Source organism: Clavelina lepadiformis, chromosome 9, assembly GCF_947623445.1.
Source record: "Clavelina lepadiformis chromosome 9, kaClaLepa1.1, whole genome shotgun sequence".
Classification (NCBI taxonomy): Eukaryota; Metazoa; Chordata; class Ascidiacea; order Aplousobranchia; family Clavelinidae; genus Clavelina; species Clavelina lepadiformis.
In genome coordinates this window covers 5,834,288-5,887,759 of record NC_135248.1, presented here as the reverse complement: position 1 = coordinate 5,887,759, position 53,472 = coordinate 5,834,288, and the positions used below count along the sequence as shown (strand labels likewise).

The following is a 53,472-nucleotide window of genomic DNA, read 5'->3' as shown; positions in this document are numbered from 1 at the left end:
TAACCTGACCGTCAACAGCCGTTGAACTATCGGACTCAAGTCAAATCAATTTAAAAAGCGACTTAAGTCATTACGATTAGTCAACGACTTATATATCTATGTTCTCCAGCAAATTATAAAAAATTATTTTCAAAAAGGTTTCAGTGAAAAATTCTTTACAAGGAAACGTAAATGAATCATAAATCGTAGGCCTATCGTACGCCCGTTTATGTGATTATACCCAAAGCTCGAAAGGGATGTTACACTGTCATTTTGTTAAACACTTTAATTAAACACGAAAAGTGAGGCCTAAAAGAAACACCTAAAATGGTTACATGTTTAAATCGCACATGTTTATTCTGTTTTGTGTTTAAATGTTGTTGGTGTTTACTAACTAGGTGTTTATTATCTTTGGTGTTTACGTGTTTACTAACTAGGTGTTTACTATTTTATGCGTATTGTTACTTGGCAGTCAAAATTTCCAAAATAGCGTTTATTACAGCAGTGCAACAGAAACAAGGCAGGTACAATCACGGGCGCCGGAATTATTTTTGGCAAGGGGCAAAATTCGATAAAAGGGCACTTTTTGAATGTCATTTTGGAAAATAAAGAAAGAAAAGGGGGCAATGGCCTCTCTGCGCTTCCTCTTCCGGCATCCGTGAGTAATAATAATAATAACAACCGATAAATTGCATTAAATAGCCTAACACCACCCTCGAATCGTTGTTACATCTGACGTGGATTGAATCAGCAACAATGAATGTTTTCATGGTTCCGGCTTCGTTATAAGAAACAAGCAAACTTGGCAGTGTTTTCTTTCTGAAGTTTAAACTATTCCGAAATGCCTAAAAAATTAAAACAAAAATGTCAATGTATACAAATTGTTCTGTAAAGCCACCAGTTAAATAAAGCAACTACAACTTACATTAACAGTCTGCATTGCATCATAAAGATTTGTTTTGTGGATTGGCCAAAGTTGTTTTTGTGACCTCAAAATGAGATTAAGTTCTTTCTCTGATGATGGATCCTATGTCAAAAGTTGCGTTAGGTTTTTACACTGTTAATAATAATGACTTTATTTTTCCCTTAATATATATCAAGCATCCGAACACATTATCCTTCAACAAAGCAATAAACTAATACAAAAACAACCAAATTTGATTTTTGTTAATTGCTGGATGAATGCTCAGATTGCTCACCTCATTCTTACGGCATTGCCGCTCAACATTGCTGTTACATTTGTTGTCTAGCGTGGTTAGCATGCTTACGCAAGCCTCTTAAATCGTATTGTAATCAAATTGATAAACATTTCTGAATTTTTCCTCAATCTGCAAAATTTATCATTATATCAATAACCGTGTTGCAGCCTCTAAACATGATCTACAACTGTATTCTCTTACAAAAGCATGAAAATCTAAAACACCTTATAATAAGTTTCTTTCAAACACTAACATTTGTCCTAATAATGAAAACTTTTCAATGATTCCGCTAATGCATCCATCTTTACATTAAACTAATTGCTTCTTGGTGAAAGACAGACATTGGTCTTAAATACCTGTTTTAGTAGACCGTATTCCCATTCTGATTCTTCCTTTTCTAAATGTTGTCTAATAGCTTCAGTAGCCCTTTTTTGTCCATTCTGAATCTACAGTGATTAAAAATATAAAACTAAACAATATAGCTTTTAAAACAGTAGTGAGATGTAATCAAGGTTTTTGATAAGGTGTCAGAATCTTTCTTCTCGAACGTCTTTGGAAGACTCGGACTCGGCAATTATTCCTCCACTCTCTGCAGTTTTCCACAAAAACTCAATTTTCATTTGTTTATTGAATTTTATAACATATTGACCAACCCTGACACTGCTCACCAGGACCAGAAGAGTAAAGATTAATAATGCCTTACCCAAGAACATTACAAAAGTAGTAACACTGGACATTTTCAATAAGTTCGCATTGTTTGAACCTGGTGCTAAGCAAATCCACCACTGAAGCAACACTTTTTGGCATGCACAGTATATTTTAAAATTAACTCAATATTGTTAATAATAAAAATGTCATGTGGATCATAAATATATAATTCTGCATCACCTGCCAGTGTAGCTGAAGGAAACCTAATGATGAGGGTTGTTTACTATACCATAAGTGATGGCACAGGTGGATGGCTTCTCTTCCAACATAAGTTTCTAAGTTTTTCCAATAACTTTCTACAGAAAACGCCTGTAAAGAAACAGCTTAGTATAAACTGAGTACAAAATATTTTATATTGTAGGCTAAGACATTTATCATTACAGTTATTACAACAATTTTCTTTCTACAGTAATAAATTATCAACATCAAATGCTTACCGAAGGCCATTGCCTTTCCCAAGAGCATTACAACGGTTTGGCACCATCGGGTATCGAAAACATGCTATAAGTATTTGTTATCGTCTGTAACTCTGTAAACCTTTATGCCTGGAATATAGCCTAGGCCTTGCAGTAACAAACCTGAACCATACAGCGAAATATGCTACACCAGGCTACCTATATAGGCTACAGAAAACAAACTGTGACAATAAGCTACAGCCCTACGAAACGTCATAAAACAATTCGCTGTCTTTATGTAAGCTGAAAAGAGGATTCAGAATTCAGATTTTAGAGATATCTTGTAGCCGTCTGAAGGTGGTAAATGCGCGCCCACATTTTTGACAATGGTAGAACTTAACATATTATTTCATAGAACTTAAAATAATTTTGAAATAGCAAACTTGCTGGATAAAAAGCAAATAAAAACAACAATTACTTGTTCTAATGTAAAACATAAAGTTTAATGTAATGTTATGAAAGTTTTTTTATTTTAATATTTTAGGTTTTGAGTTATTTAAACATGGAATAAATAGTTATAACTTACTATTTTCAGATACACAATCTACATTATATGAACAAACGTTATTCAGACGTTCCACTAACTCAGGGGCGGGCAACTTCTTCGGTCGGCGGGCCTGATATGAGAAAATGAAGTACTTGGCGGGCCGGATTCCTGAATAGATTGGAACACAGCTTTGTCTTATTAATGTTCATGGTCGAAAATGTTTGCTCATAAATGTAGGCTATGTAGACCCGAACAGAACAAGTAGATTTATGGCCATCTTTCTCAGGTTGGCAAACTTGGACTTATTCAGTGACGCAATACAGGGATTGCGGCAGAATGTGGCCACATTATTATGTAAGACCGGAAACTGTCTGCGGGCCGTATGTTGCCCACCCCTGCACTAACTGATAGTGAACGCTTATCATTTACCTTTCAATCAAACGACGAGAAGAGAACGCCCACGTTAGGCTATGCCCGAGTAATTTCAAACTTTGATGAGCAAAGTATGGTAATTGGTTTTTCACCCTCCATTCCTGGGTGAATGGCTTTACTTGAAAACCAATCATAGCCAGTGGCGTAGCCAGAAAAAAATTGGGGGGGGTCAAATATTTCATGAAATTACAAAGAGAACTATACAAATTGTTGGTTTTAAGACACCACCACCCGATGTAGAAACCTATAGACACAAAATATGGGGGCGGGGTGGCCAAGGCCCCTTTCACCCCTTTGAAATATAGCCTACAGTAAGGCCTGAACAATACAATTTAGTGTTCAGCCACTCCATACAGGAAAATTTTTAAAACGACTACAAGTTGCCAACTTTAAACCTAAGAATTGAGTCCGAGATACAAATTTATACTGAACAATAGCTCGTGTAATTGGGTAATGCGAACAATTCTAAAGCATATAGTACCGAACTGTTTTTGATAGATTCTTTCTAAAGCAACTTAAAGTATAAGATATAATTCAATAAAACTAATCAAAATAAACACATTCCTCCTAAACACCTTTTTGTTTGACACATTTTGTAATCTTTGTGTTATGTGTTTAACATTTAAACGCCTAAAGCGTGGAAAAAGTGTACAATAGGCTTAAATCATTATTAAACGTGTAATGGATTGTGGTGTTTAACCCATAAAGTGTTTAAATTTTGTCAAATTAACAAAATTTATACACTTAAACACATAATTAAACACTTTAACATGTTTAAAGAAGTAAAATTGTGTTTAAATTTTAAACACATGAATGACAGTGTACTATCAAAAAATATCAAGATACTTTAGGACCCATTTTGCAAACTGTGATTGTTTTAGTTGATTCCTAAATCCTGTTTTTAAACATTGCCATAGCTTATGATTCTTGATATTGTAGAGTACTATAATATACAAACTACTATAGGCCTATTTTGTCTGGATTGCACTTGCACTATAAATTGTAATGGAGGGTGAAAATTGATGAAATAATAACAACTCAAAACAAGTATAAAGAATGGGAGAAAGTAAGTGACATGAAATAACATGGAAAAGGTGTATCTAGAGTAAATATTCTAACAACCCACAACTAAGTGGTGCTCGATCCTTGCTGGAAAAAGATTGGTCCCTTGCAAAAAGAAGTTTAGCATTGTATATATATATACTGTATACAGCATATAGACTGTATGCACTGTATATACTGTAAGTAACATATTTGTATATAGGCCTTTAATAGTTGTTGTTGCAGCCCCCTTCACAAAAAGTTTGGTCGTATCCTCTCGTGCACCAAACTCGTTATAATAGACTTGATGATATGTTTTAGTATATATTTATTGATTTTATGATTTTTTTATGCTTAATTGGAAGGCTGATTTCAACTTGGGTTTTTATATAACAAACAAAAACTTTATTTTATTTATTACAAACAAATATACAAATTATAACTTACAATTAAAAACAAACTTTTAACTACGGTCATAGGTTACTCCATAGAAGAAGCTGATTATGACGCAGTGACATATGAAGACAGCAGTGGAGGAAAAAACCTGATATTAAAATTACCACGTGGTCGCTTCGAAGGCGGTAAAAGGGGTTTGAAGGATTTTCGTAAACGAAGAGAAGTCGAACGATCGAAACAAATTGAATTCTTGGAAAAACATCTCGAGAATGAAAGAAAAACGGAAGACGAAAGTACCCAACAACAATATAGCCTATGAAATCATATAACCCATATACGCTATATACCTATAGGTTAACTATTTCAAACCATTTTTAAATGTTGCTCAAACTTAAAAAAAAAGTTTAAATTCAGGTATAATAGATTAATCTTATTTATGTACAATACAATACTGCGATAAATGGTGTTTTTAACATCTTCTGATGATTACACATTTTTGACATAAAAAATTATAAAATTGAAACACATGAGCAAAGCTATACTGTATAGCGGTAAATACTATAACTGTATATATATAGCCTATATTCTTATATATTCTGTCACAGCAGTAGGTAAATACGATTCTCGCTCAGTAAAATCACCCCTTAAATCGAAAATGCAGGATACGTTGTCGAATACAACACCGAAGAAAACACTTTTGTCGACTCTAATGGAAGAACGGCAACATTGAAAATAGCTGGCGGAAAATTTGAAGGAAGAAAAGAGGAAGCGCGCGAATTTCAAGCGCGAATCGAAGCGGAAAGAAAAACTCAGCGTGAAATTCTGGAAAAACATCTGGAAGAAGAACGTATTGTTAAAAAAGAAAGTAATTTACATCATTTTTGTGAGAGTTTACAGAGTTTGGCTGATATTTAACTCTTTCTACTCTTTAACACTGATAGTGTTCTACAGTATAAGCGAAACTATACAGTTGTAAGATACAAACTACAAAGACTGTGGCAGATACTGTATTTTGCTGCCCGTGGTTTTGTGCATGAATATAGTCCTAAACTGTAGTTTCCAAGAATTGCTCAATATAAAAAATCAACTAATCTTTATATTCATTTAATTACAACCGAACCAAAACAATGAAAACGTTTAAATTTTTCAAACAGAGATTCCAGCAATATGGAACCCGGTGAAACTTTTAGGCCATCTATATATGTACCAAAAAAGTTGTCACACATTTTTAGGAATTTTGCTACTCAAAATGTGATATCTATATGTGGATGTGTCTCTTGAAAAGTAATCGTAACTCAAGTTAACACCTGTAGGGCAGGTTATATATTTCAAAGCGCAAAGGCATTTCATTTTTTGAAACAATGTGTCGAATATAATATATAGCTTTGCTAATAAATTTACGCGGAGATGAATGTAATATAAAATGATAGAAGAATAGGGTTGTTGTGGGCGTGAAATGGAGTGTTGTTTAGCGTGTTGGTTTTCACTTGTCTTTCTATATGTATAATGGTCAGGCACCCATTTTAAGTTGTCTTGTTAAAAGGGCACACGGTCCAGATTAACAGCGAGGAAGATGTCTTTGAGGACGTCACTGGAAAGAGAATGACGCTGAAGCTGGCCGGAGGTAAATACGAAGGTAGTAAGGAGGAAGCGAACCACTTTCAAATTCGAATAGAAAATGAAAGAAAAAATCAGCGAGAATTTCTACAAAAGTATCTCGAACTACAGCGTGAGTTGTAAAGTTATGTATCTATAACCTTTTGCTTCCTATGATCCTGCATTTACCTAAAAAAGCCAACATCAATGCTTGTACGGTTCTCATTAAAGCTAAACACGTCACGCAGAATGCTATATTTGGCCAAGCATTTGGTGACACATGTAATGATAAACCTTATACGCTAGCAACATAAATATAAATCTCAACGTAAATATAATTCTAATCGTAAATATTTGTTTTCGGTAGTAACGCGTTATGAATTGCTGATGAGTGCCGACTAAAGTACGACTTCAAATCAATATGTTATGGGTGTCAGAGTCAAAAAATTACGTGTTGTAAAGCGGAAAGCAGAGCTGAGCAGGAAAAATAACCGAAACGGTATTCCTTTTTCAAGTTAAGAGCAGGGCTGGGGTTTGCTCATTTTTGTGCTAAACGTCCTTCGCTTTCCTCCCTGGCACAAAAACGTTGTGAACGTTGATAGCAATGAATAAAGAAAAAGAAACCATCGTTTCCTGACCGTTGATTAATCTCATACAAGCCGTGATCACGTGAAAGTGATAAAAACAGCACAAGTTAAAGCTTCGTTTATGGCTAATAAATAATTAATTAATAGAAGTAATATTGATTAATATTGCAGTGTATAAATGACAAAGTTCATTAAAGAATTTACTAAATTTAGTATCGCTAGCGTTCCCCTCAATCCGCTTCACGCTCTAGTTGTCGTCATTTTTTGACTTAGTTAATCTATGTATTAATTATAATATTATATCATGCAGTATACAACTATACATGCTTTACTTCTACATTTAAGAATGTCAATGAATGTGAGTATCCATAAAATGGTTCATAATTTAACTTTGTGGCCGTTATGACCAAAACAAATTTCATCGAGACTGATAAGAAATCTCATACCTTTTGTGAGTAAATTTAACTAACATCGCTAATTACGTAAATAACTCGTATACGGATCATCAAAACTTTATCCTTGAGAATATAAGGAAGTGCCTGAAAACTATAATATTCTAAATATATTATAAACTAACTATATTATTATTATTATTATAAGCTAACTTTCACAAGCAATGATGATATAATAAATGTTTACAGTTAGAAATATGTTCTGTATTACAACATTGGTTTTCGAAAATGCGCCGAAGTACTTTTAAGAAGAACGAAGAGTCAATAACTTTGATTTGCTAAAAAAGTCGAGAGCAGTAATATGAGCATGAGCTCCAATTTTAATCGAGCAGTTAGAGCAGCGCTCTTTCTTCTATGGGAGAAAGCAATATGATACGTTTTGATGGTGGAAAATGGACTACGGGTACCTGACAAGAAACTGATTATAAATTTGCGTGTTGTAATCATCACAAAAATACAAGGATTGGTTTGTTTGAATAAACTCTCTTTTGCCGAGTTTTTAAATTGGACTCAATCGGCGAAGACAAAGCCAACTGATTTTATGGTTTTATCGTGCAGAAGAATTCATCGAGATTACGATCGACCCAGTTACGGTATGTGGGCCAAATCGTCAGCAAATATCATTTGGTGGTGGACATTTTAAAGGTCATAAGTCGGGGTTGGAAAAGTTTATGAACGATATTGAACAAAAGCAAGAGCAAGCTCTTGCAAGGTAAGTGTTTATTGATTTATATGTTGATTAACTTATGGTAGGACAACACCCTTGCCGATGGCTATATATGTGACTTATAATGTCAAAGATTTAAACTTGGTATACGACCTCCTTTCTGTATGAGTTAAAAACTCTATAAATAATCATACAGATGCCTTTAGGAAATGTGCAGATCGACCTGTCAATTGTCACAATTAGGAACTAGGGTACATTACAGAAAGTCTTCACTTCAAAGAGTCAGTGTAACCGACTCCTCATTCCAATAAACTATTATATGCTTAGTATCATGCCAGTTTACATGGACATATTCTTATGTGATACATGCTAAGGAACTTTCTTTTTGACTATTTTCAAAAACATTTCATAGCGTTACAGTATACATGATGATCAAACCCATTACAAGGCCACTGAAATATTTTGTTTTACTTATGCTATTTTTGTAACAGGTTTAACACCAAAGAAGACGCAAAAGAGCTAAATGAGCTTAATGGATCTCGAAGACGGCCTCTGCCGGTAGGAAAAAACCGTTGGAAATTATAGAAGTATAGAAAACAACCTCAGTTTCGTGTTTCATTTTGACATTGACATACGCGCTTGACTGTAGCCCACGGCGTTTATTGGGTATCGGGTATCATGTTAATAGCTGTATACGCGCGAGTTCGACTTATCCCAGTTTTAAAAACTTGAAGTTGAGAAATAGTGTGAAAAGTTAAAACAATTCAAAACAAATATTTGTGATGTTTTGCCAAAGTTTATTAAAAAGGATGCAAAGATTTTGTAGGCTACATGACGCTTAATAGGCATTAATTCAATTGACATAATCAGTAACATTTATAACAGTAACTATATTCATGCTAAATTTGTCTTGCTGTTTAAGGTATGTAACTTCGAGCTACACGCAATTAAAAAGCAAGTATAGTGATTAATTAATTCTATTAGTGTTTGTGCGTTAGATATGTAAGGCCATATAGGCCTGTCTACAGCATTGTTTGTCAATTAAGTTAGTACTTTTCTTACAAAAATCACATAGCTCTGAACCTAGAACTTCGAAGCCAAACAATACACGCTTAGTTACCAAAATCTTGAGATTAAGTTTAATTTGATAACGAAAGCGTTTTGTGTCAAGAGTTGGGACGTATAAGCTATAAACAACACAGCTATATAAAATTGTTTTTATCATGATTTTGTATGTTAATTTTTATGTTGATAAGTCCAATTTTTTGTTGTTTATGTAACGGAGCATTGGTTTCATATTAATACATGTTTATAAGCTACTGTATTTTCGTCGTTTTATGGTTTTATATAATTTTTATCCCAAGAGGCAGAAATTTATTAGGCTTACTGTAATCGTCTTGAGTTATATAGGGTGACTTTTTCATTAGGCCAAAATTGCTGATAGGAATGTTATGTCCTCCGCAAATAGGTTCATGTTTGATTCAACGAGATGTTTTTGCATAAGTTCATCGAATAGTAAATCCGTTCTTTCCGTGTCAAATATTTTTCATAATCTGTAATTTGGGGGCACATAACACTGGTCTACAAAAACAAAAAAAATTTTTGTTGCATGAACTTTGATGATTGATTTAGGCTAAGTTTTGGTTGCTGAATCCAATTCTGAGCTCAGAATTGCTCTATCACGTCAGATTTTTTCGCTGTGCATTTTCCCCAATTTCATAAATTGATCAAATTTTGACCTTCGTTAGTGACGGTACAGTGAGCGTATAACAGCAACAGATCAAATATTGTTGTTGAAATCACCTTCTATGACGAAACCTCGGCTGAAAGTTTTCTTGTAGCTCAGATTGACAGAGTTTTCAGTAAACTTTAATCTAGTGGTTCTCAATCTTTTTTCAATCACGGACCTCGTTTCGAATTTCGAAAATATATGTGGACGCATTCATTTTGCTTTCGTATCTCATTACTTAGTTACCATCTTTATACATCGCGCTTGGTTTATACATCACGTTTGCTAGCTCATTACTGAGTTACCGTCTTTATCTGTATACATCTGCCCTGGAAACTTAAAAGGCCAATGCTTTTTGTGACAGAACCCTACTCTTTAGTAAAACGTAAACATTGTCAACAATAAACATAACATTTTTCGTATAATGTAAAAGAAAATTGACAGCTCAAAACGAAGCCTGAAGTGCGTGTTATTTCACAATGGAAATAAATATGCGTCGATTCCAGTAGGACATTCTGTGACGCTCAAAGAAACGTATGAAAACATTAAGGATGTGCTGGAAACACTGAAGTACAGTGATCATGGCTGGGGATTATGTGTAGACATAAAAATAATGAACCTTTTGTTAGGACAGCAAGGTGGTTACACCAAATACCCTTGTTTTCTCTGCTACTGGGATAGCAGAGCCATAGATGAGCATTGGATAAAAGATAAGTAGCCAGAAAGGAGCAGTTTAACACTGGAAGAGAAAAATATCATTCATAACCCGTTAGTAGATACCAAGAAGATCATCCTGCCGCCACTTCACATCAAACTTGGGGCAAGGAAACAGTATGTTAAGGCCCTTGATCACAGTGAAGATTGCTTCAAGTACATCTGCCAAGCCTGCCCAAGTCTTAGTGGAGAAAAGCATAAGGTTGTAGTTTTTAGTGGCCCACAAATAAGGAAGCTGCTCAGAGATCCAAACTTTGCAGCATCAATGAACACAGTTGAAGCAAGGGCTTGGAATGCTTTTTTTTAGTTGTTAGTAACTCCTTTGGCAACAGAAAGGCAGAGAACTATCGAGACCTCTTAAAAGAAATGTTATCCAGCATGCAAGAGATGAAATGCAATATGAGCATAAAGCCACATTTTCTGATAACCTTGGGGACTTCAGTGAAGAATAAGGTGAGCGCTTTCACTAAGACATTATAGTTATATGAAAGAGCGTTACCAAGGCCGATGGGACTGCCACATGATGGCAGATGACTGCTGGAACTTGAAGAGAGAGAGAAAATTACACCACTACCCATAAACGAAAGCCATTAAAACGACAATTTTCGAGCACTTAAAGATTGTGGCATTTCTGTATCATTACATTGATTGTTCAACGGTTAGTTTCTAGTTATGTTTTTTAAATGATTTTGAGGCTTTGTGTTCGTGTTTTGCATGTTTAAGCGTTCCAGCAGTTTTGATTAAAACAACCTCTACATTTCAAGGCGGTTTCTGATTTGCGGTATTATTTATAATAAACATATATCTCAAAAACGTGATGTGATAGAAAAAAAATAATGCCAGATTCGGATTCAGCGCCCCAAAATTAGGTAAAAAAGACCCCACACAGTCTGCCCCAAAAATCGTGTTGACCAGTGAATCTACTATCCTCTTTCTACTATACTACCTACCTACTATACTATTAACGGGATCACGAGAAGTGACCGTAAACAAACTGACCGGCGACAACTGGTAGTGGACAACTGACCGGCAACAAATTGGCCGGCGATCAAATTAACCGTGACGTAAATTGGCCGGCGATGAAATTAACCGTCGATAAATTGGCCGGCGATCAAATTAACCGGCGACAGATTGGCCGTCAAAAGGTCAAAATTTTTTGGCCCCTTGTAGGGTGTAGGGTGACCCTACGGGTTTCTCACCTTTATTCATAGATTTCCTATTGTTACATGCATTTTCCCGGTCTAGACGAGTTGTTTGATGAGATTATGAAACAATGCGTTGTAGCCTATCTCATGTTGTAACAATGGACTCATTGCAATAACAATGGACACTTTAGTTAAGTAAATGTTTCAATGTGTATTGAAATAAAAAAAATTTTTATTAAAAACAAAGGAAATAGTTACAAACAAATATTTACTTTACATATCATATACTACCATCAACTTAAACACAATAATTCAGCACTTGCACGGTCAATTTACCTCCCGGTCAATTTTCATTCCGGTCAATTTTCATTCCGGTAAGTCTGTTCCCGGTTAGTTTGTTCGCGGTCAATTTACATCACAGTCAGTTTGTTCGCGGTCAATTTACGTCACGTTCAGTTGTCCCCGGTGAGTTTGTTCGCGGTCATTTTCCCGCGGTCATATGTCGTGGAACCACTACTAACAGGTTCCACGACATATGGCCGCGGGAAAGTGACCGCGAACAAACTCACCGGGGTCAACTGAACGTGACGTAAATTGACCGCGAACAAACTGACTGTGATGTAAATTGACCGCGAACAAACTAACCGGGAACAGACTGACCGGAATGAAAATTGACCGGGAGGTAAATTGACCGTGCAAGTGCTGAATTATTGTGTTTAAGTTGATGGTAGTATATGATATGTAAATATTTGTTTGTAACTATTTCCTTTGTTTTTAACAAAATTTTTTTTTATTTCAATACACATTGAAACATTTATTGAAATTAACAGAAATATTTCCGGAAATACGAGAAATACGAGTAACAACATTAAAAAACGTTCACTGCAAAACACATATGACACTACATAATAAGGGCACTAAAATTTACACAAACTGTTATTTGACAAATAAGGAAGTTTATTGCGCAAATTGTAGGTTGTGGGCGATGCCTCTGAGAAAATCTAATATGTCACGGTTTGCAAAATCTTCAACGATGGTTTGAAGTCGCGCATCCAGATCCTTGTATTTCCTCCTTTTGACAGGAGGCCCTTGGGCACAGAGCGCCTCAATCTTGTTTTTGTTTATGTTCTGCAATTTCCTCAAAGCTTCTATACATTTCCAAATGGTTGGGTGTTGCATTGATAACATCCTGTTTATTAGATTGTGGTGACCTTCAACTTTGTTGTTGGTTCTGGCTTCGCCATTTAACACCCGAACATGGACGTTCCAGAAGTCATGTGAATATGGCGGGTCTCTTCGGAGCTGAGTTCGAAAGCGACGCCCGATGTAAGTACGCTCAAGTAGTATGTTTCTTGTGCTTTGTTCGGTAGTAAACAGTACAACGCTGGGACAAGGTCGCCATGTCGTGAAGCATGGGGCCGTACAAGGGGCCAAAAAACTCTACGAGTGGCAACCTTGACTGCAATACACATACTGGATAGTGACTAGATAGCGACTAGATAGTGAATTAGAATTTTGACCTTTTGACGGCCAATTTGTCGCCGGTTAATTTGATCACCGGCCAATTTATCGACGGTTAATTTCATCGCCGGCCAGTTTACGTCACGGTTAATTTGATCGCCGGCCAATTTGTTGCCGGTCAGTTGTCCACAACCAGTTGTCGCCGGCGAGTTTGTTCACGGCCATATGTCGTGATCCCAAATAATACTACTATTTAAGATATCTATTGAATTGCAATCATCATGATCAACTTAGACAACTCATCTGTTGATTTCGTTGATTCACTCGGTTCCATGACATATGACCACGGGAAAATGACCGCGAACAAACTCACCAGGGACAACTGAACGTGACGTAAATTGACCGCGAACAAACTGACCGTGATGTAAATTGACCGCGAACAAACTAACCGGGAACAGACTTACCGGAATGAAAATTGACCGGGAGGTAAATTGACCGTGCAAGTGCTGAATTATTGTGTTTAAGTTGATGGTAGTATATGATATGTAAAGTAAATATTTGTTTGTAACTATTTCCTTTGTTTTTAACAAAATTTTTTTTTTATTTTAATACACATTGAAACATTTATTGAAATAAACAAAAATATTTCCGGAAATACGAGAAATACGAGTAACAACATTAAAAGAAGTTCACTGCAAAACACATATGACACTACATAATAAGGGCACTAAAATTTACACAAACTGTTATTTGACAAATCAGTCAACCTTGACTGCAATACACATACTTAATTGGCTGGGATTAAAGCTGATGCGCGACTAGATAGTGAATTAGAATTTTGACCTTTTGACGGCTAATTTGTCGCCGGTTAATTTGATCGCCAGCCAATTTGTTGCCGGTCAGTTGACCACTACCAGTTGTCGCCGGTGAATTTGTTCACGGTCAAATCACGTGATCCCGATTCACTCAGTTAACGCTCCTTATTTCTCTCTCTGCTCGCTGGTAGAAGTGCGAGCTTATAAAACGTGAAAGCGATGGAAGTTAAAATGTTCGACATGAAAAAAACGCAGCAATTCGTAGCAGGTGACGTGAGGGAAACAATGTTTTGACAATGTGAAACACATATAGCTAAAGCTGACATATTGAGACATAGATAAATAAAATAATCAGTGTCAAGGTTAAGAAGCGGGCATTTCCAATAAAGTCTTGTTATCAGCATAGATACTGGAAAACAACCTGGGAACTTACTAAAAGAAGTGTTCACACGAAGTTATTCAGAGCAAGTTTCCAAATATCAATCGACAGTTGAAGTGTTTATCAGAAAAAAAAATTCATGAACTTCAATCAATAACTAGACAACACCTTTGCAAGAAATGATGTAATGGTATTAAAAATTACCACCCAGGTCGCTACAAGTTCGACCGTCTGAGCTAAAAAGCTTGACATGTTTGAATGGTCAATACGGATACTACATCCATCTATCTAGGGGCGGGCAACTTCTTCGGTCGGCGGGCCTGATATGAGAAAATGAAGCATTTGGCGGGCCGTATTCCTGAATCGATACATTAATTATTTTATCTTTATGTGACATCACCATTCATAATGTTACACTTCTTAAAGAATAACTAACAATCACTATATTTGACGTAGTAAGCAAGTAGTGAGGGATTGCGGCAGATTGTGGCCGCAGGCCACATTATCATGTAAGACCGGAAACTGTCTGCGGGCCGGGTCCGGCCGCGGGCCGTATGTTGCCCGCCCCTGAACTCTACCATGTGTTAACTTGTTCAAAATAGGTTTGTTTGAGACAGAAATGCGATCCTTTTTTATATTATTTTTTTTTCGGAGACAGCATTATAGCAAAAGACCTGTAAAAAACCGGTTTTAAGCACAACTTGCGCGAGGGTAAATATTATGCAAGTTCTAAGGTTTGCAAGCAAATACGGGCATCGTAATGTAATTAAACCATTCGTTGTGATTGTTACGTCACAGTTATAACATTTTTTATAATGGACCCGCTTATTTAAATCTAATGACCAAGTTTGTTCGTTGTGTGTATTAATTTCCTCTGCACTGCAGTCTGCAGTTACGTCTATTGATATAGACGTAACGGGAGGTTATGGGAGGTCGTCTATTGATTGTAATATATTTTGAAGAATTCCGTTTCTACTACTGGCGAGGAGCGTAACACACGCCCAAAAGTATAGAATAGCCTTGTAAAGCAAGGTTTGCTCAACGCCCTTCAATAAAAATTGATAGATAATTTTGAACCAGCTTTACCTTCAACATTTTTTGGAAGTACGCCTAGGTTTATGTCAGAATCAACGTTAAATCATATTAGTCCCACGTTTTCCTCACTTAGAGTCAGATGTTTAAGATGTTTTCTTATAAGATGTTTATGAGCATTGACTAATAATGTTCCAACCGATGCTCCACAGGCCGCCCACAATGTTGATAAGTTCAGCGATTGAATTGCAATGGAGTTCAAAAAGAAGTCGAGATGCTGTTACAAACGACATTTTTGCAACAGACAGCGGTAAGACCTCTTAAATTATACAGTAATGTATATATATATATATGAAGATAGTAAGGCTAAGATAGTAAGGTTTGCTGTTTTTGGGTGAGAAATTTCTCGGCGCCACAAGATGAAACAATAACCATTGAGCAATTAATTTTAATCCCTCGCGCACATAGCAAATTTTACAATTTCGTTCACAAAAATAACGCGGCCTTTGTTCCTTGTTCGTGTCGAACAGTCCCTAATTCGCACAACCTATGGCCTAAAAAGTAAAAAATGTGTGACAAGCGGAACTTGCACAAAGGCTTGCTCAGTAACCGGGGCTCGCCGGATTCAAGTCATGCGAAGATTTTCCTCAGTCCAAGGATAAAGTCACATCATACCATAGTCCATATGATTTGACATATCGTTCACTGGTCAAAGTCCCGACTGAAAAGTATGCTGGCAGTTTTTGATGAGAAATCATGTGTGCAAAGACACAATTACTGGATTGGATTGAAGCTTCAACCACAATTTCTGGTTGAAGCTTCAGTTCAATTCTTTATTTATCGTGGTGCTCAAACATGCTATTTTTTGCTTGTTTTTGTTTTTACAAATTGATGGGAAGTTTGCTGTGCATATTGTTTTTCATTAGTTTTACACGTACAGGTCCCTATTGGCCCTAGTGGAAAGTGTGACACACTTACACGCACAAGACTCGTGAATGTAGATGCCAAACTATTAGGCCACATGTTTACGCCAATGTATAATAAACAAACCAGACAAAGTTGGTTGCTTAAACGGCGATTTATAATAAATAAACGAATAATTAAAGCTTAATAAATGTAATGCCAGAATTTGTCTCACGTTGATGTGATACTTATAACATCAATAACCTAATTAATTCTCGCAAGCATTTATCTTGAGATAAGAAATAATTATTGTTGAAATACTTAAAAATTAAAAAAAGACAAATTTTAACAGAAGTTGCCAAATTTTTATGAATTTTTTGTAGTTTGTGTTTTATTAATTATTATTTATGTCATGCCAAAGCTTCCCTCATTCCTAGAATGAAGAAAGATTGTATTATGATACCATCCCATTTAATTGTTTTATTTTTTGTATTTTGTAGGTACCATGGCTACAGATATTGCTATCAACATATACTGGCAGATGACTCTGCTCCTTTTGCATCATGCCAGTTTGTGTCTAAAATAAATGGGCGAAAGTGTCATAGTCCAGCTCTGAAACGTGATGACTGCAGCAAGTGAGTATTTTATTTTTTATTTATTTCGTGTTTTCTATTTATTATATGAATACTAAAACACCTTGGATAGAGCCAAAACAAAAATTTTAAAGTTAAATCATATTGTTTCGTGTAAGGGACAGTTCAAAGGCAGATGTTGATTTATCATGATACACTGTTTGCACAGTGTTTGCTTCTATATCTTTTGATAAATTGTTAAGTTCTCATCAATAAAAATGAGCAGTTATGTTATTCATATTTTTCTACATAGCCTAATAAAAAGTAAAAAATGTATTTGTAATGTTTGTAATCCATTAGTTGATTACTTTTTTATTGTAACTCCAGTGGCATATTCTGCAAGAAGCACGATCAAATATGTAAAGAAAACAGACTTAAGAAAACATCTTCTGCAGAAAAACAGGTTGCTAGGTAAGACAACATCACAATACAGTGTTTGCTGCTTTTACAAGCTCACCTGCTCATGAAGCCCAATTTAACATGGTCGTAATTTACTGAATTTGTTCCTGTATTAAAATATCCCGCTGTGTACGCCTGAAAAGCCCATTCATGAAGCACAATTGCTTCGAATTGAATGCAAAGACGTAGTGATGGCAGTTTTTGGCACAGTGTTGTTCATTCCAAATGAAGTCAAGTCACGTGCCATTTTTTTTGTTTTTTTTTTGAACTTGTTTTCTGGGTTCAAAATGTAATTTGGATTCTTGCTTTACAAGCTCAGTTACCTACAGCTGACGTGGGCTTATAAAGCGGTGACCACAATAATAATGAAATTGGATGATTGGCTGAGTCTGAGTGTTAATGGAATGCTTAATTGTTAGTGTAAAAATATAGTATATAATAATCCATAGAAAGCAAGTTTACATTTAAGATTAACTAACTTGAACTTGGTGAACATCATTTGCCTAGCCCTAGCATATTTTACTGGAATATGTAAATAATAATTTATGAAAATGTATATGAATAACATGTTATGTTGTGCCATTTGATGCAAACCCTGTAATTAATTTATTAATATAACAACTCATATATACACAGTAAAGTTTTCCATGGAGCAGTCAGTGTTCGGAAGTAATTATCTGCTAAAAAGACCTAACTTGGTTTATGGTTGCCCATAAAACACAGTTGACTTGATGCAAAACCTCAGTTATATAGCCACAGATTTGAGAATTGGGAGCATCATGTGTCATGTTATTGGTCCCTTCTAGGCAACATTTGTTGTTGATGTTAACTCAAATGCATGATGTTCATTGTTTGCTTTAATACTGCAATTTAGATGGCCTAGAGTAGGCGGCGGCACATTAAAGACCTACTTACAGTGAAAATAAAAGTTTGGTGAAAATGATTTAAATTTCATTTCTTGGTTACCTGTAGGAAATATCTTTTGACACTTTCTTCAAACAAAATTTCTTTAAAAATTTCATGAGTTAGTATTCATCAGATATTTGTGCACACAGTTCCCTGTTAAGTACTTACCATATAATGTATATTTGTATTTTGGTAGATGTTCCAATCAACTGAATGAAGTTTATAGTGTTTTTTCCAAATATTCTAGCAGCCTCGCCGAAAGCGATCTGCCACAGACTTCCACAAGTAAAAACGGTAGTAAATCTCAAATTAATTTATGCTATGCTGAGCATATTGCTTTTTAAATCAAATATGCCATACCATCCCTTATTTGGTTGGTAGAATTTACTTGTCTTTCTATGCATTTACTGTTTCAATGAAGAAAATTTTAAAATTAAAATATAAGAGGAAGTGTATGATGTAATGACCATCTTTGGTAATAAAACATAAATAAAACTATTTTTAACAGAAATAAACTTGCAAGAAGAGCAGACCGGGATAAAATCAGATGAAACACTTAACAATAAGTGGTTGGCTGTTTCATCATCAACGTGGAAAAGTGGAGAGATGGAACTCGATGCTGACTTGCCTGATGATGCAGAGAATTATTTGAAAAATGCCGGTCTGTCCATTTTAACTTGTTTGTAAAATCTTGCTTATCTAAAACTATGTTTAAAATTTTGTCAAACATCTTCAAGGTGTTTATTCTTTGGAAGAAGCGGTGTCCTATTCGAAACAACAACTTATAAATCTACAGTCGTTGTATCTTGATCAGTTCAAGCAGCTTAACAGAGCTCTACAAGATGGCCGTCGCAAATACTTGCTCTCGTTGGCAAATTCGGAAGGACCACACGTAAATGAAGGTAAGATTTGAAGCTTGCATGACATTCTGTAAACTGCATTGAGTTTTTTCTAGGTTATTTTCACCTTTATTCATAAACTAAATCTTTATAGGCTTAGATGATCATGTTGTAGAGTCTCATGATCGTGCTGATGGCACCCATTTACGTGAATTACTGAAGTTTCGAAAGCGTTCTAAAGAAAATAAACATCTTTATCAGCAATCAAAGTATCGAAGAATGGACATGAGCAGCACCAAGGTACAATAAAAGATAGTTGTCTCAAGATTGATATTAACAGATATTGGTATTACTGTATGTAATAATGATGAGAATATTGTAGGTGTAATTCACTACACACACTGTGCTTAATTCATTTATCATACTTTTAACTTAGCATGTTTTCAATGATAATGTTGTTGTAGGGAACGATGATGGTCTGCAACCAGACAGGCAAACCTCGATGCAGCCACATAAGCAGCCACTCTCGGTGTAGAAATTCATGTTTGCCTTATACAAAATTCTGCACAGAACGTAACTGCGCTTTTATTTTTCCATAAAGTTATGATTACAGAGTTATAAACCACTACAAATATTTTCTGTGCTTGTCATTCTCGTTAAGTTAACTGCACTATGTAGCTTCTAAGTATTTTGCCTTTCCTTCAAAATGAGAATTCGTTTATTCTCATATGCTGCTTGTAGTTACATGGCTGGCATTTGTAGTGTATTTTAAACGTTACTTACCTTGCAGACATATTGGAAGATCCCCTTCAAGTTCTGTACAGAAAGTGTCTCTATTCTGCTTGTAATATTCCTGTTCGTTTATTGTGTACTCCGGGAAGCAAAGATGGTATTGAAAGTGGATTCTGTTCTCTTCATATTCCTCTTCCAAAGATTAGGGAAATGGAAAATGATTACAAACAAATTTTTTGTACACTTGAAAAGGTGAAGCTAGTATTAGTTTATTTACCAGTATTACTCTAATGTTTGCACATAAATCAAAGTGTCAATCTCATAAATTAGGAAAATGTGTTATTATTTGTGCTTTGTGATGTTTTCAGTCAACAGCGGTAGCACGATGATGTCACTTGGTGTTAATTAGATTGTTCTTCAAAAATTGCAGATGAAATTGAAATTAGTGCATTTGCGAAACAGTCTGATTAACAATTTGCTAAATAGAGTAGTTATAACAAGTTGACAATGACATACTTCTGCCTCATGGCACCATCAAAAATATATTCATTGATTTAACTTGCTTTAGGCTATGACTTCATGAAATTTTAACAAAATACTATTTTAGCATCGTTCTGCTAAGATCCGACAAAGAAATTTTAAAAAGTAATTACCAGACTAATAAAACAGCAGCCATAATGGCCTCTGATTAAGCCCTACATTTTCATACAAACTGCAACTTTGAAGGTTGAATGTGGGTGGTAAGCTTAAATTAATTAATAGCCAGCCTAATAGTAATGTAATGTACAAAGCTACAAAATTTGTTCCAAATATGGCAGACTTCACTTGAAAATTGACTTGACAAATTGATATTGACACTATACAGAAATATACACAGTAAACTTTTTTGAACCTTTTGTTGTTGTCTTACTACGTGTAGCATAAATATATGCAAGTGTTATTAGTTTATTACATATGACATTGATGTAACATTCGTTGTTAAGTGCTGCAATTCAGTTCACAGGACTAAACATTTGGTTACAAATTGAACCAAGTTTTTATACAGATAGCTGCATGTTCACTGCCTACTGAAGGAGACACGCCAAATGAATCTACACCTCTTCCCAAAGAAAGTGTCGATTCCCAGCAAGGTACAACAACTAATATGCTCATAGATACAGTGCTTCTTCGATTATCCGGTCTAGTTGGGACAGTGTTTTCAGAAACATGACCGGATAAGCAAAAAAACGGATTATTGAATTGTTACATTTAAGTCAAAACGAAACGAAAACACAACACATTTACGGTAGACCTACATTATAAAAACTGATAGAAGTTAAAGTTTTAGCAAGAAACAAGAACTCCATCTCAAAACTTAAACAATGAGGCCTACCTGTCATGTAATAGTGTGGTTACAATTCGACAGCTGACTCCACCGCAGGAAAGCAGCCCCTGATTGTTTAAATAGTGATGTAATAAACTATATTATTGCGTTGTACGACATTGTGATAATTGGATTTACTGTCAAGTAAATCTCTCAGAAACGATTCGTCCAACGGCTAGTTAAAAAGCCATCTAATTTGGAAATGCTGTTGCAAAATAGAGCGATTGGATAATCGAGGGACTGATAACCAAGCACTGTACGAGAAACTGTCTGTTAGTAGTAGCTGGTTGTGCTGTTATTTTGTGTTCTACATCCTAATTTTTCTGCAGAAACGGAGGCAGTTGATGAGGAAATCCATGTAAAAATAGAACAAGATTCTGATAATGCTATGCAGGTGGCAGAGTTACACGTGGTTTTGTGTTGTTGCTGTTTGATAAATATAAAGTAAAAGAAGAACAGTATAGCATTTTATGCGCTTTAGCTTGAACATTTCAGCATATAGCAGTATCATAGTTATTTTAATATTTTTATTTTATTTTCCAGATGGACCCTGCAGAAGCTCTTCCAGAACTTGATTGTCTTCAACATTGTGATGGTAACTTTTTTTTAACTATACGTGGGTTTGCTACGCACAGTAACAACAACATTTTTTAATAAACATTTAAAATTTAGATGACAAAATTACACGTGACTTAGCATCTTGTGAAGTGGCTGTGTCAACACAGCCAACCAATGGAACGCTTACGGGAGAGTCGTCAGTTCAATCAACAGTGAATAATGAAGCTGCTCAGCATATTACAAAACTTGATACAGGCGATTGCTTTTTGCTTCGAAGAATAAGTTCCAGTGACAAAGCAGGGTTACATCTTCAGCCCCTCACAGCTGACGGACCTACAGCTTTGGGTTTGCTTGTTCCAGAGAAAACGTTGGAAGTAAACGTCCCAATTCTGACGAAGTTCGAAAACACCCAATCAGCCGAAGTCAGCTCTTTTGAACTTGAACATTTCGGTTGCAAATTGTCTGTGAAGAATGACACCAAAATAAAAGAAATGAACAACGACATGGCAGATAACCGTATTGTCATTACATCAGCAACCGTTACACCCCCAATAGGTACGACCGCGCTTCAGCAAAACGAGGTTGATGACTTCAGTGTGAGCACTAAGCAGGAAAATTCAAGTTCGCCGAACACTGCCCCTCAACTTGTACCGGGAGATACTGATTCTAATAAAGGTAGTAAGTTAAAGTGAAAATGAGCTCTGAATGCACTTATTGTTGCCAACATCCGTTTATAATAAATTGAGATGTGCATTCACGTATTAGAAATTTTTATGCTGTGTAAATGAGAACTTAGTTATCATCACAACGAAATAAAATTTGTGCAATGACTCTTAAATTTAACACACAGGTGAAAAAGTTCAGTCCTCCAGTGACCGCAAACCAAATAATGCAGATGAGGAGACGGCTGTTGCATCTTTACTGTCGTTAGCATTACCGTCTTTGGCACCGGACTTGCCAAGTTCGTGAATAAAAACTCGCCCTTGCAAAAGTGTCTTTTAAGCACAGGGAGCAGCCATGTTTTAAAGAGCTGTCTGTCACTTAAATTCTCATCCTTACCAAATATATTCTTTAAAAACCGAAATGTGTATGAAAATTTAATTTTATTGCACATAAATAAACAATAAATTAACTGTAGCAGTGTTAAGAAGAACGTTCACTTTCCATGAACTTAACAAATCAGCTGACATCATCATCACTGACAGGCTTATTAGAAACATTGTCCATGTCATTTTCATTGTCATCTGAATCATTCTTGTTTATTCCTTGTTCGGCCCTAAGCCGATGTTTTATAAGCTTCCTTGTACATCGTGGACATAGTGCATGGGAGATGCTAAAGCAGTCGCTGAAAGAATGTTTCGTGATGGTAATAGTATTTTGACAGCAGCTAATGGTTTAAGCACATAATTTAACCTAGTACGTTTCTCGAATAGTTAAATACACAATAGACCTAACGTTAACATGAGGCTTATTAATCCCAAGAACTCGCTCATCGTCCGAAAAATAACTGGTGATGTAATGATCAATTTTTTATCCACACTTCATTAGGATAGTTGCGCGAAGGGGCAAATGCAGTTTAGATATTTGGTTGGTAGAATGTTGTTTACAACGTACATGATCATGATCAAAACCGTATCTATTTTAACCGCCCAAACTCGACGCCAGTTTCACGGACTTGGTTACCTCAAAGCAATTTAATGAATCTTGTTTTCACCACAAATAAGCTTCCAGTGGAAGTAAAAATATTATACCTGTGAAATACGGCCAAACAATTGGGGCAACTAGAAACCATATCGTCAAATGGATATAACACTTTGCCATCATTGCACACTTCACAAATAAAACCTTTTGCTTGGCAGCCCTACACAAGAAAGAAATGTTAATCACTAAATCTAACAACTCTTAGTGGCAACTGTGTTAGTTACATCGCAAAACAGCAAAGTAATCTACAGATGCAACAACAACCATATCAGCAACGCAACAGCAATTTAAATACAATATCTGATAAAAACTCGATCAGTTATTAGTTATTACCACACAATCAGATTTTATGTGTTGGACAAATTGGCCGTGTATTTCTCTCAAATGCGGAGTTAGCAAGCCTGTGAAAATGTCTGATAAATCCTTCATGGAGTACATGTTGGAAGTTTCTACGAAATGCTGACGGTCTTGTAGCTATAAAATCATGTAGCACATATTTCAGTAAAATCTATAGCTACTGGAACAGGTAAGCTTTTATAAACTGCTGGATATAAGTATATAATTGATATAATATATAAAAGCTTACATACACAATACACAGCTTTAATGCATTCCTGCTATATTTTGCTGTTAATATTTAAAAAAAACTGGCAATATTTTAAGTGAAACGATCGTAAAAAGGCCAGGCATTTAAAAACACACATTTTTCCAATCAATACGAAGACAAAAAAATACGTTTTTGGCACAACAATGGATATACTATACCTTGCAAAGTATCCTCAACTCCAATGCAGAAGAACAAGCAAGAAAATATGGCTTCATTTTTAAAATATCTTCTCTCATTTTCTATTAAAAAAATGTTATTGCAGTAACTTATTAGCAAGTTTCTACCGCGCGATATGTTTGAAACACATTTACCTGAACTTCTTTCAAATCCTCTACGTAGTTAAACAACACAGGATTTACGTTTTCCAGATCCAATACTGGGCGAACAAACATTCGAGAAAGAAACTGATACGACTGGCGACATACCTAGAAAAAGAAATATTGTTTCTACTGGCCTAACTTTGAATGGACTACCCCCACCTATCCCTAGCACACAATAATCTGTCCTTCAGAAGAAGCCTTGCATTAAAATGAACGGTTTACTTTGTGCAACTGTGCCTACCTTTTGAGGTGTGTGATCCCAATTCTGAACAACCCTGGCGGGTGTTATAGCTAAATCATTCCAGTGACAGTTAGAACAATAATATAACCCGTTGTAATCACAAAGCAATGCAGCATTTAAACCTATAATATTAAAGCATAAATTGTTTTTTTTATGTAAAGTTCCTTATGATCTCTTTCAAGAAAAACTTTAAAATGCCATAAATTTTAATTCCTAAATGTCTTACAAATAAAACGAATATGGTTTCAATTTGAACGTGGCACTAAGTATAAGTAATAAAATCCAATTCTTTTAAAATGTTTCATTTTCCATTGTGAAAGTAATCTGTACCTCCAAAAGCAATGCTATTTTTGCATTCAGTGCAGCAGTATGACTGCTTTGACAAACCAGCTTCTGGACAAATTTTCAAGTTATAAGAGCCTGAACTCCTGGCAGCAACACACGTCCTTCTAGTACTATTCAAACACTTGGCATGGCAGGCATAACCACAATCCTTGCACTGGTACCACACCTGCCACAAACAACAATACATAGATCCAAGCTGACCTTAGTTAGTTAGGAAGTACATTGGATGAATCTTTTTCAAGTTGGCGAATTGCCTGATAAAAATCCTTTTCCGGTACATTTGACAACTATTGTTTGATTAACTGAACGAATCTTCAAAGTTAGCACAAACAAGGATATGCTTGGATAAAATAAGAATTTGACATTTGGAAATTGTGAATATTACATTGCAGTCAAAAGTGTAAGCAGCAGCTTTCTGGTTGCTGTAACTACATTATACAGTAAATGCTACTAAATATGACCAAGGATAATTAATATGACAATTTCGGTATGGTCCCAAATTCTGCCATATAAAATGTAAAGTGCCATATGTAAAGTCATTATGACCACTTCTTCCATCTCTTATAAATTTTTCTCTCAATTTCTTCACGTCAGTTATGCAACATGAGTGACAATTGTGCCTATTGACTAAATATTGCTGTTTTTTGTTCATGAAATAAACGGTGCATGGTTAAATGGTACCGTAGCAGTTTTGGTTTTTGTGACAATTGGGATATTATGACCAAAATGGTCCAATATCAAGGTGGTCATACTAGGCAGTGTCTACACTCTAAAGTATAATAAAAATACTGCCATGAAATATGTGGTCTATTTAGCATTAGATCTACAAACTACAAAATGTGTAACATAATTTTACATAAATATTTTTGGGACATACTTGCACCATTCCCCATATTGCATTGCTGCAACAATCACAGAAAAGTTTTGTGTTACTTGTTTTCTTTTTCTCAAGTCTGTGATTAAGTACATCTTTGTATGCATTGCGGTTGTTGGAACTGTCCTGGAAAGCAATTTATTGAATTCGTTAAAACTAAAATCTCCTGAAATTGTCTATAGGCTACACATAGGATATGTTTTACAAAAATTCACAGCATGAGGAAGTGGCACATATTTTTACAAAAAATCCTTAATGAATAGTTATATGGACACGGACGTTGTGATGTTTATGAATACCCAATCAACAGTTGGCATCAATTCCCTGCTTTCAAGCAAGTGGACATGTTACTGGGGTTTCATTGTAATTCTAATGACGTATGAAATGTACATGTATCACAGAAAATTGTAGATACGCCCAAAGTCAACATCCCACTTGATACAGGGAACTTAATACCCATATTACATATTGTACTCGATAGTGTTGCCAGTGAAAAAGACAAAGGAGAGTAATACTGTGAAGTGGAATATAAACGTAACAAAAATTGCGCTTAATTGTTAATAAAATCATTGATTGCGTATCTCCTTTAATTTCAAATACGAACAAAGCTGCATAATGAAAAACCTGATGTATCAACTCCACTTTGACCGCACCAGACACCCAAGTACATAATTATGTGAACAGTAGGTCCATAAAAATGTCACAGATATACAATGAAGTTATATTTTCCAGGATACGAATGTTGTTCTAATAAATGCATTATGTACATATGTAACATAGCCAAAAGTACCATTGCACCAACATACAATTGATTTTGTATACTTCCGTTTGCTTAATTAACCCAAAAGTTTTAAAAGTAACTTTCACAATCCCAGTGAATTAGCCATGATGCATGTAAACTAATACTAAATCAAAGCTCATTAACTTGAAATTTCGGATAACCTGGAAGTGTTTTATGGTCTTTAGAGCATAACCCAAACCATCTCGAAATTAGCAGAAAACCCATTAATAATAACATAATAAAAACAGATTTGCAGAAAGAGTTTCATTGGCATTGTTAACATGTTTTACGGTATACCTGTCTGAATTGGAATAAAATCTACGCAAAAGTTGTAAAAACATAACAATTGTTACATTACAATTTAATTCCTATACAAGCGCTTAGTCTTACTTTGTTGATAGACAACTGCTGCTAATTGTAAGAATCTCAGACAGCGCAACAGTATTGTATTTTAATTATCTTTTCAGCTTCTTGACTTAATAAGCTCCCATTATACATTGGTGGTCACCTTTATCTCTTGCAGTTCATGCCGTAAATGGACAAGAGTGTTAACCAGTTTCTTTCTTTCCTCCGAGTTTTCTGGTAACTTTAAGATCATCTCCTTGCATTTCTCAATAGCTGTGACATGTTCTTCAACAGAAGACAGTCCAAAATAAACCTTAAAAATGTAAAAATAGTTGAAACCGGGGATTGCAGCACTTATTGTATTGAGGATTATTATTGAGGATTGTAGTAAAATTGTACAAACTGATTTTGTATGTTTCTACAAAAAATGTGGCAGCCATAAACTGATTTACAAAAATACCTCTAATAACGTATGTAATACATGTATATGAAAACAAAACCTCCATCTACAAAAATACATTAAACATTTTTGACCTGCGTACATTATTTAACAAAAAATGGTCTTCTGCTAAGCCCAACTCAGCTAAGCTTGTGTCAATTGCTTCAATACCAGTGTCAGTTGCAAACGATGATGAACTAGTAGGTTCAGAGTCGTCGCAAGTAGAATTAAATGGGTTAATTCGCTTAGTGGGCTCTATAACAAAAATTATGCACTACATTAGAACCTTAAGAAGTGTACTACTATTAATGTAAGTCACTAAGTCAAACTTAAAATTATATAACTAGGCCAAGGCTTCAGTAGTGCCTAAACGTAACTTGATAAAGTATTGATGAAAGACACATTTTTAATAGCCTATATAGATGATGAAATAATTCTGAAACAAAAATCAAGAACCTGTGATCCTTAAATCACACCCCTAAAATTTGTGAGTTCCACTCTTTTAAATGCCAAAAAACTACACTGCACGTTAGATGACCACACATGCAAAAACTTAGAAATGTAGCCAATAAAATTGAGAAACAAAAGTCAAAAACTCCCACTAAAGCTCTGAATCTCCACCATACAAACCTTACTGGTACTGTATCACAAAAATTCATTTTATAATAAAAATTCTGTACGATAAGAAAATGATCCAAAAATATTTAAAAGCAAAGTTTGAAGTTACGACTCTTATGTAGAACAAACATTGCAGATCCAAAACAATAAATATATATCACAGATGCCAACATTTGAAACCCTATATTTCAACATCAAATTAATCCCAATCATAAAAGGAAAAATCATAAAGTTCTACAAGGCGCAGTGAAGAAGTTTAAGTTTTGGCACGTCAGTAGAATAATTACATCACAATGTTAGTTAGGCAGAGGCCAAAATAATTCCAAACGTGATAAGATTTACCAAACATCATCTTAGGAGTAACAATTTGTGAAAAACACACAATAACGTACAGTCGAATCCGGTTAATTGCATAGTCAATTTGCCAAGTCTTTTTATGCGATTAAACGGATTATGCGTTTATCCGAAAGTGCTAAGTCGACTTATTGTCTTACTTGACTGCGAAGCTGGTCACGTGTAACGACGTCAACACGCATGCACACGCAAATCACTAACATTTATTGTGTATTGCGATCATCAATTCATTCAAACAAAACAAAACACTTTAACATTTATTGTTTAATCAAGAAAAATACTGCGCGATTGTTGTTTGTTTAATTTTATTTTGCATACTTTCTTGCATTTGTGTTTCTAAACGAAAAAATGTGGCCATGTCCGCCCCTTCAAACTGTAGTCGTCGGCGAATTGTATCAAGTGCATGCAGAACTTCTTTATTTTTTGGTGTAGTCGCAGGCTCGCAGCGATTGCGTCAGCAGAGCTTTCTTCGTTGATGTCGTCTTTTTCAACTTGTTTGTTCCGTAAAACTTCTTCACATATTACGGCATCATCTTGAACCCCTGCTACTTCAAGACCATCATCAAGATTTAGGTATTATGTGTATGTATCCAGTGCTAATTCAGATGGAACTTCATTCGATGGAAATCCAAGAAAAGGCTCATCAGGTACATCGGGTGCTAGACCACGGAAGAAACAGCTTTGAATTGTGTCTGCAGAAACATCATTCCAAGCAGCACTCATAAAAGTTTACAGCATCTAATACAGTAATAGATCGAGCCACTTCCGTTGCCGTGATGTTTTCATCTGCGTCAATTGTTAGCACAAGCTTTTGTAACATTCGACGGCGGTAATGGTGTTTGAAGTTTTTAATGATCCCCTGGTCAAGTGGTTGGACAGAGGAAGTAGTGTTTGGCGGCAAATACACAAGTTCTATACACTTCAAACCTTTATCTTCAACTTTGTGGGCAGAACAATTGTCTAACAGTAAACAGACTTTTTTTCTTTGTTTTTTATGCGAGCGTCAAAACATTCCAACCATTCTTGAAAGAGTGTCGCTGTCACCCAGGAATTGCTATTAGATTTGTACGTTACCGGGAGTTTCTTTATTCCCCTAAAGCAGCGTGGATTTGCGGATTTTCCTATGACAAATGGCCGTAGCTTGTCTGAACTCTGAACCGTCCATACTTGCAGTAAGTAAGACTGTAAGGCGTTCTTTTGACTGCTTGCTGCCCGAGAGTATTTCATTTTTAAAGCACAAGGTTCCCTGTGGTAGTGCACGAAAGTAAAGCCCTGTCTCATCACAGTAGTAAATTTCTGAGGCAGAATAACGGTCTTGTACTTTTTGCCACACTGATGTTATCCAATTTTCAGCGGCTTCAGAATCTTGGTCTTGTTTCTCACCATGCTTACGCTTAAAAACGATTAAATTGCGATCTCGCCAGCGAGTAATCCAGCTCATTGATGGATCATATTCTACATTCATTATTTTTCCCAAGTTTTTTGCTTTTTCACGTAGCATTGGGCCACTGATAAGACCTCTACTTTTAGCTTGCTTAAACCATTGTAATAAAGCGTCCTCTAGAATAGATCTTCATGAGTACTCTTTCTTGCCCTTTTACGCGATGGGTTTACGTTGCTACGCTGTGCAGACAAAAGTTTTTCTTTTGATTTTAAAATTCGTGAAACTTGCGACTGCGAGATCCCAAACTTATTGGCAACTGCACTTTGAGATGCTTTCTTGTCAAGTTCACCAATGACAAGAATTTTGTCAGATAACGATAAATCTTTCCGCTTGCTTGTTCCTGCTTCAGTCATTTTGAAATCACAGTGTCTTGCAAACTGTGTACTGTAATGCAACGCTTAAATGAAACTAAAACAGTGCGAATATTTAAATGCGAATGCTTAAATTCGGCATTGTCTGTTTGATTGTTTCGTAACAAAGCGCACTTCAAGTCACAAAGCTTACTCATTGTGTGTGCGCTCCCAGTGCATGTTTTTTCAATTTTACCTTTTAAAAAGTTTTGAATAATCGAATAAATCACCTTCATTTTTATTCAATTAAGCGGATTATGCAATAAACCGTTATGCGATAAACCGAAGTATTATCTTTACAAATGATAGACTATGTTTTGGGATTTGCGCTCTTCATGCGATAAAACGTATTATGCGATTATCCAGAATGCAATTAACCGGATTCGACTGTATATGTATTTTGGAGAGAAATGATGATCGATAGTACCAGTTATCCATAGTGGAAAAAAGTGTGGAAATCATGAGATTCATCAATGTACATGCCAAATTTTTCATCCTCACACTGAATTACAATAAACCAAGAAAAGATGGTTGTTTGAATGCCAATTTATAATAAATAAACAAAGAATTAGACCTAAGGCTTTCAAGCACGCCATAACGTCAAAACTTGTGACTTTATCGGGCCATGTATACAAGATCATATTTTTTCAAACAAAGCAAACTATTTAGCGATTGTGCCATATAAGCAAACTTAAGTAATTTACGAATAAAATCTTATTGCTTAGTGCTGAAGCAAAAATATTTGAGAATCTGTTTGAGTAGATGTATTTCATATTCATGTTCACACATTTAAACCTGAATGATGTTCTTGCAGTGCAACTAGTAATGTTTGTATACCTAGTGTATAGCTTACCATGTGCTTGTCTGTGCCCACCAACCTCTTGAAAGCTTATAGTAGCAATTTTAGATTCAGAAGTAAATTCATGAGAAAATGATTCACTACTGGTGCTTGAACTTTTTCGAGGGCTCACAGGTGATAGCAGATGTAAGCTAGAAGCAGGCACAATTTTCTGCTTCATAACAGTCTGATCAGTATTCTTATTCATAATTCAATAAATTCATCACAAAAAAAATCCATTGCATAACATTCCATTAGCACTTCCATTTACAACCAGCCGTTACCTAAGATCAGACACAGCCAGACAGCCTGCACAAACCATTCAAAAACAAAGTTATTCCCATGGTAAATTAGTCTTTCTTGCTTCCCTGTTAAAATGAAAGTAGGCTAAATCATAGAAACATAGGCTATAAACCTTATTCCTTTAAATCATTTTCCAGTGGTTCTTAAAGGGGTCTTTAATCCTGTAATTCCTACAGACTTACAGCGTTACCTAGTAAAAAATTTGGGAAATACCCTAAAGAAGTCCTAAAACGGGTCGTAGCCAAAAAAGCGGGCTATTGTTGAATAGCAGCCTACTGTTTTCAAATAGCAGCCTGCTATTGTTTGCTGCCGAATGACGTAACACCAGCTGCTGTTCGTGACGTAATCCATAGCAGTTTTGTTTTCAACAAAGTGAACGATCAAACAAACAGTAAGAATAAGCTGCAACCAAAAGTTCTAGAGTTCCACTCTATTACTTACAACCTGCTGTTTATTACATTACGTCACCAACAGCAGCCTATCAATTAGAGCGGCAACCAACAGCAGGGTGCTACTCGAACACTCACAGTCTGCTGCTCATTACGTCATCATGAGCAACCTGGCAGCACACATCACCAACCGCAGCCTCTCAATTACTGAGCAGGAAGCAATAACAAGTCACTATTAGAAAACAGCAGGCTGAAATTGGTGACGTGGTGAAGATTTTAGCATGTGCTCAGTTAAAACTGTTCTTGTTAAAAAGTTCCCTTTTAACCCTTATTTCACAGTGATGATTACAGCCAGTTGCTAGACTTGTCTCTTTTTTATGAAGGTTTCTTTTAATTAACTAAAATACACTACAAAAATGTTAGCAATGCTCTTTCTAATGCAGTTCCTTTGTAACCTGCGTAGACGAGTTATTTCCAATGGTAGTGCTCAATCCCGAATGGGAACCCACGCCGTAGAAATGACTGGAGCCTCAAACCAGTCACTTTGATGGCGTGGTTTCGAATCCCACCACTGCCACCACTTACGTATTGGTTTGGTTAGAGATTCGGCAAGGGCATTCCAAGCTCAATGATTCCAGCTTTCGATTTACACGCCTCCTGAGAACAGGCAACTTTGGTAGAAGAACTTTATTTAAAAAGTCAGCCTTTCCTTTCAGAGACGGTTTAAACTTTAAAACCATGGCCGACCCCAGGTCAAACAAACACTAAAATTTGAAAACAGAACAAAGCCCCTTTAAATACGCTCAAAAGGTGCGCGAGGCACGCTAATTAGGTAACAAAACAAACCAAAATAGTAATTAGTTACTTCACAGAAAAATCTCCTAAAACGTTATAGGGCGAGGAAACGAAATTTCTACACTCTTCTGTCAAATTGATTAACAAGAAATCAATTGATAATAAACAATTAAATTTATGGTCCGTTGTTGATCATGGCGATTTCAGGAGCATGATGACAAGGTTCAGAATAACAGCACAGGAACATCTGCAGGAATACGGGACCTATACCATCGCTGGGAACGTGTGCCAGGGCAGAACATATGCCAAGGCACAGAAACATGACGACAAGACTGACAATTACTAGAAACGACAACCACATTCTGTGAAGTCTCGCTGATTGAAAAACTGTAGGCGCACTTGGCACCACAAAGACACTGTTTTTGCAAACGCCAAATGCTTAACACTGTCGCAACGTTTTTCTCCGTCAACTTTCTAGGCGGCCTTGATAAAACCATAAATTTTACGAAGTTTTGACAACTTTGGAATTGTTAATGAGAAAATTGACTGTGATTAAGATCAATACTAAAGTTTTCTATTAAATTTGGTGATAATTTTAAATTCTCACTGGTGGAGCCTTTGCTTCACAGTTTTTTTGAAAAGAACGATGCAATTAAGTAATTAAATTTCAAAACGGAGTTCGGATCGGGTCTGTATTTCGTACTCGTAAGTGTGACGTCAGCAAACCTTTAACGTTAAAGCCATTGACTGATCTTGACTCGCGTCACAATATTTACTTTAAACAGACTTGAATCGAGTTACTATCTATAAATTGACTTGAGTTGAATCAAGTCAGAAACAAAAGACTTGGTTAAAATTATAGTTTAAACAAACGGCAACCGAAAAATTTAATCGATTGACTGAATAACAACGTACATTCGACTCCGTGGTATAGAACTGTTTTTCACTGGTCTTGAATCCAAATCTATTTTTCTGCATAATCTTCTCCGCTTATAATTAATCGAACTACCGCTCCGCTTAAATGGACTACTCTCCGCCTGTACGATTAATGTTTTCTGCTTTTTGTATAAGTTTTCTTTCAACTTAGAATTTTTGAATTCGGTAGCCGTGGCCGTATTCGATGCAATGCTCTTCAGTACGGCATTAACGACACTTGCTCATGTTCAGTGGTCCTAAAAAACGTTCCAAAACCGAGCAATACAAATTTCAGAAACAACGCAACCTATTTCAATTGTAAGCCGAAATGAGGGTGATAGTCTACCGTCTAAGAAACAAGCATTACAAACTTATAGATTTTGACGACTTAATCATTTACCTATTCAAGATTTAAATGGGCTGGGCTAGAATGGGTTGTTCTCAAAGGTTAAATGCGTTGGGTTTAGAATTTAAATACACCAGTGTCAACATTTTTGAGAGGGCTGGGTTCAAGCTTAGAGTATTTTTCGTAACAACTCCGGTTAAAAAAGAGGCACAGACACAAAGAATTTTTCATAAATGGTAATTTTTCCATCCAAAGCTTTAAATTAATTGTTGTCACGTCAGCTGGGTTGGTCATTCACTTTTACCGTATAATTTGCCGAACAAACCAAGACAACCAATAAGGCTAGCTGTAAGCCAGTTATCATTTCATCCGGTATTGCCACGTGATATAGATAGAATGAGTCTACCTTAAAAAAACGTGAGTGTTACGGTTACTTCAAAAATGCCATTTAAAAGGGTTGAAAAGGATTCGTTATCAACTGAACATTATGTTCAAGTCAGTATTCCATTTGTATAGTAAAACTTAAAACCGTTCGTAATGGAAGTGTGAAGATAAACCATCAACGCAACAGAAGGCAATTGATAAGAAGAAACTCCCGCTTACTAGAGCTAAGCACAAAATCAATAATTCAAATTCGTTAAAGCTTTAAACTATTACTCTTTTATCCATTGCTTACAAACGCAGTCTTTAATATTTTTTTCACTTCATTTCTCACAAAATTTGATAATGTTGAGATCAGACATGTTTTGCAGAGTTTATTTGAATGACGTTACCTTCATAAAAAGATATTGTTTTTAAGGTTAAAAGCCATATTAAGAAGAAACGATGATGGAAATGAACACAAAACAGATTTTATTCTCATAATTTTGTCTTGCGCCAATAACCCGAACAAAAGAGGACTCAAACGGAAGCTGGTCGTTAATTTTATAACCGCTGTGATCAGTTTTTATGGAGCAGAAAATTGCGACAGAGTAGCGAGGCCAGAACCATTAAGCATTATGTCTTATACCTTGTGACGATTGATTTGTTTGAATAAAGTTTACTATATTGAAACAACCGAGCTTATCGAATACGCCTTAAACGTGTTTTTCTTGTGGAAGAAGAACAAAAAATGTGTAATTTAGTTTTTAATTAGTAATAGTTAAAAAAGTGTCTGAAAAGCAATACACCTGATTAGCGTTTTGAAACAAATATGTAAATTTAAGCGATTCATCAAATCATCTAATGAAATGATGGTGGAAAAGATATTTAAACTTTCATCAAATTTTGGCGCCATTATCCACTGCCCATTGGCAACGCAAATAGTATCTGGCGCCGTCTTATAATTTTTATAGCGTCGTATTTTCACGTTTCTGATCCAATAATAAACCACATCCCGTTATATGGAAATGCTTCTAAAGCAAAACGATCAAATTGATAATGGGAAATGATATATATTTACGCAACGTTCGTAACGCAGGGTTTCACGCACAGCGTTTGAATTTGAGTTTTTTAGTATATTTTTCAGTTATTTCTATGCTTGACGGCGTAATTTGCAATAATTTGGTCGTATTTTAAAGTTACTAGACACAGTAGGTTTAGTTAGATTAAGTGTTAAGGATACTTTTCATACATTGAGCATTTGGAATGCATTTATGCATAGGTTGACAGCATTAAGACAATTTTTTTCGACAACAAAAAGTTTTACAGGTTGTCAATGTTAAAAGGTGCTTATCTTGTTTCTACTAGGTTGAAAAGTTTATGTGAATGCAAATCTCGTTTAAATCTATTACCTACCATGAACACTGTAAATCATTACTTTGGCTCTGCAAAAGATTTAACCTCAGCTGCCAGCCGCTTAACAGGAGGTATTCTAAACGCAAAACTTTCTGAATCTTCAGTTACGAATTACAAAGATTCTGGTGTCCCAAGTAAAGATTCCGACTTATCGGAATCGCTCTGTGATACCAGCGAGGAATATCTCTGCAAGGTGAGCACGGAAAAGTTTTGCGTCCTGTTTTTGCCGACCGTCAAAGTCATCTTGACAAAATGCATAATATCGGTTATATTTAGATAGTTGTGACAATAGATTGGTTACATTCTCACATACTTAGTTGTAAACACAACGTAATTTTTTGAGAATTGTTACCAACTTTTTTCAAAAAAGTCATTTGCGTAGGCTACTTTTTCGGTTATTTCAACTGCAAAATTTTTAAACATTCAGTGGATTAGCCTGCTAAGACTTTTTGAAAAAGTTTGCTGAAAAAAGTTTGTTATTGAATTTTTGCAGCGGTAACAAATTTCAACAACATTATTACTTGTTTTCAGTAGTATTTTCATTGACATAAAGTAAAACGCATGCAAAATAATTTTCTTTTATGAGCGATAGTTGTGCACAACAGACCAGGTTTCTCATAAAAATTTGATATGCATGACTTTAACCAAAAAATGCTTTTACGCTGTTAAATACTGGGTTTATCAAAATTTTACCCTCTGTAACCCTGAAATGGTCTAGAATGAGAAGATGTTTTTTTGTATACAGGATTTAGTAAGCGGTAGTAATCATGCTTCCCAAACAAAGAAGTTTCTTGAACAGGATACTTCGGACATGAGAGCATCTAGACGATATAGAACAGCGTTCACAAAAGACCAGGTGGCTTGTCTAGAAAACGAGTTCAAGAGAGAAAACTACGTATCTCGAGCTCGCAGATGCGAACTGGCGCAAGAACTGAAATTACCCGAAGCCACAATTAAGGTGAATTTTTACCTCGGAAGGTTGGCATGAAAATAAATTTTTCGGTGTGATTGCAATTATACTAAGTGGTTTTTGAAATGACATTTACTGACTTAATTGAAAGTAAAGTTAAAAGTAATTCCGGTTCTCAGTATTTTCTTATAAGTTAGTTCTATTTAAAATCTATCTATTTATTGGCGACATTATGAATGGATTTTTTACATGAAAGTGCACCTCCAAAATTGTTTGTTTAAAGCTATAGCCTGTATTGTATAATATAACGATTTATTTCACTTGTTGCTTGTAGGTATGGTTTCAAAACCGTCGAATGAAGGACAAAAGGCAAAGACAAATTTGGCCCTTCCAAGTAGATCCCTCTTTTTATGCCATGTTGGCTGCAAAAATTCCACAGCAATATGGGGCTAACTTAGCAGCACCAGGCTTTTGCCCTATCACGCGTAAGTACTTGCTTGCGAAAAATAAAAATAAAACGCCAAAATTTGCACAGTAAATAATGATTGAGAAAATAAAGTCACAAGAAAAACAATAAGCATTTAACATTAAATCTATGTACAGCCTACGCGGACGCTTCTGCAGCGGCGCATTTACCAAGATGTTGCTCAATGACGGCAGGTTTTAATCAAGTGGGTTCGACATCCCAAACTCCAAACGAAGAGTTATGCCGTCAGATGAAAGCAAACGAATCACCATCACCTCTTAGCAAGCTTGATAACTGCGACTTAAATTCTCGAAAAATAGGCTTAACTGATGAAGCCAAAATCGTTGGAAGAATAGGTTCACCATACAGTTTAGAATCGTTTAACTCGTATTTCTCAAGACTGCAAAATTTACCAGCACTTCCAACTACTTACTTTAATCCCTATTTTCAACCTTTTGCGGCAAATGAGTACATGTTTGCACTGAACAGAAGCATGCAGATGAACACCTCCAAACTATTTCAATCAAAACCTGTACCGGTAGGACCATCAAACGTTTTTAATTTTTGCTCTCCTCATCACACGCGGTTTCCTTCTCAACTAATCCCACCGATTCAAAGCAGCAGTTCCACCATTTTCGCCACTGAAAGCGTTGATTCACACTGAAGTAGTTTTGGACTTCAAACGAATAGTGATACTAATTGACACAACTAAAAGTGGACTATAGGCTTCAAACAGAGTTTCAAAACTCAGTATTGAAATTACACGTTCTTCATTATTGTATCCGTAATAATAGATTGTATGGGAAATCTACTCATGGTACGATTTTTTGTTCATGTTAGAATAGGTTGTTATATTACGTTGCTTTTTATATTATACCATATACAAAGCTGAAGTGTATAAATATTGAAACCGCTATTCTTATTAGGCAATATTCACGCGTATTTTGCACACAAGCTAGTTAGTTACTCAAGTGTAAAAACAAAATGGTCGCCTAAAATACTAGGTTAAATTTTGCCAGCGGCTTATTGAGTTTTTTTCGTGGTAAAGTTTGTTTAAAGTACACAGAGTGAAGAAAGCATAAAGTAGAATTATTCTGCCACTTAAATAAAATTTAAAATTCAAACCTCGGATATGTGTTATACGAACTATTTTTAAGCGACTACTATTTAACAAGTAGTGATGTAATTAAAATATTGTATCTGAACATAAACAGAAAAAGGACTAAAAACGACATTGGAAGAGTATTTTAGGTGATTGGTAAGATTATTATTTTAGGTTGAATTTATTGTAATAGGCACATAGATTCGTAAAAAGCGTAAAGGCAAGATTTGATAACAAATGATAGTTTCTATACATCCAAATATACAAAGATTATAGAAAATAGATGTTATGGAAACAACTTTTTTCAAAAAACAGGCTCCGACTCTAAAAGAAATTTTGAGACCTTTTCTGTTAAACTGTACAATATGCTGCAATTCCTTACGTTTTTTTGCTTTATCTTATAACATACAACTTAAACATTATTTTCTGCTTTTTTTGGAACTTTGCTTTTTGCGAAATTTTGTTATTGCAAGTTGTGATGAGTATTTTTGTTTCGTTTGCGAAATGTCATATATAGGCTGTACTGCTTGTTTCAAACAACTGTGTGATTTAAATAATAAAAAGTGTTTACTGAATGTGAACTGGTGAAGAGGAACATCTTCGTCATTATGTCTACCTACGGTAAATACCACACACAAAGACAATTTTATTGGTATAAATTTTGCACTATTACGCAGGCCGCCTTTTTCGCTTCTTAGGTTTGTTTCTAACTTTTTTTGTGTCGTATAACGAGATTTTTCGCAATGATGAAATCGATGGCTAAACTATAATTCTGTAAACTGCTGGCTGATATTGTATGTATGGAACGATGTGAAAATGACTGTATGTGTTTGTTTTGCGAGCGGCCATGGCCACAATCGCATATTAGGCTATACTGGATGACATTTTAAGCAATTTTCATTCATAGTTTACAACTGTGATTTTAGCACATATATGTAAAAGGGCGAAGATGGCTTTTATTATGCTACTTGTACAAATAAAGATGTCTCTATATTGGGTTTGGAAAAATATGGAAAGCGCCACTACCTTAATGAAGATTATAAAACAACTAAAACAAATACATATATTGGTTAAAGAATTTACTTAAGGCAGTTTTTCAGACTCTCTTTTTATATAATAGAAGTATGTGCAACACACCTATTGTAGAATGGTATTCAAAACACTGTGTAATGTGTTATACTGGCGCAAGAAGTTGATCCAAAGTTGCAAAGGTTATAAGTGAAAATACTTTCTGCTGGTTTCTCGATATGGACCTAAACTTTTGACTGAGCTACTGTAAGCACCAATCAAGTCTTAATGACCAGTGTCAGTGACTTACCTTTTGCCCAACTGGAGTCACTCTTTTCAAAGACTTGACACGACTTTGACTCCCTTTCATAAATGTTACGTAAATGGCTTGACTTGACCCGATCAGGGTTTGAAATGATTAAACTCGACTCAGTTTTTGTTGATTTATAAATTAAACAAAATCATTTACAAACGAACCTATGAGCCAAATTGCATAGGAACAGAAAGATGTTTGTTGACAAAAGCGTCAGTTTTGAGTTTGGTCTGTATCAGCTTCACATATATATTTATTGTATTGACTTGTTGGCCTAGTATGCCTCAAAAATTAAATCACTTAATTTGACTTGTGGCTCGAGTTTGATTACTTGATTACACCCATGATAAGCACCACCTCTTTAAGGGTGTTATACTGCTGTGACAACAAAATGTTGCTCCTTTCGGAAGTGCTTTTTTACTGAAAACAAGACACAAACCTATATTTAAATAGGCCTATTGGAAAAGTATTTTATAATTTCCATTAAGGTTGTGACACTTACCGTATTATTCCAAACCCTATACTAGAGACATCTTCATTTGTGCAAGTGGTAACAGTATATGGCTTGTTGGCTATAATTATGATACAAAAAGAATAAATTCACGTATATCTTTTCCATTGTTAGCTCAATATGCTGTTGGTCTCATTCCATTCGGTGGTAGTCTTGGGTGATCGGTCAACTCAACCCAGGACAATTCATCCAACGTACGAATAAACCCAGGACAATACAACCCAATGACCATTTCACCCACAAACGTTGGTTGAGTCGTTCTGGCTGAAGTCGTCCTATAGGTTTAGTCGTCCGTGGGTTGAATCGACGTAGAACAATGGTCTTGTTTCAGTATTTATGATTTTGTTCCGTTTGGTTCGGCATGCTTATCGCTACATAGCGCCCACGCGAAGCCTACTTTTGGGCGCTCATGTGCTATTGCGTCCGCACCCGTGAGCTAGGCTTTTGATCGACGGCTCTACAGCCATCGTCAGCCTCTGCCGTTGCAGCAAGCCTCGCAAGACATTTACTGTCCCGGACAAAACATCTGTCCTCAAGTCAACTGTCCAGGCGTGGGGCCAAGCAACCACCGCAACCGTTAATGTATTCACTGCACTTGTTCTAAATGTGTGTCCACTGCAATCGTGTATGAAGTGCGATGGTCGCCAATCTTATCATTACCTTGATGTTAGCGGCCATAAAATTATTCGGTGGCTGAAAGCAATTTTCTTGGTACTGCTCAACACAACGTATGTTTGAATGGCGTGGTTTTTGCCGCCGCCAATTATAGATATATATTTTAGCTTTTTATGTCTAATCAATATCTATCACGACCGTGATTTATCACCATAAAGAAAGCATTTAATAAGCCTGTGCTAGGAACAACAGCATGAGCGTTGGTTAAAATGGAGGCAGGGTGAATTTTACCAAAGCAATATTTATTTCTTCTCCTCGGTTTGCGTTTGTCTTTGAAAAAATATCGATAAATTTCAATAAACTTGCACTGTACTCGTGGTCATTAGTTATGATGGTTTTTATTATTTGCTTTAGATTATTACAGCGTATAAGGAGTAAAAAAATTTTTCATAAACGATGAGGCATAAACAATGTTCCCTCTAATTTTTCACGAGTCTGAGCAAACACACTAACTCCCTGAGCGGTCCCTTGGACCACTGTGAGCAACATCAGACGAGCCACGTGCGCACTGTGGCCATTATTATGCGTTTATTTTATTTTCAATTCAGGTTGGATTTTTTTCTTGTGCGCAGCACAGATTTTCTGTGCGCGGAGACCGTGTCAGCAGTGCGCATTTGCGCACGCGCGCAGCTTAGAGGGAACATTGGGCATAAACAGTCACAAAGCTTTCGGCGTGTGTAACCAGCAACAGTCGCTATTTGAAAATATTTAGCAGCTTACTGTATAGCAATTTTATTCTGTTCAAATTCTTTTCTCACACAGTCCTTTATGCTGAAAGGAACATTCGTTGTCGTTTAGATAACCATTTTCAGCGAAATTCACGCAGTCTTCGTTTCCTCCAGCATTATTCGGCTCACCAGACCTCCAGTAATAACTTCCCTGCACACCGTCCACCCAGACATAGTTTCCTTCACTTTCAATATCACTCAATCCGGCCCAAGCGTAACCTACAGTCAACCTCCTCCAGATTATCCTGCAAAATACAAATTGATTGCTAATTTCTTTACCAGAACCTAATGATAACATAACGCAGAAATGTAAAGCTTTGTTGCCTGAGAATGATACTTATGTATTGCTTCAAGTCATTAATGAAAAAGTCAGGTACCTAACTATTTTGCACACGGAGAAAGAAAACTGCGTTTTCACAACCGTGAGTGCAATTAGACAACGATGTTTAATCTCACTTTCGGTTTGAAAGAGCTTGGATCTTTACAGTTATTAAAAGTAGTCGTTCATCTCCATTTTGCTTCGGTCATGACTTAATTTCCATTTAGAGCAGGTAAATTTATGTTGTGCATCAAGTATACACAACACAATTTGCACAACAAACTGGCAGGAAAATTTAATTTACCTAACACTTCTATGCCTGCTTTTTCCAATGTCTACATAAAGTGAGGTTGAGTTGTAGCGGGATTACCAGCAGGTTATTCAGTGTAATCGACGTAATTGTGAAATTATGCTAGATGTTTGTTCTATTTTTGAGTGGGCTATATTATTATGTACCAGGTACAGGAACATTGGCAGCGTGGTTGTGTCTTACAAATGGCAATTATGCTTAAACGTCTTAGAAAGACATTAGGTCAACAAATGATTTAATTCAAATGAAATAATGATTACAAAAAATTGATCAATTTTGCTTAACGCAGTAGTGTGGTGCTTCAAGAAATAAATTTTTACTAAAAGTAAAAGTAAACATACTGTCGCGTCTCGAAGCTTCTTATTCCAGTACTGGCTAAATCCGCTCCCATTCTTTGACATTCTGACCTCGCATCGGTCCAGCTATGTTTCTCTGAAGTAAGCTTGTATTGGAAACCGTTGAAAGGTACAAACCAGCTTGGATCAACAGAAGCTTGTAACTCTAAAAGTAAAATTGAGTATTGAAACCAACGTACTCTTATTTTGTTAAACGATATTTTCACGGCGTCTATGTTGCAATATATTGTATGCTACATGTTTATATGCCATTTTTAGCTCACCTCGTCGTATTTGTTCAACTTCCGGGCAGCAGTTTTGAGCGTCGCTATTATGAACGACCAATAAGGATATACTCAATAAAGCATAGAACATTTTTCAATTTGATGAATGATAAGATTATTTTATTAGTTTTTCAACTTTTTTCCCAGAAAATTCAAAATTTTCAAATTTTCAAATTTTTAATAAAACCCACTTTATTCAAGCGATTCTTACTAACAATGATGATGATTTATATAAATCCTTCATGAATTGACTGAGTTTAACTAGCTTCCAGCTTACTGCAAAGTTTTAAATGACTCTAAACCCATAAAATAATCCAAATTATATAGGCCTACTGTAGTGTGTTTGTGTCAGTGGAAAAAGTAGAAAAGAAGAAAAGTAGAGAAAACCAAGCGCAAATAAACAACATTCATGTGGTTTCATCCAAAATTAGTTCTTGTTTTCCAGGGTAGCCGAAGTGTTTTCAAAACTTGTTGTTGCCAAGGGTTGTTGTAGAAGATAAAGCTACTCAGCAATAAACAAGGTATACCAACTTGATCGATGATGCAATACTTTACGGAAATACCCATTGGTCGTATCATGTCAAAAAATGTGCATTTTGTGTTGTAAGAATCTTTTAAATAACAACTTTTCAAATAATAATGCAGCCCTTGGGTTGATTTGTATCAAGGATCAAAAATGAATTGCATTAGGTATAAAGGATTATTTGTAGCAATGAACATTACAACGAATGCTGCATCTGCGAACTCCTAAACTATTTAAGTATTCATACAAGCGATAAATGTATACTTCACACAATATTTCAAATAGCTTACAGCTAATGCTACGGCTTACAGCTAATATTCACAAATCACATATTTAAAAAGAAAACTGAAAAAGAAAAAAAAAATTATTACCTAGATTATATTTTCCATTCTTACACATTGAGCTTGTTGTTTGTGAAGTTACAGGAGGAACTGAAACCGAGTAACAAATGACCGAGTCTGACTCATCAGTCATCATATATTGATAAAAGGTTTTACTTTCTCATAACTTTTACGCACATTAGTTATCAAGACATTTCGATTTACATGCTATTTTGTTTTTTAATTTTCTTAGTAAAGTATTTTCATAAATCGTCGTCAATATACAGAGAACCTTATCAACTGTGATGTCATATTCGTATTTCGCACCATTTGTGGTGTAAGACTTGATGAATCATTCAAAAATTTCATGAAGTTTAAAAGGTCAATTTCATATCATATGAACTTCCAATTCAGTCAACAATACCTTTATATGGTTATCTTAAACTTTGCTGCTTGTATTCGTCTCGCATGTTGGTTAATGATTGCTGATTTCTGAGTGATGATTTAAAGCTTGGTGCCGTAATTTTTTTATTAAACTGCAATTACTTTCTGAACAATCAGGGCTTACTAATTTATATGCAAACATGTTGATTGTGACAGTAAGCAATAAACGAAACCGTGTCTACAGTTTACAATCTCCCACGCTTACAGTAATTATTACATTATTGGCGATTAGGTATGTTTTATTACGTCACGCGCTGTGCCTTGTAGTATCGCATATGCTGAAATTGTCTCCAACTCATATTCCCTATATTGGCTATTTTTGTACTGACAAATTGACCATCTGTTCCATATTGAATCTAAAGTTAGCTGTAGTAGTGTAGTTATGTACGGTAAATTGTTTGTAGATTCTATTTTCTCTGTAGATTTACGTCATGTTTATAAGTCATGTCTAGCGTAATTGGTATAAATGACATACTTGAACAATCTAGCTACGTTTCAGTACCAGGCTTCGGTATATTTTATCCGATCAATCTCAGCGAATTTGTACCAAAAATATCGACGTATTGTTATAACCAGCATCCTGAATGTAAGAAAAATGCTTACCGATTAAATTATTGCAGTGGCGCTTGTACATACTGATATTGTTCTCATTTTACGTTCATTCTACCAACATTCTACTTACACTACAGTGAAATCAACGTTATTGCTATCAAGACTATTGTAAGCAGTGCTTATCAATAAAGCCTTTGCAACAAAACTACCAGTGTGCTATTAAGTAAGCTCTGTCAGGCAACTAACTGTAAGACGAAACCAGAACTTAATTGAAAGTTGTTGCTGACGATTGAACATCAGAGGAATAATCTGCTAATTTTACATGAGTAGATGGATCTGACTGTGCAATAACATTTACGACCAGAGAATTGAGACTCAGTAGATAAGCCAGTTCATTTACTAGCCACGCAAACAACATTTGTGATGACTGGATCACCAGGATAATGATAACCAGCGATTCAACCATTACAAGTTCATACAATTAGCCTATATCCTCAGTTTGTTTCCAATTTTCGTTTTCATAATTTTAATTTTAAAACATTCCGTTATTGTTTATCTTGACTATACATTGGCGGTCGCCGGAAAATTTCATGGGATGAGTTTTGCGAGACCAAATAACAAGGTAAGTGCTAATTACATTACTTTTGATTATGCGCCAACAAACTGATAAACTGTAACAACAAAACGCGTTCAACCGTTCATGCAATGCATACGTCATTAATGCTAGCCACATGTTGTACACTCAGTTTTTAGTTTACCACAAAAATGCGCTTACCTGCGTTAGAAAGCTTTTGATGTTGGACTCAATTTTACAACTTCAGAAAATGGTTTCCTTTCGCTATTTTAAGATTGTCTTTATGCTTCTCATTTTATCAGTTAGGTACTTCAACAGAAATATTTTCCTGACAAAATGTTTAATTTTAAGATTTGTTTTATGTTGATCTCGTCAATGTTAAATTCGTAATGTTGTTGAACGCTGAACTGCAAAGAGGCAGACGATGACGAAATCTAATTTTGCCGTTCCACTTCTCTGCAATTAACTTTTTACTTTTCTTTTACTATTTAAAATCTATTTTGTAAGCGTAAGTATATTGTGACGTGACATAGGACTGTCAGTAAGGCTTCCCTGCTGACTCATATAGAAACGACTGGGCAAAGGACATACGTACATCACCTTACAAACATAAAATTAAACTTTTCCATTACACACTGAATATGTTTGGAATAAGGCAAAAAGCTAAAATGGTTCGAAATTGAAAAACACAGATTGACCTTTCGATTGAAAGTTTTGCTATCGTATGTCATGTTCGGATTTGGTGGCCATGCTGACCTTTCATCGTTATAGTAACACAGCGTAGTTAACATCTTGCGTGGAGCAATGAACTATGTTGTTCGTTTACTGATTCCGACTGGAAATCAATACACCGCGGCATCTATTCTTGTACACTTGAAACCAAACTGCGATCCTTCCAAATCAAATAGAAGTTGAGAGATATACTTACCAAAGGCACCCTGGATTTTGGTTAGTCGATGGCAATAAATGCAGATTCTGTGAACAGCAAGTTGAGTTCTGAGTGCACAATTTTTATTTTTGTTCTGTAGTCAAGGAGTTATGGTATGAAATCGAAATATTGATATCCTGTAAATCTCTGCGTTTCACGTGTTTATCTCCCATGCAATCTTTATTTGGTATTCATGAAAAAGGTACAAACTGGTGCAGTGCACTTAGTGATGGTGTGCACAAGATTTTATATGTACACCTATACAGGTTCAGGAGAGCTTACCAACCTTGAGCAGAGCGTTGCAGAAGTTCGCGGACTTTAAACGTTTCGAGTATATCATCAGTTCATCACCTAACGCAAAGAAGAGTGTGTAAAGCGCCACCAGAAGTGGGACGTTGTCCTTTTTGCTAAAATTAATTATATACGAATAAGTATATGCGTACTTTTTTGAAGTTGGATTCTGTGCAATGAATGTGAATATACCTCGACCCTTTTTCTCGTTCATTATTATTTTTGTAAATAGATAAAAAAAACAGCTTGCACGTTTTAAGCCCTCGAGGTTTTGCTGTTTATCTTCTTACTTTGATTATGTGTGAGCATTTTTTGTTCACTTAAACTAGAAAAAAACGTTAGCACCATCTTTTTCAATTCCTACAGTCAGAGGTGGGCAGTCGGTACTTTGAAAGTACCGTCGGTAACGGTACCGGTATTTGGCAAAAAATGTATCGACGGTTCCGATATTCGGTACTATTTTAAAAAAGTATTCGGTACTCGGTACCGGTACTTTTTTTGTAAAAGATGCTGCTGCAAATGCAATGTTTGCCGCAAATATTATGATAAAGGTTACTCCAGGTCAAAACATATGTGACGTTAATCGCTTGCAATTTTACTTGACATTTCTAGATTAAAAAAGATCAACAGATGCTAATATTAGTATTAAGGATTGATTAACATATGCTTTTGAAAACATACTTGTTAAAATTTTGAAATTATCACGTGAAAAGTACTGAGTACCTGGACCGACCAAAATTTCTTGAAAAAAGTAAGTCGGTACAGAGATTTGGTACAGTAAAAGTAATGCGGTAAAGTAATTCGTTCTATTGTACCGCGGTACTGCTCACTTGTGTTCACAGTGAATGGCGAACAATAAACAACACAATGTACGATGTGGCCCAGGCTATATACTCTTAGCACATCGTGGTATGTTTTACGCTTATTTTGAAAGTTTGATTTTGTGTAATTTCAACAATACAACCAAAAGTAGACAACATAGGCATAAAAGACGACAGCAATCAATTAGTCCATCGTACTACCAACTCTTCCACAGAACTGTGCTTGATTTCATGCTTGAAACTGTTAGCACAATTCGCTATTGGTAGACAAAAGACCAGTCTTGCAGTCAAGATATTCTAAACACCATCCTACGTTCAACTAATACAGAACGGCAAAATAAAAAAATTTAACAGTGAACAATTGTCAAACGTGAAAGGTACATCGATAATATTTCACCAAACTCTGAAGACTACGACAAGTTTCAGCAGTTACAGCATGAGAAACAACCAGACAGACCAACCCAATAGATTTCGGGAAGGTCTCCATCCCAGAACCAATGGCAGATACAAATGGACTATAAGAAAACTGGAGACTTTTAAAAAAGATGCTTTCGGTCATCACATCTTTGTAATCGGTGAATACGTCCTAAACCAGATTAAAATCACGGCCAAAAGCAATGTCAAGATATTTTCAAACCATTGATATGCCACATACTAATAAAACGGCATGGTTTGTCAACCAAATTGCCGAATTATCGAAGATAGTTGAAATTCTTGAATGGCAACAGCTTAAACCAAATCAGGTTGCCCACTAACTAATTCTTATCGGAAAGCTATACCACATGGGAATACAAGGTACAGGACAAAGAATACCAGAAACTAGATCAATGGAGTCTTACAGATTAGCTGTAACAACATGCGCATTTTTTGGAAAACTAAACTTTTAAAGTTTCATAACAATAATACTGTAAATTAACAGCGTATTGTAACAACAGCGCTTTTAAAAATAATTACTGCAGAGTATTTGTTTCCTTTGATAATTCAGAGAAATCTGACGATCATGGCTTTTATTCATATAAAAACAACCATCAACTCACCAGTAGGTGTCAGCCTGGGACTGATGAATAAATGAAAATGGCGTCGTATGTGGTGCTGAGAATACGTCTAACACCAGTGATGATTACAAAAATGCTATACTTTAATCTTCATGCCCATGACGTCATGATAACGATAGAACCGGAAGATTCAATGTTTGAGAAATGCTATTCGTCATCATGTCAACAATACCACATTTTTAAATTACAGTTTTCTTTTGTTATTGAGTGTAAAAAAAAGGTTTGGTAAACAGCTATACAGGAACAGGAATTCGTTTAGACGTTAAAGAAATTTGATTTAAAAAATCTCTTAATGGTCTTGATGAAAATAAAATAAAACAATTATCTATACAAACAAGTACTGTATTGGTATACCGATAATGCAAAAGCTTGCTTATCAATTTTTAATGAAAGATTATTATCAATTGTTAACGTATACAACAATCCATTATCATCTTACAGGCGAAAACATTGACAATAAATTTTAAGAAAAAACTATTGTTTGACTAATCATGACTTGCATGTGAGAAAGTAAAAAATAAATGATGTGCAATTAGAATGTGAACCAACCAGTACTGTACGTTATAGTTAATTACGAATATATTGCAACTTTTAAAATCATCATCATCAAAATTATTTAGTTTCCAAACTGAGGTATTACGGTAATATTATCATTGACCTTGAAAGGTTACATTTTGCGGTTAATGCGTGCTACAACGGTATATTAGAGATGAGACTAATAATAATCACGTTAAATATTCGGTACTACATATAGATGCACGTGTTAGATTAACTCTTTGGACGTTTGTATTCTAAGGTAAAGGAATAATAAATACAATTGATAAAAGTTAAGTGCATGCATAACAATTTACGTAATAATTGTGAATTGTAATCTTCTTTATTATTTACGTATGTGCTGGCACAGAAGAAGTACCAGCTTTAGGAAAAATGTAATTTCATGCTGCAATATAATTCAATAACTCACTATGATCATGTAAATAGTTTTATTTTGCAAAGCAAACACAGTATAGTTAATAAGCAATTATATCGCGAACAAGGTGTATTGTCTGCCCTTACAATATAACCGGTAATACTATGCTGTATTATGTTAGTAAAGACTTGCCATGTATAATCTCAGCTATTGCGCATTTCAGAAATCCCGAGCATTAATTTTGCGCATTTTATTTCAGAATGCAACGCTGATGTTATTTGCTTATTTATTTGGTGTGTATACTGTACAACTAAATTTATAAAAACGATAGTCCAGTAAATCCAACTAGAAACATGTAGGCTAAATGCGCATATTGAAGGAAAAAATGCAAGGTGAGATGAACAGGTGCATAACTTACCACTTTGTAATCTTTGGGTTGTAGGTATATAAGTGGTTTCCGAAAAGTATTTGATAGAGAGAAAAACGTCACACTTAAAACTTCCAAAATTACATGCTAGCGCAAGCCACTGACGTCATAATCACGCATCATTATATGCGGTAAGTAAAACTGTCCCTTTACTCCTGCGGTATCGAATTTAATTGCTCATTGTTCTTCCAAAGTCCATGCGTTTCCTTCTTGTCCACGGTGGCGACGAGTACCTCGCCAGATTAGTTTTTTTGTTTTCTCTGAGGAAAGGTCTAAAAATAGCTTGGCCAAGCAAATATCTTTAGAATGTTTAGAATATTCTTAAGATTAGTCTGTTTACACTTAGAAAGCCAAAAAACCAGCGATGCATGTCTCCTGCGCTTGTACCTCCGCGAAGCCGATTTTACTCTGCTATGGATGATGCAAGATTAAATAAAGAAAATTTTATGTTTTTCCCATTATGGCTAGAAACGTCTGAAAGCCTTAACTATATTTAAAACAGTTTGCGTTAATCACACATTTTTAATTTTAAAAAGATTTTTTGCCGTCGCGTACCTTTTCGCCACATACCGTTAATCCAACAGGTCATAAAACCCGACTTTAATTTGGGCGATAAAACTTTATTTCTCTGAAAACTTGTCAACACAAGAGGTGACATCACTTCCCAAAAGGTCTTATCGAATAGCTGTCTGTATGGGTCTACTAGGTCACTAGGATACAGCATTGTAAGAGAGTAGTCGAATTAAATTACACAGAATATTCCCGGAGGCTTAAAGCAACCTTTGTCGTATTTCAGTCAGATTGCCAGATATTTGTACACCACGCTTGCTTTTGTGCGATCACTGACCACAACATAACAGAGTAATCATCATTTACTTTTGTGTGCATTTTCTGATGAATAAAATTTTTGATTACGTTTTAGTAAATTTTGAAACATGAAAGCAAAGCTAAGTTTTGAGAACCTATAAAAACTCGGTAACCAGCTTTTATTATAAAAACTTCACCAAGACTTAAAGAAATCAACGCTAAGTTAAATTCAAAGGTTTGTTGTAAAAGTGATTGTATGTTGATGGCTAGTTTTACATTACAAGCTTTTGCATGTTAAGCCGTTAAAAGTCTACCAACCCGATAAAGTTTTAAAAATCAATTTGTCATTAAAAGGGGACAGAAAAAAAAGGCTGCCACTATTTCACCGGAAAAATCGTAGGTTCCAAGCTATATTCAAAAGTTACTTGTTAAACGTATATTAAATGTTCCAACAAATAACCTAAACCTAACCTAAATCTACTTTCTAATCAAAATCGAACTTCAGTTAGGCCCTACATAACTAAAATCAACTTTTTTGCATACCCATACTCCTAACAGTTACAGAATACGGTTCAAATTGTGATAAACTATGACAATTGTTTAAAAGTTGGGGGGACTTGGCTCCCGTTTCCTCTGAAACAAGGTGTCTGCCTGTAAGAAGAATTTTTTGTTAAGGAAGCATATACACCAGTGTTTGATAGAAACTTTAGCAAGGCATAACAAACAACTATTAAAAAGCTTTTATTCTGGTGATAAGGAAACATCAACGCTGGCTGGCTGTCACTCTTTCACCACAAAAAATCGTCCGTACGTTTGAGGCTTTTTTCATACTGCGGTTTCTTGTTAACCTTAATAAAATGATACAACCTAATGACCTAAATCTAACCTAAATTTACCTTCTAATCTAATCTAAATCTAACTTCGATTATAAACAGCTCAAACAAACTTTTTGCATACCCTTTCTCCAAACTTTTCTCCTTTACCGTCCATCCTTAACAATGGGTTGCGCGACCTCACCAATGCGGTGATAATATAGTCACTTTCTTAATTAATCGCGGTTTACCAGAAATTTAGTCCAGTGATTTGCCGTCATTGCCAAACTGCGTAACCTATCTGAAAAACTCGTGCTTTAATGTAGAAGTATGTGGACGTATTACGCGTTGTAATATTATTTAAACTAATTACAAAAGAGTCTGAAGTTAGTCTGTTTTCAGCTTATGGCTTCATTAAAAAACACAGTACGAATGTAGAGTTTCGAGAAATGTTATTTGCTCATTACTATGAGCTGTGCTGAAGAAACTGTAGCCAGTTCTAAATAACTTACGAATCAAAATTACGAATCGCTATGTATTACTTGTGGTTATATCACATCAAACAACTTTACGCTGTACCTTGCAACAGCATCGCAATGCCCAGTATTGGATTCTTCAGTGCCTTCATAAATTTCTTTCCTACCTTAGGCACAGATGGTTGTGTTTGTAGAAGCGTTGATCGAAAAGTGCTTTTTATGCGGCGTAATTGGATGCGTGGCAGGCATAAAGATTTTATTAAAGCTTTTTTCACTTTTTACACCACTGAAGTGAAGTGTTGTAGGGATAAGATTTAGTATAGGCTTCCATTTGAAAAGGTGCTTCCTGCAGAGTAGAAGGTACGTTTTTTACTGTTTAACTGTATACGAAACTATTTTTGTAACTGTCAGAAAAGGCACGTAGGAAGATTAAGTAAGGTATATGCGATTGATGATTAATACATGAACTGGAATAATCATTTAACTGTTAACTACAAAGTGTTAACTCTAGTATGGTAGTTGCTCGTGACGTTAACGTAAAAGCAATCGCAAGCCGTTTGCAACTTTCGCTGCCTTCGATCTTTATTTAATTTCGCAGCGTAAAGAAGTTGCTATTTCCTTGGGGGAAACTATGCTAACTAGTCTCATATAGGCTTGGCTTGAAAAATCGTGAAACACTTGTCGTCGATATGCTGAGCAATGAGTGAAGCATTATGATTTTTTCCAGCACAAAACATGGTTTTGGAAATCTTGCGATGCAGTCGAAGTGCAACGCTTTATTGATGCTCTGTCTGGAATATCAGCTTGCTGCTTGATCCTTACTGATGACAGCACAACAATGTATTTAAAATTCGTTTCGCGCTTTCCTGCTGGGTAGTTTATTGCCAGGCCACAAGGCAATTATCGGCGATGAACCATATGTTTTGTTTGATATTGTATTAGTGTAGTGAGATGTATGTTCTAAATTGCTTGAACGTCGGCATCTGCAGCAGCAGTAGTCATTTGGTAAACACGGTTTGTGGTAGCGTAGTGGTCCCCAGTACTTGTAGTGTCATGTGCGTATGAAAATGTAGGATACCTAAAAATGTGTGTTGAAATATTTGTCAGGTTAAGCAGCAACTCGATTCCCTGTTTCGCTTCGCTCTTGCATTACAGACATTAACATTCGCCTGACTTGACCAGCTTAACACATAAAAGACTACCAATTACACACCACAAGTAACCACACAACAGACAAGACTTTCTTAGCTGCTGTGCTATATACAATGTTAGCGCTATTAGATCTCGCACTTACTCAAGCATGCCCTTACTAAGATTGCGTAAGAGAGAATGAGATTTGTTGTCGTTTTGTCGCTTTCTCTATGACGGAATTGGCGCCAAATAGAGTGGAATGTCTTGTGGGATCACGTAATCTACACTGAGAATCCAAAACCGTTAGTGTTGATAGTCAAAAGCAAATATCGTGTAACGCTTGAATGAATCACAAGTATCTCTGTAACCTGCTATGCGTGGAATGTCTTAATTTTTTTACTCCATCTCGCAGAAATTTGACGAAGCGCAGCCAAAAAGTGAAGAACAACGAAGAAAATACAGCAAGAGCAGGTTTTTTGGTCGACGCTAACTAGGTCACTATTCAACATACAAGCAGGTGAAAAAAGCAGCTCTTCGCTTAGCATTCGACTGTAGGAGAATGCTGCTCGCTACAGCAAAAACGAACTTTAGGGCGGTGGCTGATGCAGTTTTGGTGTACGACGTTTCAGTTTGCGAAGATCACGTTTAGCCACAGGAAGTATAGCGTTTGCCAATGTTGTGATATTTTTGCGCGTGATTTAAACAGTAAGGATGGTTGCATTTGTTAATCTGTTTAATTTGAAAGTATATCGTCGCGGGAAATTGTGTTTTCGTTGAACTAAAACTGAATTTTATGTTTTACTTGGCATTAAATGTAATGTTTATTTAGTGTACCTTTAAAATGTTTGACTTCATGAAAACCAACAGTTAGGCTACGGTTTTAAGCGAGTTGGGCTGGCACACGGTTAATGTAATTTGCTACTTTCCAGTGAGTAAGATACCCTTAATTTTGCTTTGTTATTGGTTAACGTTACGTAAAACGAAGCAGTAATTTTTCCAATATAACCGTACAAAATATTTGTTTGACGATCATCTCAGAAGGAGTTGCATTTG

General features: G+C 35.6%; 6 protein-coding genes across 12 annotated transcripts; 3 read left to right on the top strand and 3 right to left on the bottom strand.

Moving 5' to 3' along the window:
* Nucleotides 1-340: 340 nt before the first annotated feature.
* Nucleotides 341-3,177, bottom strand: LOC143470935 (uncharacterized). 3 transcript variants are annotated; one of them, XM_076969233.1, is made up of 6 exons: nt 2,324-3,167; nt 2,067-2,195; nt 1,535-1,624; nt 1,179-1,307; nt 905-1,006; nt 357-824 (listed from the first exon to the last, which is right to left on the bottom strand). In XM_076969233.1, the coding sequence occupies exons 4-6, from the start codon at nt 1,239-1,241 to the stop codon at nt 573-575; spliced, it is 417 nt and encodes a 138-aa protein (XP_076825348.1). In that variant the 5' UTR covers nt 1,242-1,307; nt 1,535-1,624; nt 2,067-2,195; nt 2,324-3,167; the 3' UTR covers nt 357-572. The 3 variants fall into 3 exon arrangements, 2 of the variants coding, with proteins under 2 accessions (XP_076825347.1, XP_076825348.1); XR_013119438.1 differs by lacking the exon at nt 357-824 and having other exon boundaries at nt 2,067-2,182; nt 2,324-3,177; XM_076969232.1 differs by lacking the exons at nt 1,179-1,307; nt 1,535-1,624 and having other exon boundaries at nt 341-824; nt 2,067-2,182; nt 2,324-3,177.
* A 952-nt stretch (nt 3,178-4,129) lies between these two features.
* On the top strand, nt 4,130-9,323 carry LOC143470933 (uncharacterized). The gene is made up of 6 exons (XM_076969231.1): nt 4,130-4,326; nt 4,781-4,990; nt 5,359-5,562; nt 6,241-6,426; nt 7,891-8,044; nt 8,491-9,323. The coding sequence occupies exons 1-6, from the start codon at nt 4,317-4,319 to the stop codon at nt 8,582-8,584; spliced, it is 858 nt and encodes a 285-aa protein (XP_076825346.1). The 5' UTR covers nt 4,130-4,316; the 3' UTR covers nt 8,585-9,323.
* Nucleotides 9,324-15,448: 6,125 nt separating this feature from the next.
* On the top strand, nt 15,449-22,722 carry LOC143470522 (uncharacterized). 3 transcript variants are annotated; one of them, XM_076968709.1, is made up of 14 exons: nt 15,449-15,584; nt 16,678-16,812; nt 17,137-17,220; nt 18,311-18,399; nt 18,623-18,775; nt 18,852-19,016; nt 19,108-19,253; nt 19,418-19,526; nt 19,744-19,937; nt 20,731-20,815; nt 21,378-21,442; nt 21,592-21,643; nt 21,721-22,281; nt 22,457-22,722. In XM_076968709.1, exons 1-14 carry the CDS (start codon nt 15,526-15,528, stop codon nt 22,573-22,575), a joined length of 2,016 nt encoding a protein of 671 aa, XP_076824824.1. In that variant the 5' UTR covers nt 15,449-15,525; the 3' UTR covers nt 22,576-22,722. The 3 variants fall into 3 exon arrangements, with proteins under 3 accessions (XP_076824824.1, XP_076824825.1, XP_076824822.1); XM_076968710.1 differs by having other exon boundaries at nt 18,311-18,408; nt 19,129-19,253; XM_076968707.1 differs by having other exon boundaries at nt 15,451-15,584; nt 18,311-18,408.
* On the bottom strand, nt 22,693-31,190 carry LOC143470523 (differentially expressed in FDCP 8-like). 2 transcript variants are annotated; one of them, XM_076968711.1, is made up of 11 exons: nt 30,879-31,190; nt 27,363-27,514; nt 26,984-27,133; nt 25,698-25,820; nt 24,806-24,986; nt 24,476-24,597; nt 24,226-24,339; nt 24,073-24,153; nt 23,641-23,781; nt 23,358-23,467; nt 22,693-22,951 (listed from the first exon to the last, which is right to left on the bottom strand). In XM_076968711.1, exons 1-11 carry the CDS (start codon nt 31,069-31,071, stop codon nt 22,786-22,788), a joined length of 1,533 nt encoding a protein of 510 aa, XP_076824826.1. In that variant the 5' UTR covers nt 31,072-31,190; the 3' UTR covers nt 22,693-22,785. The 2 variants fall into 2 exon arrangements, with proteins under 2 accessions (XP_076824826.1, XP_076824827.1); XM_076968712.1 differs by lacking the exon at nt 25,698-25,820.
* A 4,153-nt stretch (nt 31,191-35,343) lies between these two features.
* LOC143470604 (uncharacterized) lies at nt 35,344-38,817 on the top strand. Its single transcript, XM_076968847.1, has 4 exons — nt 35,344-35,580; nt 36,133-36,345; nt 36,632-36,782; nt 36,901-38,817. The coding sequence occupies exons 1-4, from the start codon at nt 35,389-35,391 to the stop codon at nt 37,425-37,427; spliced, it is 1,083 nt and encodes a 360-aa protein (XP_076824962.1). The 5' UTR covers nt 35,344-35,388; the 3' UTR covers nt 37,428-38,817.
* Nucleotides 38,818-40,593: 1,776 nt separating this feature from the next.
* On the bottom strand, nt 40,594-42,641 carry LOC143471009 (C-type lectin domain family 4 member M-like). Of its 2 annotated transcripts, XR_013119458.1 has the most exons (4): nt 42,349-42,641; nt 42,071-42,230; nt 41,029-41,345; nt 40,594-40,782 (listed from the first exon to the last, which is right to left on the bottom strand). XR_013119458.1 is itself a non-coding variant. In XM_076969325.1 (3 exons), exons 1-3 carry the CDS (start codon nt 42,437-42,439, stop codon nt 41,114-41,116), a joined length of 483 nt encoding a protein of 160 aa, XP_076825440.1. In that variant the 5' UTR covers nt 42,440-42,640; the 3' UTR covers nt 40,594-41,113. The 2 variants fall into 2 exon arrangements, 1 of the variants encoding a protein (XP_076825440.1); XM_076969325.1 differs by having other exon boundaries at nt 40,594-41,345; nt 42,349-42,640.
* Between the last annotated feature and the right edge of the window lie 10,831 nt (nt 42,642-53,472).

Coding starts and splice junctions, on each gene's coding strand:
- LOC143470935 (XM_076969232.1), bottom strand. CDS start 2,351: ATGCTCTTGGGAAAGGCAATGGCCTTCG. Junction 2,183..2,323: donor GGGAAAGGCAATGGCCTTCG/GTAAGCATTTGA, acceptor CGTTTTCTGTAG/AAAGTTATTGGAAAAACTTA. Junction 825..904: donor ATGCAATGCAGACTGTTAAT/GTAAGTTGTAGT, acceptor TTAATTTTTTAG/GCATTTCGGAATAGTTTAAA.
- LOC143470522 (XM_076968707.1), top strand. CDS start 15,526: ATGGAGTTCAAAAAGAAGTCGAGATGCTGTTACAAACGACATTTTTGC. Junction 19,938..20,730: donor TTTTTTGTACACTTGAAAAG/GTGAAGCTAGTA, acceptor GTTTTTATACAG/ATAGCTGCATGTTCACTGCC. Junction 22,282..22,456: donor AGATACTGATTCTAATAAAG/GTAGTAAGTTAA, acceptor TTTAACACACAG/GTGAAAAAGTTCAGTCCTCC.
- LOC143470604 (XM_076968847.1), top strand. CDS start 35,389: ATGAACACTGTAAATCATTACTTTGGCTCTGCAAAAGATTTAACCTCA. Junction 36,346..36,631: donor TACCCGAAGCCACAATTAAG/GTGAATTTTTAC, acceptor TGTTGCTTGTAG/GTATGGTTTCAAAACCGTCG. Junction 36,783..36,900: donor AGGCTTTTGCCCTATCACGC/GTAAGTACTTGC, acceptor ATCTATGTACAG/CCTACGCGGACGCTTCTGCA.
- LOC143470933 (XM_076969231.1), top strand. Junction 5,563..6,240: donor ACGTATTGTTAAAAAAGAAA/GTAATTTACATC, acceptor TCTTGTTAAAAG/GGCACACGGTCCAGATTAAC. Junction 8,045..8,490: donor CAAGAGCAAGCTCTTGCAAG/GTAAGTGTTTAT, acceptor TTTTTGTAACAG/GTTTAACACCAAAGAAGACG.
- LOC143470523 (XM_076968711.1), bottom strand. CDS start 31,071: ATGAATAAGAATACTGATCAGACTGTTATGAAGCAGAAAATTGTGCCT. Junction 27,134..27,362: donor ACCATTTTTTGTTAAATAAT/GTACGCAGGTCA, acceptor TACATTTTTAAG/GTTTATTTTGGACTGTCTTC. Junction 24,154..24,225: donor AGGATTTGAAAGAAGTTCAG/GTAAATGTGTTT, acceptor TTTTTTTAATAG/AAAATGAGAGAAGATATTTT.
- LOC143471009 (XM_076969325.1), bottom strand. CDS start 42,439: ATGTTCTATGCTTTATTGAGTATATCCTTATTGGTCGTTCATAATAGC. Junction 42,231..42,348: donor AGTTGAACAAATACGACGAG/GTGAGCTAAAAA, acceptor TTTTACTTTTAG/AGTTACAAGCTTCTGTTGAT. Junction 41,346..42,070: donor AGAAGCTTCGAGACGCGACA/GTATGTTTACTT, acceptor TGTATTTTGCAG/GATAATCTGGAGGAGGTTGA.